Here is a 72,089-nt window from a genome sequence, read left to right as displayed (position 1 = left end):
GTCCGTGGCAGATGGCCACCTGCGATTTCATGAGGCATTTCCTCAGTAACAAGCAGGTGCTCATTGCTGGAGAATCCCCCTATGGGGAAAGCCAGCCGTGCCTACATCGCAGACCTGAAGGCCTATGCATAACGGTCTGACGAGCTTGCGCTGGTGCCCATTGTCACCACAGGCAAGCGCCAAGGCACACCCGATGCGGTGGAACGCAGCCGTGCCCCGCACCGGTACAATGTGAGGCGACGTTCACCTGTGTTATTGATGCCGGACGGCGGGCCTTTTCCGCAACCGAAGGCATACCGCCTCACCGAGCGAGCTTGCTCGCCGAACCCTACCCGGAAGCAAGGTTGGTCTTCCCCTTTTCTAGCTCGCTCAGTTCCAGCCTTTGTGTTTTATTTTGTTTTTGTGCCTCTTTTTCCATTGTTCGTTTTCTTCTGTTTCCGTTCTTGGTTTCTATCTTGTAAATATTGTATAGCGAGTGCCTTCTTTTGAACAGCGCGTCTTCTCTCCTCTTTCTTCTTGAAATTGCGAGGGTTGCTCATTAGGCAGCACCGACGCGCGCTTTTTCCTGTGTGTGTGGAAAGGAAGTTGGGGACGGGGAGCATGGACGATGCCCCTTTCACCCAAGGCCGCCGCGGTTGCGAAGGTGCTCGGGACAGGTTCGTCGCTGAAGGTCAGCATCACCCTTTGTTTGGTGTGTGAGTGGCTGTGCGTGTGCGTGCCTAGGCTTGGAGGCGACGACGTCGCGCCATGTGTGTTTGTCGGCGTGTGCGGAGCGCGGTGGAAAGGAAGCCCCGCACGGTCTTCCAATGTGCGTCTCGGATCGTCACGGACTTTCCACACCCGGGGCCCCTGCGGCGTGTTTGCTGCCCCTGCACCTAACCTGTACCACCACCGACCGAGATCGTTTGCAGCCAAGGATGAACGTTGGCCACCCAGAAGTCAACGAGCGGTGAGTCACCGCAGGCTCCCTGAGCTGCACCGACGAACTTTGGAACTTCTGTACATGGTTGTGTTTGTACATAGTTATTCTGTACATAGTCGTTGTTACTTAGACTCCGGAACTTTGTACATTATTCTTCATGTCATCTTGTTCATTTTTTTTTGTGCGCCTTGCGAATGTTTGTCTTTCTTGAGTGTCTGTCTTTTCGAGATCTTTCTTGCTGGAACTGAAGTGTAGTTGACTTGTTGCGTGAAGATAGCATTCTTTTCTTCATGCTGGGGACCTGCCGCGTGCTTTCACTGATGGGTAGGAGGGCAATTAAGGAGAGGAGGATGTGGGATTCGGGCTTGCTGCGGCTGCCCTTTGCGCGGTCGCCGCCCGCTTCCCAGTTGTTCTCCCCGTTCCCTTTCTCCCGCCTGAGGCGACGGAGAGGGGCTCGGACGACTTGTCACTGTCGTTCGGGCCACAGCTCCGCCCTGGCGTCCCGGTGGCTGTTCTCATTGGCGCCTTTTATTTTTATTTATTTATTTGAAAATACTGCAACCCCTCAAGGGGCTATAGCAGGAGTGGGTACAAAAATGTGGAACAATTCCACGCATACAAACGTACATACAAGCATTACAAATATAAACGCTAGAAAAACAACATACAATGCTACGACTCAATTGCCGACGCAAAATCAGAGATTGATAGTGCACGAATGTTGCCATCCAAAGAATTCCAACACTCCACAGTGCGCGGGAAAAATACTGTGTTTGAAAACGTTAGTGCGGGCAAAAAAAGGTTGGATATTAAGATCGTGATGGCTCCTGGTTGCAGATGGTTTTGAAAACGAGATATGCTTACCCTCTGAAAGGCAATTAGCAGAATGAACTATGGAGTGAAGAAGTTTTAAGGACTCAATTTTTCGGCGGGATGCAAGCGGGCTTATGTTTAGGGAAGACATCGCAGATAAGGGTGAAAAATGAAAGTCGTAGCGGCGAAAAATAAATCTTACAGCTTTACGTTGCACAGATTCTATTTGATCGATTTCACATTGCTTGTATGGATTCCAGACATTAGAAGCGTATTCAAGAATAGGGCGAATTAGAGTTTTGTACATGAGCAATTTTGCTTCTTTAGGAGCATCTCGTACTGTGCGTCGTAAGTAACCTACCTTTTTAAGAGCTTTAGCTGTGATGTAATCGGTGTGTTTTGACCATTGCATATTGTGAGAAAAACGACGCCAAGATATTTATATTCATGAACCCTTTGCAGTGATGCATAGTCGTAAATAGAAGGTGATAGGCGGTTGGTGAAAGACATGACAACTGTTTTGCTGAAATTGATGTTCATCTGCCACGTATTGCACCAGTCACGGAACATACCAAAAGACTCATTCAGAAGGAGATGATCATTAACAGAGTTGATAGTGTGGTACAGTACGCAGTCATCGGCGTATAGACGGATCTTGGAGGTTATACTGTCAGGTAAATCATTAATATAGAGCAAAAATAGCAAAGGGCCAAGGACAGAGCCTTGGGGAACACCTGAGGTAACATCGGCTAAAGAAGAATCGACGGAATTGAAGCGAGCAGACTGGGAGCGGTGTGAGAGGAAATCGGCAATCCAATCAGCGAGTTGAGAGTTATTGAGAATTACTTTTAGTTTGCATAACAATTTAGAGTGAAGGACCGTGTCGAAAGCTTTTGAGAAATCGATGAATATAGCATCGATTTGGCTACCGGCGTCTATGCTGAGAAGAATGTCATGCGCAAATTCGGTTAACTGAGTCACTGTACTAAACCCCTTACGAAACCCGTGTTGAGCTCTGGACAGAAGATTATTTGCTTCAAGAAATTCCATAATGTGTTTATAAATAATGTGCTCTAGGATCTTACATGAATGTGCATTAAAGAGATCGGCCTATAGTTAGAAAGCAGTTGTTTGTTGCCGGATTTATAGAGAGGGAGTACATTGGCGAGTTTCCATGAGGAAGGGACAATGCCAGTGGAAAGAGATTTTTGAAATATAATTGAGAGATATCGAGATGACCAGAGGGAATAACGTGCTAGGAAGGTGTTTGGGATACAGTCCGGTCCAGCGCATTTTTTTGTGTCGAGGCACAAGATAAGATTTAAAATCCCCGAAGTGCTAACCATGATATCTGAGATAGAATGATCATGATTAGGAAGACTGAAAGGTGGAATCATGTTATTATCACGTGCAAAGACGGAATAAAAGTAGGCATTAAATGCATCAGATATTTGAACAGGGTCAGTCACAATTTCTTCGTTAATAACAAATGAGGTGGAGGAAGTGTTTGAGGGTAGAACAGAGCGCCAAAATTTACGAGGGTTATCTCTTAGCAGCCCTTGGAGCTCAACGCGGAAATAGAAATCTTTAGCAGAGTGCATTTTAATTCGAAGTTCATTTTTTACAGCTTGAAATCGAGCAACAACATCAGGGTTATTGTTACGTGCCATGCGCCTCAGCCGGGCTACACGACGTGACATCTGTAAAACATCGCGATTAATCCAAGGAAGAGTAGGATTTCTTTTCTTTGTTTTGACGGGAACAAACTGTTTAATGCACAGTCTAACAATTTTTTCGAAATATTCAACAAGGTCATTAACGTCGCCGTCACGGCTGAGCGCGCAGGAGGCGTCGAAGCACTCGGCTAGTTTGTCGATTACGGAGTTGTCTTCTGCGTGATGGAAATCCGGAAATGACGTGAAGGAGTACTGTGGGTTACTAGAGAAGCGGGAGAGGGTAAGGAGAACTGCTTCATGGTCAGAAATACCATCGACAACCGTACACTGAAACCCGGTGTCTATTAGGTTGGGGCTTAGAAAGATTAAGTCTAGCAATGAATTCAGCCTGGTGGGAAGCGTAACTATTTGAGTGAGTCCAAGAGAGAGTGAGAGATCCATCAACTCTTTTGCTAAAGAAGCGTCACGGCCAGAATAACACATCGATGGCCAGTGAATACCAGGCACGTTGAAATCACCCATGAAGATGATGTTTGATACTGAAAGGCTATGTATGAACTGACCAACAGAGTGCAAAACATCAGCAGAGGTTCCGGGGGGTCGGTAAAAAACGCCAATAATAACAGTCTGTTTTTCTAAATAAAGCTTGCACCAAATTGACTCGGTGTTGCATGGAGCAGGAAGTATAGAAAATCTAAGATAAGAACGCAGAAGTAAAGCAACACCACCTCCTTTGCCCTCATGCCTGTCAGCACGGAAAGCAAGGTAACCAGGTGGGGTAAATTCAGAGTGATATATGTCAGGGTGAAGCCAGGTTTCAGTGATGCCAATAATGTGAGGGTCATGGGAGGACACAAGCGCGAGAAGATCAGGGAGTTTGTTAGAGATGCTTCTAGCATTAAGATTTAAGACAACGAGACTTGGTGGCGAGCTAGGTGAACGTCAACGGGGTAACGGAGGAAGCTCACTAGATTCGGTAGCTTCATGACAGGGTAACGAATGAAGCTCAGAAGATTCGGTCGCATCGTGATGGGGGTCCCGTTTCAAGCTACTCGAAGCTTCATCCCATGTGTACCTGACACCATCAATGAAAGCGTGATTGTACCGAAGCTTCACTTTTGAACCACCGTCACGAAGCGAGGAAGATGCATCCCATATTTTCTTACGAAGGGCACGGACGCTCGCAGAGAAATCCTCAGTGATGTAAAAATCTTCCCCTTTGAGTTTCGATACGTTTTTCATGACAACAATCTTCTCACTGAAGTCGAGGATCCTTAGAATGACAGGTCGTGTACGTCCATCACTGGGTCTGCCGATGCGATGACAACGCTCAATGCGCGGACATTCTATGCGGAGATTTTCAGTAAATATTTTGCGGATTTTGGACAATAAACTGGCGCCATCTTCATCAGGACTCTCATGTAGACCGTGCACAACAAGATTGTTCCGCCTTGACCGGTTTTCTAAGTCTTCATTCTTTACAACCAAGTTGGATATTGTTTTTTTTAATGAGGTAATGTCCGAACGGAGGTTAGCGCTCAATGACTCAGAGGCTGAAGGAGTGGCAGATGAGTTCCAGTGATGAAACACGAGCTTCGAGGACATCAAGACGAGCGGAAAAAGTTTTCTTAATATCTGTAATGTCACTAGCGATTCGTTCTTGACCAGCAGTCAGTTGCGAGAGCTGAGAAAGGACGTCTGCGACTCCCGGAGTGGAGGACAAGTCAGTATTGGAACGCGTTGCCCGCTTCCCACTAAGATGTTTAGACGAGTTAGCTGAGACTGATCGTTTAGGGGGCCTGGGTTTTGTTCAACGTCCCCGCTTTGTAGAAGGCGAGAAAAGCAAAATACAGCATTTGAACAGAAGGTAACAAAACTGTGTGGGCAGGAAAACAGCAGCAAACAACGATCATCAGATCGAACGCAGTGAGCGTTCTTTAGGAACATACCTGCACGAAGAACATGCAACGATTAGGCATCTTGTAAAGGCTGCTGCCGTCCTGCCCACTGAAGCGGTACGCGGTGCGGTCCGATTTATAGTCCGAGGAAGAGCTGACGTAGACCAAGGGCCGATGGTGATTGGACGGTGTAGACATGCACGTGGGAAGCCGTCAGGTGCCCAGAGGAGCACGCCAGGTATATCACCAACAAGGGTGACATGGCAGTCCGTAGCGAAGCTGATGGTCCCATCCACGTGCCGCAAGCTTGATGGTTGCGCAGGCGCTCTTGAGTCGAAGTCGCAAAAAAGCGAAACAGCAACAGCCGCGAGGATCTGCACGAAGAACATGCAACGATTAGGCATCTTGTAAAGGCTGCTGCCGTCCTGCGCACTCACACGGCGCTGCCCACTCACGGCGGGAACACGGCACCGCTTCGACGACCGCGCTCGCGCGACCCTCTGAGCAGGGCCCAAAGGGAGACCCCTCCGAGACATCGCAAGGTGCGTACGCTACTGTTCTTGTCTGCCGGCCTTTGTCCGCGCAGACCAGTGTGTACTCGAGTTCGTCTGCTCCGGGTCTTACCTGAGAGCGAAGCTCGAGCCTGTCGATCGTGATACAACGATCCGCGACAGGCGTACCTAGCGGTGGTTGCCCACTCTCTCTCAAAGGAACCCTTTGGTCACTGCGAGAGAGAGATCACAGCACGCCCTTGCGTGCTTGCGACGCGCACTCCGTGTCACTTCGTGCGCGCAGGGGAGCCTTGCTCCTCGCGCGCTCCCGGGACACGGTGACTGAGTATGTGTGTGTATGTGCGTTTGTACATATGTGTATGTGCGTGTGTGTGTGTGTATATATGTGCGTGCCGCTGGAGGATGGCGTTTCAATAAACGTCTCCTTTGTGAACTTGGAGGCTTGTGTCCTTGCAGCGAAGTGCTCTCCTCCCTGTGGGGGTTGTGAGTGCGCGCTGCGGTGTTTCAGTGTGCGCGTGTTGACGGCTGATCGGGGCTTCGGCTCGCGCGACGCTCGAACCCGCGGTGGTTGGTGGTCTAAGCCCACGTAGAAACCACAAGCTTCACCGCTTCGCCTTCACTGGGCACGGCGGCCCGCGCAAGGATCTGGCTCTGAACATGCCACCTCTCTTGTTTGTACAGGTTAGTTGCTATTCTTGCCGTAGTGACGATCGATGTTATTGGTCCTACCGTTCCCAAAACGTTGTGTTTCCATGGCGGATGAGTGCTTTTTCGTATGCAAACTTCTTCCACGAACAATCGGGGACTGGAATGTACTGCCTGGGGAGGTTTTCACTTGTGAAAAATTCAGTGAAGCTATTGGCAATGTTTTTGGCCACTGAGAGAGTTTTGGTCTGGCTGTTTGAAATGTTTTTGACCTCTGAGAGAGGTATTGTCGGTTTTTTTTTTGATGGCGACATAATAAAAATGGCTATCTGTACCAATTCATGCTTCCAGGTTATTTGTAGATGTGTATCTGTGCATGACACGCAAAAATTTCTCCTTTGTTATTTCTTCTTTACACTGACTTTGCCCATCCTCTTTGGACCAAAGAGGTCTGCAGTATCATGTATATAAAAAAGTGGTTAAAACGGCCAATCTGAAGGAAGTAATTCCTTCTTTATTAATCTATTGAAGCTAACGCAAAATGCAATTTTGTTTGACACACGTCATCCTGACTACTGGCACGTCACTACACACCGTAATAACGCACAATTCCCTGCAGTCATTACACATACGCTCCCATCAATGTTAAATAATTTTGAACATCGGAAAACTCGAATCCCCTGCATACCAAAGAAACGATTTCTAAATATTTTTGTTTGAATGTGATCATGTTCTGTTGCCTGTTTCTGTAGTTTAATGGTCGCTACATCTAATTTACCTTTTGCGCGTAATTGTTTATTTGGTGCTTTCTCTCAAACTGTATATGTATTGTTCTAATTTGTCTGTTATTTTAAATATTTAAAACAACCATGAACTTGAATTGCTTACAAATGCATACAAGACATAAAAATATGCACACATATAAGTAGGACTCTAAGCATATATACTTATATGCGCAGCTACTTTCGTCATTTGCAGGAGCAGTCACCTCGTCAAGCTACCGCGTACGCTAGCTTTTTGTGGCTGCTCCCTCCTTTCACTGCAGAAAAATTAATGATTTTGGATTTCATTTGAATAAGTGCAAAACACAATGGACGTGCAGCGGTGGCGTAGCGGTAGAACAAACGTCTCGCATGCAAGAGGACCGGGTTTCAAATCCCTGTGCCGTGCAATTCTCCACCGGATTAAAAAACAAAAGAAAAAAATATATCCGCTTGCCTATGGAATTGCATAAACAAGTTTGAGGTGCGACCTGATGCCGGTGAACACGTCCGGCAAACGCACTCCCTCAGCAGAACAGGAGTTGGCCACCCTGGTGCAGTAATTGGCCGCAACCTCTCATGATTAGTTCCATAAAATCCCGGCCGTCAGTCACCAGCGACTGCGGAACAACTGACCACGGCGGCGGTCAGACCTGTGATGCAGCAGGGGTTGCTAAGAATACCTGGATTCGCTGGACAGGCCGCCATTGGAAACTGACCCTGGCAACGTTTAACGCTACAACTCTATCTATTGAAGCTAGTTTAGAAGTGCTGTTACAGGAACTAGAGGGTATGAAATGGGATGTCATAGGGCTTAGTGAGGCTAGGAGGCCGAATGAGGCATATACTGTACTGAAGAATTTGCATGTGACGTGTTATCGACGTTTACCGGAGAGGCGACAACTAGGAGTAGGTTTCCTTGTCAATAGGTATATAGCGGGCAATATAGATGAATTCTGTAGTAATAATGAGAGTGTGGCAGGCATCGTAATTAGGCTTAATAATCGGTATAAACTGAAGGTTGTACAGGCTTATGCAACTACATGTAGTTATGATGACCAGTCAGTTGAAAGCTTCTATGAAGATGTAGAATGGGCAATGAGAAAAGTAAAGACACAGTATGTTGTACTAATGGCCGACTTCAATGCCAAGATAGGGAAAAAGCAAGCAGGAGACCAGGCAGTAGGTGACTATGGCATTGGTTCTAGGAGTAGCAGGGGGAGTTACTAGTTGAGTTTGCAGAGCGCAATAACTTAAGAATCATGAATACGTTCTTCAGCAAACGGAAGCACCGGAAATGGACATGGAAAAGCCCTAACGAGGAGACTAAAAATGAAATTGACTTCACACTGCGTTCAACCCCCGCCATAATGCAAGATGTAGAGGTAATCGGGAAAGTGCGATGCAGTGATCACAGGATAGTGAGGTCCCGAATTAGCCTAAATCTGAAGAAGGAGCGCAACAGATCATTAAGAGAGAAACCGGTCAACGAATTAGCGGTGAGGGGCAGGGCAGAAGTGTTCAGGATCTCGCTACAGAATAGGTATTCAGCTCTAACCGAGGATAGCGACATTACCCTAGAAGCAATAAAAATAATTTCAGAGATAACGTTACTGATTGCGCGGTAGAAGTAGGCGGTAGGACAGTTAGAGAGGATACGGGTAAGCTGTCTAAGGAGACGAAAGATTAGATTAAGAAACACCAGATTATGAAAGCTTCCAATCCAACAGACCAGATAGAATTAGCCGATATATCAAAGCTAATCAATAAGCGCAAGGTGGCCGATATAAGGAAGTATAACATGGGGAAAATTGAGCATGCTGTAAAGAATGGGGGAAGCCTTGAAGCGCTGAAGAAGAAATTGGGCATAGGCAAAAACCAGATGTATGCGATAAGGGACAAGGCGGTCAACGTCATCACGAATTTGGATAAGATAGTCCCCGAGGAGTTATATGCAGATGTCTACAGTAGCCACAGCACTCAGAACCGTAATGAGATTGGCGGTAGGAAAAAACAGTCAGACGTTCCACCATTGACGAAGGACGAGGTCAAGAAAGCATTAGAAACGATGAAAAGGGGGAAATCAGCTGGAGAGGATCAGATAACTACAAATTTGTTAAAGGATGGTGGGGATATCGTGCTAGCAAAACTGGCCACCGTGTATACGCAGTGCCTGGTGTCATCGACGGTACGGGAACCACGAAAGAATGCTAAGATTATCCTCATTCATATCTAAGGACCTTAAAAATTACAGACCGATCAGCTTACTCTCTGTTACGTATAAGATATTTACTAAGGTAATCGCTAATCGAATCAGGACAACCTTAGACTGCAATCAAGCAAAGGATCAAGCAGGTTTTCGGAAACGGAACTCTACTATCGATCATATCCATACCATAAATCAGGCGATAGAAAAATGCTCGGAATATAACCAGCCCTTATACATAGCATTCACTGATTACGAAAAAATAATTGCCTCAGTTGAAACCGGGGCGGTGATGTAGGCATTGAAAAATCAGGGGGTAGACGAGCCGTACAGGAATGTGCTGTAAGTGATATATATATATATATATATATATATATATATATATATATATATATATATATATATATATTGTAGTGTGGTAATCTTCATCGATATAACCACTGACATGCGTCGCGTGCTGCCGCTCTCAAGGACGAAGAAGTTGTTCGCTGCCTTGCTCTTTCGCCACGCCTGACGCTCCGCTGCGAGTCTCTCCTGAGCGGCTGAAACCATCTGAGTTTACCGAATAAGCACACCCCTACAATTGGTGCAGGTGCTGCTGGGTACGTTCCCGTCCACCCTGGAACTAAGAAGCCGCACATTACCCTCTGCTTTTAGCATGCCGGACGACACTGCCTCGACATCGTCGCCCCTCCCAACCACCGTGCTGTGTTCTGGAGCTCTACGGCAGCGTGATCCGTGCCTCTTCAGTGGCACAGCCGACCAGGACGTCGACGATTGGTTGTCGGCATATGAGCGCGTCAGTAGCTACAACAGATGGGACGACGCTATCAAGCTAAGCAATTTAATCTTTTATCTGACTGACGTGGCGAACCTCTGGTTTCGCAGCCATGAAACAGACCTGCCATCTTGGTCTGCATTTAAAAAGAATTTTGCAGAAGTGTTCGGCCGCCCTGCAGTTCGCAAGCTCCGGGCAGAACAACGCTTGCGTGAGCGCACTCAGCAAGTCGAAGAGTCGTTCACTAGTTATATAGAGGACATCGTGGACCTATGCAAGCGTGTCGATCCGCTAATGACTGAAGCGGATAAGATCGAAAACATCAGGAAAGGCATCTCTGACGACGCGTGCCAAATGCTCTGGGTAAAAAATCCTGCCACGGTGAGTGACGTGATCGAGCTTTGCCAGAGCTACGACGTGCTTCGTAAGAAGCGCGCTTCTACCCGGCGGTCCGGTGTTGGAGACGACGCCATCTCTACACTTGCGCTGGGCGGTTCTACCCCATCAGAGGACAGCCCTTTACTTCAGCAAATCAAAGCCTTCGTTCGAGAAGAGGTCGCACGCCAGCTATCGCTGGTCCCTCAGTTACAGGATACTGGCCGCCTTGCTCCTGACATGGCTCCGTCTTTGGCCCCTACCATACGGCGTGCCGTTCAAGATCACATCGCTGATGTCCTTCCGCCCAGCTCCATGCTCCCGCCCAGCCCTGTGCTGCCGCCCAGCCCCGTGCCGGCGCAAGTAACGGCACCACTGACTTACGCCCAAGTTGCGGCCAGGCCGCTCATGCCATCAGCATCTCTTTCCTACTAGGCCGCTCCTTCCAACCTTCCTTCGCCTTTGCCTGGGTCTGCATTCCATGTCCCTATTCCAAGGGTACGCCAACGCCCTACGAACCCTTGGCGTACCGCGGACAACCGGCCAATCTGCTACTCTTGCGGGCTGCCGGGCCATGTCGCACGCCTTTGCCGCCAACGCCTTCCACCTTCTCGACCTGAACTATGGAACTACTCCTACAATACAGACCAGCCCTCGCCGAGAAATCCGCCCAGTTCCGACTTTGTGTCTCGTGACAATCAAACGTACGCAACTCGCCGATCACCTTCCCCTCGCCGCCGTTCCCCGTCCCCACTCCGACGTTCTACCGGCACTGTTGAGAGAAACTAACAGTCGCAGCTCCCGGGGCAAGAACTGCGCTTGGTTCGAACTCTTCAAGTCCTCGGTGTTCTCCCACTAACGTAATTCAAGTGTTTGTCAACGGCGTCGCAGTACTCGCTCTTGTCGACACGGGCGCTGCCGTATCCGTCATTAGTGAAGCTCTTTGCCGTCGTCTTCGTAAGGTGACAACCGCACTTTCCGACTTTTCGCTTCGCACCGCCTCATCACAGCGCATTCATCCCTCAGCGGCGTGCACGGCCCGTGTTCTCATCGAAGACGTCTTATACACCATCGAGTTTATTGTACTGTCTCGCTGCTCACACGACATCATCCTGGGCTACGATTTCCTTTCCACTCATCATGCCGTTATTGACTGCGCCCGCGCGGAAGTTTCCTTTTTACCTCTTTGTGATACCATAGTGTGTGACGTCCCTACCCGGCCTGCAAAACTCCTCGTCGCCAATGACACAGACATTCCTCCATTTTCTGCTGCCCTAGTTCCACTCTCCTGTGAAAGCGTTATTAGTTCGACTGTCTTCTTCACATTTTCCGACGCCGCTTCACGCCATCCCTGCCTCCTGCTTCCATTTGCTGTCCTCAAGTTCGAAGATGGCCTTAGTGCAATGTACGTCTGAAATCCATTTTCGTGCCCGTCCGTCCTGCTACGCGGCGAGTGTCTCGGTCGTATTGAAGAACTTGATCCCGCGCTTGTAAATACTCTTCCTGCAACGCCTACTTCATTAGACGTTAATGTGCTCAGCTCTTGCGATACAGCGACCGCTTCGACACCACCCGATGTTCTTCAACAAATTATTGACGCAGATCTCCCACCCGCACAACGCGATCAACTCGCTGCTCTTCTACAGAACTTCACTTCTGCCTTCGACCTTCCTCACACTGCTCTGGGTCGCACGTCTGTCGTTGCGCACGCAATCGACACTGGTACAAACGCACCTTTACGACAGCGTCCTTATCGCGTGTCGGCCTCTGAGCGCCAAGTCATTGCTGACAACGTGAACGACATGCTTCGCCGGGGCGTCATACAGCCATATAACAGTCCATGGGCTTCTCCGGCTGTTTTGGTCACCAAGAAACATGGTTCCATCCGGTTTTGCGTCGATTACCGTAGGCTTAACAAAATCACGCGCAAAGCTGTCTATCCTTTGCCGCGAATCGACGACGCCTTGGACTGTTTACAGGGAGCCGAGTATTTCTCCTCTTTGGATTTGCGCTCCGGCTACTGGCAGGTACCGATGGCTGATAATGACCGCTCGAAAACTGCCTTTATAACACTGGATGGATTATACGAGTTCAACGTTATGCCCTTTGGCCTCTGCAATGCCCCAGCTACTTTCGAGCGCCTGATGGATACTGTTCTTCGTGGACTGAAGTGGCAGACCTGTCTTTGTTACCTGGATGACATCGTAGTTTTTTCTACCGACTTTTCTTCTCACCGTCTCCGCCTAAAGCTGTCCTCACGTGTCTCGCCGACGCTGGGCTTCAGTTGAATTTGAAGAAGTGCCACTTTGCCGCTCGAAAACTCACAATTTTAGGCCACGTAGTCTCTGAGGAAGGCATTCTTCCCGACCCTACCAAACTTCGCGCAGTTGCAGAGTTCCCGAAGCCAACCTCCCTGAAGCAGCTTCGGAGCTTTATCGGCCTCTGCTCCTACTTTCGACGTTTCATCTTGAACTTCGCCTCTATCATCGCTCCTCTGACCCAGCTCCTTGCCGGCAGCTCCGACCTTTCCGCCTGGACTCCAGCCTGCGATAAAGCCTTCGACACTTTACGCCGCCTTTTGGTTTCGCCGCCCATTCTACGCGACTTTGGTCCGGCTGCGCCTACGGAGATCCACACTGATGCCAGCGGTATTGGGCTTGGTGCCGTCCTTACTCAACGTAAGCCTGGTTACAGCGAGCATGTTGTGGCATACGCCAGCCGAACATTGACAAAGGCAGAATCTAATTATTCAGTCACAGAAAGGGAATGTTTGGCCATTATTTGGGCTATCGGAAAATTTCGTCCTTATGTGTATGGTCGACCGTTTTACGTTGTGACCGATCACCACGCTTTGTGCTGGCTTGCCTCTCTGAAAGACCCATCCGGTCGCCTTGCTCGCTGGGCTCTTCGTCTCCAGGAGTTTGACATTCATGTCATTTATCGATCAGGCCTGAAGCATACGGACGCGGATGCTCTTTCCCGCTCGCCATTGCCTAGAGATACTTCGTCTGACCACGTCTGTGCCTACGATTTGTCGACTCTTACCAATATCGATATGGCTACCGAGCAGCGGAATGACCCCTGGATCAATGCACTTTTGGATTTTCTCTCAAGTCCTACTCCCGGTCATTCATCCAAAGCGCTCCTCCGCCAAGCCCACCACTTCTCTATTCGTGACGGCCTTCTCTATCGCCGCAATTATTTGCTTGATGGACGGAAGTGGCTTCTAGTCATCCCGCGTCATCTCCGTGCCGACATTTGTGCTGCGTACCATGGTGATCCACAATGTGCTCACGGTGGCGTATTGAAAACCTACACGCGCCTACGTCTGCGATTTTACTGGCGTGGAACGACGTCTGCGATTTTACTGGCGTCGTACGACATTTCGTGCGCGCTTGCGAATCTTGTTAGCGCCGAAAAACTCCTCAGAAGTCCCCTGTTTCGTTGCAGCCGTTACCCTGCCCTGCTCGTCCGTTTGACCGCGTTGGCATAGATCTCTATGGCCCTCTTCCTACTACTCCTGCTGGAAACCGGTGGATTATTGTGGCAGTAGACCATCTGATTCGCTACACTGAAACATCACCGTTACCCTCTGCCTCTGCAAGAGACGTTGCTTTGTTCATTCTCAACAACTTGATTCTTCACCATGAGTCGCCAGGATGGCTCCTTCTCTGCCCGGGGGGAAACTGTAGTGTGGTAATCTTCATCGATATAACCACTGACATGCGTCGCGTGCTGCCGCTTTCAAGGACGAAGAAGTTGTTCGCTGCCTTGCTCTTTCGCCACGCCTGACGCTCCGCTGCGAGTCTCTCCTGAGCGGCTGAAACCATCTGAGTTTACCGAATAAGCACACGCCTACAATATACATATATATATATATATATATATATATATATATATATATATATATATATATATATATATATATATATATATATATATATATATATATATTGTGAGCACTGTGTGGCGCTTCATCTTCCACACTGCTGAACGTGCTGCTTCATCTTCATCCTGCTCCCTCTTGTAGATACCCATCGTCATCGCGGAGTGTGTTTGGCTGCAGTGTGCGACCAAGGCTTCAGGTCTGTAATAAAGCCTGATTCCCCAAGTCCGACCTTCGCGTTACCTTACACGTGGTGGAGGTGCGCCTTGATTTCCCCGCTGCTTCGTCACCTGCATCCACCTGGAGCTTCGTTCTGGCCGCCGTTTGACCCCGACCACCATCGTCATGACACAAGAAGGCCACTCCGCTATTCCGGCTGCTACCAACTCGACTCCAGCTCCCCTTGCCACTTGGACTGTCAGTAGCCGTCAGCGCGACCCGCAGATGTTCGCCGGTCTCCGCGGCGACGACGCTGATGACTGGCTCGACAGCTACGACCGGGTCAGTGCTTTCAACCGATGGGACGATTCTCTTAAATTAATTAATGTGTCCTTTTATTTGACGGATGTGGCCAAAACGTGGTTTCTAAATCATGAGTCGACGATTCCGGACTGGGCTACCTTTAAACAAAAGTTACGCCAGATTTTCTGCGCTCCTGCTGTTCGCACGGAGTCCGCCAAGAAGAAGCTAGAAGCCCGACTTCAGCGGCCTAATGAGACCTACACCTCTTATATAGAAGATGTACTTTCACTTTGTCGGCGCATCAATGACACAATGCCAGAGGCCGAGCGGGTTCGGCACGTCCTTAAAGGTATTGGGCCACTCGCCTACAACGCCCTGGCCGTGCAGAACCCTACCACAATCGATGCCATCATATCCACTTGTCAACGCCTTGACGAACTACAGTCAATACGCCTGCAGCCTGATCCCACTTCATTTGGTTTCACTGCCGAAGCTGACCTCCGTGTGCTTATTCGCGAATTAATTCGTGAAGAGCTCTCGGCTCAAGGTAATTTGTGCCGCCCTGCATCTGAGCCACATAATTCAAGTGCCGGCCTGCGTAGCATTGTTAAAGAAGAGCTGGCCTCAATGACCTATTCCCCGCCAACATCGGTCGCTCCTACCATTTGTCAGGTGCCAACGTACGCCCAGATCACGTCCTTGCCGCCCGCAGTTGGAGCGCCTACGCCACCGGCGCCTACCACTGCTCATGTCGCTGCATTGGCACCACCTGCCGCAGCGCCGACATACTACCCCAACTGGCGCCCAGCCCGCCCTGTGTGTTATTACTGCGGGTACCGAGGCCATATTTCCCGCTTCTGTCGTCGCAGGCTCCAGAATGAACGCTGCGGCTACGAATCATTTGAAGCAGACTACCCTCCTCGCTTTTCCGGCTCTAACCACCGTTCATTCCCCGATTATCCCCGACGTTCATCACCCCCGCCAGAAAGCCCCGCTCCGCCTGCTGGTTACAGGCCTTCAAGACGCCGTTCTCTTTCGCCTTTTCGCCGCTCAGCCTCGCCTCTCCGTCAAGCTTCTCTGACGACCCCCCGCATGTCGGAAAACTGACCACTGCAGTTTTAGGAGGGAAAACTGCACTCTTCGGCCATCCCAAAAATCCTCCGGAACGTCCATGGAATATTATTTTAGTGCGGGTTGAAGGATTATCTGTTGAAGCTTTGGTTGACACGGGCGCCGCTGTTTCTGTGATACACACTGACTTGTGCTCCCGCTTGCGAAAAGTGAAAACGCCTTATGATGGACCTGAACTCCGTGGAGCTAATGGTGCAATAATTCGGCCTTCTGCTAAGTGTACTGTGCGAGTTTTTGTTGACGGTGTCCGCCACCATGTACAATTTGCCGTGATGTCACCGTGCGCTCACCCAATTATTTTAGGCTGGGATTTTCTGTCTGCCGCATCAGCCAGCATTTCGTGTCGCGACAGGATCATTTACATGAACGAGAGCGATCCGTCTTCTGAACATCCCGAGCCCCGTTATCGCCTGCTTGCCGCTACTAACTCAGTGTTGCCCCCTGGATGCGAACAACTTGTCGCGCTTACTTCTGCTGACATTGATAACGGAGATGTGCTAATCGTGCCTTCTGATCGCCATCTGACCCGCGGAATCGCGCTACCACCAAGTCTTGTTCGGTTTGAGCATGGCACAGCGCTTGTCGCTGCTTCGAACACTTCCCCAGAGCCCATTGTGCTGACTAAAGGGACATGTTTTCCTTGTGTCCTGGACATTCACCCGGTGTCCCTCACCACCCTTACCGCCCCCTCTTCCTCACCAGCAGCTTCTTCCGATGCTTCTCTCTGTGTTCTCTTTGGAACCATCAATCCTGACCTTCCTGCGACTCACCGCCAAGCTTTGCAGGAATTACTTCGAAAACACCAAGCCTCCTTTGATGTCACTTCTCCGACCTTGGGCCGAACGTCTTCTGCACAGCACCGCATTATTACAGAAGGTACTTCTATTGTTAGCCGCCGCCCTTACCGTGTTTCCTTATCAGAACGTAAAATCATAGAAGATAATGTGAATGATATGCTCCGGCGAGACATTATTCGGCCATCAGCTAGCCCCTGGTCATCTCCGGTCGTCTTGGTCAAAAAAAAGGATGGGTCCGTGCGTTTTTGCGTTGATTACCGCGCACTTAACAAAGTCACTCGAAAAGATGTTTACCCTATGCCACGAATTGACGACTCCCTCGACTGTCTTCAGGGCGCCGAATATTTCTCCACTTTGGATTTGCGTTCCGGTTACTGGCAGATACCGATGCACGAAGCCGACAAAGAAAAAACAGCATTCGCTACTCCCGATGGGCTTTACGAATTCAATGTCATGCCTTTTGGACTTTGTAATGCCCCCGCTACGTTTGAGCGCATGATTGACACTGTTCTTAGAGGACTTAAGTGGAAAACATGCTTGTGCTACCTGGACGACATAGTTATTTTCTCTGCGACTTTTTCTGATCATTTATGCCGCCTTGATCAAGTATTAACGTGCCTGGCATCCGCCGGTCTCCAACTGAACACAAAAAAGTGTAATTTCGCCAAGAAAGAAATCAAGATCCTGGGCCACCTCGTCAGCCGCGATGGCATTCGACCCGACCCTGACAAGCTTGCTGCAGTTTTGAGCTTTGCACGCCCTCAGCGGACTAAGGAACTACGCAGTTTCCTTGGCCTGTCTTCGTACTTTCGCCGTTTCATTCGAAATTTCGCTACCATTGCTGCACCGCTGCACCGCCTCCTTACAGACCGTACTACTTTCAATTGGTCCGAAGAATGCGAAAAAGCTTTCCAAACCCTAAAGAATGCCCTCACCTCGGACCCTGTTCTCGCTCACTTCGACGACACTGCTGCCACCATTCTTCACACCGATGCCAGCAGCCTCGGTATCGGCGCCATACTTCTGCAACGTGATACCGCTTCTCGGGAAAAGGTAATTGCGTTTGCCAGTCGAACTCTAACACTAGCGGAACGCAACTACACCATCACTGAGCAAGAGTGCCTAGCCGTCGTTTGGGCAGTTCAGAAATTCCGCCCCTACCTCTACGGCCGCCATTTCACGATCGTTACCGATCACCACGCTCTGTGCTGGTTATCAACCCTCAAAAATTTGACTGGACGCCTGGGCCGTTGGATTCTGCGTTTGCAGGAGTACCACTTTGATGTCATATTCAAATCGGGACGCAAACATCGAGATGCCGATGCTCTTTCCCGCTGCCCGCTATCAGAATCGCCACCTAGTGCTTCCTCGAGCCTTCCTGCGTGCACCCTCGACGTCCCAATGTCGTCCAGAGCCCCAACCTTAACCTGTGCTACTCTTGCCGCTGCTCCAGATCGCTACGCCATTATTTCAAACCAGCGAGCAGATCCCTACTGTATTTCCCTAATCAACCTTCTCACCGGTGCTTCTCACCCTCCTACCGCTAGGATGCGCAGGCAACTCCAAAAGTTCAAACTTGACAACGGCGTGCTCTCCCGTTATATTTATTGCTCCGAAGGCACCCGTTGGGTCCCCGTTATTCCGAGAGCGCTTCGCACCCGTATCCTGGCGGCTTTCCACGATGATGCTACAGCCGGTCACTTAGGCTTTCATAAAACTTACCACCGCGTGAAAGCCCGTTTCTTCTGGCCAGGCCTCGCCTCAAGTGTGGCAAAATACGTCGCCTCTTGTCTGCCATGTCAGCGCCGCAAACGGCCCACTTCTCCTCCTGCTGGCCTACTACAGCCGCTACCTTGCCCTGCTACTCCTTTTGCCGTTGTTGGCATAGACTTATACGGGCCACTTCCATTGTCCGCACGAGGTAATCGCTGGATCGTCACCGCCGTCGACCACCTAACACGCTACGCTGAGACCGCTTCCCTGCCTAATGGCTCAGCACATGAGGTCGCGACCTTCTTTTTGGAATCGCTCGTACTGCGCCATGGGGCCCCTCAAGTGCTTCTCAGCGATCGTGGTCGGACATTTCTGTCGAAGATTGTAGCCGAAGTTATTGAAGCCTCAACCACACATCACAAATTGACCTCCAGCTATCACCCGCAGACCAATGGGTTGAATGAGCGGTTCCACCGCACGCTTTCTGACATGTTGTCTATGTATGTCGACCAGGACCACCGAAACTGGGACGTAATACTTCCTTTTGTTACGTTCGCCTACAATACGGCTGTACAGCGGACCACAGGTTACACCCCGTTTTTCCTCGTTTACGGCCGTTCTCCCGCTACCTTTCTTGACGCCTCTTTTCTTTCTACACATGCCAGTTCCTCATCCTCTCTTCCTGACCAGTTCCTTTCCCGAGTGGCCAAATCACGCCGGCTTGCTCGCGTCAACACGGAAGCTAGCCAGGAAGACCGCAAGTACCGCTATGATGCAACCCATCGCCAAGTTTCGTTCCGTCCCGGCGACGAGGTGTTACTTTGGACCCCATTACGCACTCCTGGCCTTTGTGACAAGTTACAGCACCGTTACATTGGTCCTTACACAGTTCTTGCAAAAACCTCCCCGGTCAACTATCGCGTCTCCCCTGTTTACCCTCCTCCGGACTGTCGTTACCGTGGCACTGAAGTTGTCCACGTTTCACGTATGAAACCTTTTGTTCGGCGCATTCCTGCGGACTAATTGCGGCCAGGCTGGCCGCTTGACCTGCGCGGGCGAAATAGTGTGAGCACTGTGTGGCGCTTCATCTTCCACACTGCTGAACGTGCTGCTTCATCTTCATCCTGCTCCCTCTTGTAGATACCCATCGTCATCGCGGAGTGTGTTTGGCTGCAGTGTGCGACCAAGGCTTCAGGTCTGTAATAAAGCCTGATTCCCCAAGTCCGACCTTCGCGTTACCTTACAATATATATATATATATATATATAGTGGCCTCACATCAACCATACTTCTGCATAAAGAAAGTAACAAAATTCCCATAAAGAAAGGTGTTAGGCAAGGAGACACAATCTCCCCAGTACTATTGACAGCTTGCTTAGAGGGAGTATTCAGAGACTTGGAATGGGAGCAGTTAGGAACAAGGGTAAATGGACAATACCTCAGTAATCTGCGATTTGCTGATGACATTGCCCTGCTAAGCAACTCAGGGGATGAACTGCAAATAATTATTGATGACCTAGACAGGAAAAGTAGAAAGGTAGGCTTGAAAATCATTATGCAGAAGACTAAGGTAATTTTCAACAGCCTCGCGAAGGAAGAGCAGTTTACAATAGGTAGCGAAGTACTGGAAGTAGTAGGCGAATATGTATACTTAGGACAGGTAGTAACCACAGATGGGGACCATGAAAAGGAAATAACAAGAAGAATAAGATTGCGATGGAGCGCGTTTGGCAAGCACTCGCAGATTAGGACTAGCAGCTTATCGGTATCGCTCAACAGGAAAGTATACAACAGTTGCATTTTACCTGTACTCACCTATGTGGCTGAAACGTGGAGGCTAACCAAGAGGGTTCTACTTAAGTTGAGGAGAACCCAGAGGGCTATGGAACGAAAAATGGTAGAGGTAACATTAAGAGATAGGAAGCGTGCAGAGTGGGTCAGATAAATAACTCAGGTTACCGACATTCTATTGGAAATTAAGAAGAAGAAATGGGCATGGGCAGGACATGTAGCGCGAAGAGAGGATAACCGATGGTTGCTTAGGGTAACAAACTGGATTCCAAGGGAAGGAAAGCGTAGCAGGGGGCGGCAGAAAGTTAGGTGGGCGGATGAGATTAAGAAGTTCGCAGGGGTCAAGTGGATGCAGCTAGCACAGAACCGGGTTAATTGGTGAAATATGCATGGGAGAGTCCTTCGCCCTGCAGTGGGTATAGTCAGGCTGATGATGATAATGATGATGATGATGATGATGAAAACGCAATGCTCTGGAAGCTTCCAGGTGAATCTGAGATCAGGAAAGCTTTTTTTAAATGCGGCTAGCGGCATGTTACTTACAAGAGCGGTAGAACGGGCTAATTCGTAAGTCGCGTTTTTAAAAGAAACAGCGCACCCTTAAGACGTGGACCGGGAAAGTTTGGACGACACAGCGCTGATTCTGATATGATGCCCCATTTCTCGCGGTGACTGCGCATTCAAGAAGAAACGGTTTACAGGAATGGGAGGGGTACTTTAGGCAGTGAACTCCAAGGTTCTTCTTTACAGTGTTGGACATGTGATTTCTGTGCCCCATAAGACGCTTACTGAGGCAGCGCCAAGTTTCCCATGTAGGCCTCGCCACAGCTCCAAACAATTCGCAAGGAATGAAAGGTGCCTGGTGCCTAACAGGGCAGGCTGGCTTTCCCACTGCCGGGGTTACAAAGCTTGAATAACTTGTCGGGCACTGAGAACACAACCCGGACACCTGCCTTTTGCCCGACCATTTTGAGCCTGCGATAAGGATGCTACTTATTTGTTCCGTCTCATTCTCCTCTTTTAAATTGCAAAGCGCCAAGAAGTAGTCGCTACCGAACAATCTTAAAACCATTTACACTTAGTTTTATGCTCAATGTTTCTGCACAATACCGAGACGCATACGTCACTCAGGGATTGTGTGACCCCAGAACCTATGAATCCTCCACTCCTTTGAACACACCACTATTTCATGGGTAGTGACTTTGACACGAAGTGGGCGCCTATCAAATCCAGAACATGGACGAAGGAAACAATGATAAGGGCAAGACGTAGGGAAAGAAAACGTGTCTGTATAGTGAGTAGTTCAACAACATTTTCATAATAAACAACACCAGATGCAAGGAAGCTTGTTTTTTTTTTTTTTTTTCGGAAAGTGTAGAAATAGAGAAATTAGTGACCTTGAATATTTGGAAGGAGCTTCGATACAGTGCTTAAAAGGAACACCTGAAGGCGGTAATTTATTCAGCTGGAGACCACGCAGTGAACGCTTCTGAAACCTAAAGGAAACGAGCTTTGCCACTGATGCTCGCATAATGTATTTCATCACTATCATCATCATCACCCGGATTAAACCCACCGAAAGGCGAAGGCGTCCCCCGTAGCACTACATCTAACCCGGTCCTCTGTTACTTGCCCTCCCTCGAACCCTGCGAGCTACTTCTTCAACTCATCCGCTCACCAAATTTTCTGCCTCCCCCTGCTATGCTTTTCTTCCCTTAGAATCCAATTTGTTACCCTTCGCGATCATCTGTTATCCTCTCTTCACACTACGTGTCCTGCCCATGCCAATGTCTTCATCTTGGCTTCCATGAGAACGTCTTAAACTCGAGGTATTTCTCTGCCCCATTATGCGTGCTTTCTATCTCTCAACTTTACGCCGACCAATTTTCGTTAGCTCTTAGTGTTGTCCTCAGCTTAAGTAGAACCCTTTCGTTAGCCTCTACGTTTCAGCCACAGAGGTGAGTACAGATAAAACGCAGCTGTTATATACTTTCTTCTTGAGTGATACCGGTAAGCTGCAAGTAATCGGGGACAAATGCGCTCCATCCTAATCTTATTTGCCTAGTCATTTGCCTTTCATGGTTCGGATCTGCTATTACTACCTGTCTTAAATATGCATATTCGCCCGCCACTTCCATTGTTTCGCTAGCTATTGTAAGCTATTGAATATTACCTTAGTATTCTGCATATTGATTTCCAAGCCTACTTTCCTGCTTTTCCTGTCTAGGTCATCAATCGTTCTTAGAAATTCATCCCCTGCGCTACTCAGTAAGGCAATGTTGTTAGCGAACCGCAGATTACTGAGGTATGCTCCATCAACCCTTACACATAACTGATCCCTTCTAAGTCCCTGAATACTGCCTCAAGCAAGCTGTGGATAGTAGTTGGAAAATCGTGTCTCTTTACCTAACGCCTTTCCTTATGCAGATTTTATAACCTTCTTTAGGTAGAAGTATGGTTGCTATCAGTCACTGTACATATCTTCCATCACTTTCACATATGGCTCGCCGACGCCCAGATTTCGCATTGCTTCCATGACTGCAAGGGTTTCGACTAAGTCAAATGTTTTACAGTAATCAATGAATGCAATGTATAGGGGTTGTTTATAATCCGAGAATGTTTCCATCACCTGATCAATATGATCGATAGTATAGTATTTTTTCCGAAAACCGACTTGATTCGTTGCTTACTTGAAGTTTATGGTGGCCCTGATTCTATTAGCGATTGCCGTAGTGAATGTGCGTAGCAGATAGTAGGCTGATTCGTCTTTTCCTTTTCGTCCCTTTCCTAAGAATTAAGATAATATTTGCGTGCTTCCATAATTGCGGTACCTCTGATGGCACCGGACAATGCGTACATAGGGTAGCGAGTTTTTCTACCACGATATCCGTCCGTCCGTCAACAAAGCTGTAGTTACCTTAACCACCGCAGCTGTCTTCCCCTTTTCATACCTGCTAAATGTTTCTTAACCTCGTCCTTTGTTACTGACGGAAAGTCTGACTGTTCTTCAGTACTGAAACTCTCATTATTTCCCTGACTAATTTTGCTTATGTGCAGGTGATATAGAGCTCCTCGGCTAGTTTGACTATCTTTACCATAATAGTGATGACATATTCCACCTTGTCCATTAGCGCATACGCCACATTTTTTTTTTCCTTTTCCTAATTTCCGCTTCAGCGCTATAAAGCTGCCACCATTCTTAAGAGCATACTGGAATTTCTCCATGCTGCGCTTCCTTATGTTGGACTGTTTGCACCTATTGATTAGCTTTGATAGCTCTGCCAGTTCCATCCTGTCTGCTGAGTTGGAGGGCCTCATTCATTGACATTTCTTAATCATATGTTTCGTCCCTCATTCATTGGCATTTCTTAATCATATGGTTCGTCTGCTTAGATAGTTTACCGGTATTCCCTCTCACTATCCTACCGCCTACTTCTGCCGCGCAATCAGTAAGGATATCATGGACGCTACCGTTCATAGCTCCTGCATTAAGGTCGTAAGCCTCTCTTAAAGCTGAATATTTGGCCTGTAGCGAGATCCTGAATTCTTTTTCCTTCCCTCTCACCGCTAATCCTCTGATAGACTTCTCTCTTGCTAATGTGTTTCGTTCCCACGTTACCTACCTTACCATCATGTGGTCACTGCATCGCATCTTTGATTACGTGTAAATCCTGCATAATGTGAGGGTAAGAACACTGAGTGAAGTGAAGTTCATTTATAATCTCACCATTAGGAGTTTTCCTTGTCCATTTTTTATTTTTCTGTTGGCTGAAAAAGTATTCATAATCCATAAGGTATTGTGCTCAGCAAACTGAACTATTAGCTCCTCTCTGCTATCTTTAGAACCAATGCCATAGTCCGCCACTGCCTGGTTTCCAGCCTGCTTTTTGCCTTCTTTTCACTGAAATCATCCATCATAGTACAGTGCGTTTTTACATCCCCCTTTCTCGCTTCTATACATTTGTAGAAGCTTTCAAATGCTTATCATCATGACTACACATAGGCACGTGGTCAAGTATGACCTTCAGTCTATAATGCTTACTAAGATTAATTACGATGCCTGCCACCCGCTCTTTAATGCTATTCAATTCATTTATGCTATCAGCTATATGGGTAACATGGAGAAACTCGAATATGCTCTTAAGAATGGTGGCAGCTTTATTGACCAGAAACCCTACTTTTAGTTCCCGTCTATCAGGTAAACTTCGACAACACAACACGTGCCCACATTTCAGTAAAATATATGCATCATTTGGCCCCCTAACCCCCTAAGCCTTATGACATCCCATTTAATGCTCGCTTGTTCCTTGAAAGAGACTGCTAAACTAGTCTCACTTACTAGGGTTCCAGCGTTACACGTTGCCAGGGCCAGTTTTCATTGGCGGCCTGTCCGTAGCCAGGAAGTCGTAGCACGCACAGCAACGTTACAGGTCTGACTGCCGCTACGTCAGCTGCTCCGCCGCAGCCGCTGAGGACTGAAAGACGGGGGTTTAGTAGTGTGTTCAGTGTGTTTAGTAGTGTGTTCATGCAGGAGTCTGTGGCCGATTACTGCATAGGGGTGGCCAAACCCTATTCAGGTGAGGGATGTTTTCGGAGGTGTTCACTGGCATCAGGTAACTCCCCAAACCTGCTTATGTAATTCCATCAGGTGGAAAATTGCGCGCCATCCGAATTTGGTCCAAAGTGCTCTTATAATCGAGGTGGATGTTCTACCTCTGCGCCACCGCTGCACTCCTGCACTACTGCAAAATAGTTAGGATCTATAATAACATAACTTGCCCAGTGAATGTCTTTCTAATTTGAACAGACAATTTGTTCATCAGAAACAGGCTCGCAATCGCTGGCGCATTGTCACATCGAATGTAAAAATCACGTGCACGATACAGCTTTGACTAATGAAGAAGAGTTAAGATAATACAAAAGTGCTGACTATAGTCAACATTTATGAGCTGCATTAACTAATATGGTCTGCCCTCTTAATACGAATTACCCCATAATAGAGTAAAAAGAGGGCAGGATGTCCTCTGGACATGCTAATCTCTTGGTGGTGCATGCCAGGGAGTGTAGTGTGTGTGTGTGTGTGTGTGTGTGTGTGTGTGTGTGTGTGTGTGTGTGTGTGTGTGTGTGTGTGTGTGTGTGTGTGTGTGTGTGTGTGTGCGTGTGCGTGTGCGTGTGCGTGTGTGTGTGTGTGTGTGTGTGTGTGTGTGTGTGTGTGTGTGTGTGTGTGTGTGTGTGTGTGTGTGTGTGTGTGTGTGTGTGTGTGTGTGTGTGTGTGTGTGTGTGTGTGGAATGCTACTATAGGGAACATAGGCGTATGCATTCATGCATTCCTCAAACCATGCTTATTCCATGCTATTAGGAATGCCAGGAGACTTTTACAGCTGCGCCATGCGTTTCATTTTAGCAGTTTGAGAATTCTGCCACAGCACTTAAAATATTCGTAGATGCTAGAACTTCGCATACTTTTATCTGAAGACTGACTTCTATTCCCGGTCATAGGTATTCCGTATGTCTAGCGATAAACATCTACCCCTGGGTTCAGGTATACAATACAATACTTTCTGTTCAACATCATCAAAAGATGCCCTTACCCTTAAAGAGAGTGTGGTAGAGGACGTGCTACTGCCATTTTACTTCCTTATATGTTTATTTGTGTTTAGAATGCACTGCAGGAGTATGAATGCACAACCTGTCTTTACGCTGCCTAAGCCGAAAGATAAAACCTGGTGCACCACACTCTGGAAGCAGAAGGTAAAGTTTCACTAATTATCTCAGAAGTAGAATCCTCATATCCGAAAAAATACTGCTTTTGTTTTTACTCTAGATAACTGCGGAAGACCCGCATACGTATGCAGATCCTGCTAATTAAACATCACAACAAAAAGAGTATGCATGCAATCCTTTAAAGAACAAAACTATACGAAGCTCAAGAGAGCTAAAACGTTCCCAGGGCACCTTAATGAGGCCATTTCGAAACAGATTTCACAAGGTTTTTCTTCGTGAGTTAGAGCCTACGCCATTAATTTTGTTCGCCATCGAGTAAGAAGTAAGATACACTACGAGTCTCTACACAGCCCTGCAAAAGTTTCTTTCATTTTGTCTCAAGCATCCTCCTATGCTAATAACGGCAATTAGGGAACGTCTTCTAAGGGGAATGGCTTGCAAGAACCGCATGTTTTGAGCCCACAAATCCTTTATTGCGTTATTCTATTCCCTCAAGACAGCGAGATTCTTCTAGAATTAGGTCAATTTTTGGTTTTCTCTGGTTGTGCCGGCCCCCTGGTGTCGATAAGAATTTTATTAAAAACCACATTTCATCCGACTTTCCCCTGATCTTTGGATAGCGCTATAATCTTCCCGTAGGGCCACATATCAAGTAAACCTGCCCTTATCAGGAGCAGGTTTACTGACTTTCCATTAGTTACATTCCTCTTTAGCATAATCCTCGCAGTGCCACACAGGGCCGGATTCAAATAAGCCGGGCCCTCCGTTCTCAGGGGTTTCGCGAGAGCTCTGGAAAATATTTCGCATTCCTCAGTTTGGTCAGAAAAACAGTCAAATCATATTGTTTCTGATTTCCCATGATTTTACAAGAGCTTATATATTGCAATGCCTCAAAAGCTCCTCAAAAGCTGTTAGTACACTTTATCCAAAATCGAGTCTCAAATTTCGCCAAAGTACAAAACTTTGTACTCAGCGAAAAAGATGAAAAAATAGTCCGAATGTTTGTATCTGGTTCTAATTGGTTTCAGAGCGTTTGTTGGTATCTAACCAGCAGTAACTGGTTTCAGATGTCTTCCAGCTGGAATCAGCGGGCACCAGTTGGTGGTCAAGTGAAATCAACGGGTCCTAGCCGGCTTTCAGTTAGGAGTCAGCTAGTACCAGCGGATAAACCACTGTCATTACAGCTTTTGAGGACAAATGTGTATTTGATTATAATGATCATGAGTAGTGCAAGCTGTGTCAAACGAAAAAAATTATTAGTTAGGAATTATGACTGCTCACAGCTGACAGCCACTCCAGTAGTTTGCCTTTAATTGAGTGGAGACACGAACTTCTCTCGCGGGTCAACTTTGAAGATCTCATCAAGGAACTCTCCCAACAAAAGGCTCGAAAACACTACGTAAATACCTGTATTTACGTACTTAAAATCTGAAAGAAAGCATACATGTTATACGAATACATGACAAATTTCAAAATTCAATTCCTGTGAAATATCTGAACTTAAAATTTCTTCTTTGTGTAGACATGTAATGTTTATGTAAAAAAATAGGAGGATGCTTGAGCTTCGCTTTGTAGACGCGACAGCACGGCTTAAGTGTTCACCTTACTTTAAAGGACAGTGCATGATTGCGAACGATGAACACACGGGGGGCGGGGGGCAAATATGGGAGCCATTAACGCTATCTATCCCATATTACACATTGTGGAGCTCCAAAGCCCCTTTAATGTTTCAAACTGCTCTCGCTTTTTTCTATTTGCATTGTGTTCGCGCAGGCAGCGCGAGTGCGCATGAGCGCGCAGCCAGTCTTGGGGGCAGCATGTTAGCGGCGAAAGGACGGGGATAGATAAGGGCGTTGAAAGCAAGGCTCGTGGTTTTTTTGTCCGGCGGGAGAGGCCAGCGTTGGGCGGCCAGCGTGCGTCAAGGGCCAGCGGAATGGGCACGGACGACTGTACGAAGACATGTGAGCAGACGGAAGCAGAGCCTGCAGGAATGGCTTGGGCGTATTTGCGTGAGTTGCTGCCACGCGAGGAGCAGTTTCTTGTGCCACCGTTCGCAATTTGGCCCCATTGCTCTCCCTTTTCGCTCTGCAGTGTGTTTTGTCTCGCCGCTGTAGAGCCTTGACCGTCGGTGTGCTTTATCTTTGGTTTTTATTGTCGCTCGCATGAACGGCATGTTTTCAGCGCAGTAGCACCCGATGCTGTCTCTTTTTATTGAATGCTTTTTCGTTTATCCGGAATTAACCAGTGTATTTTAAAGAGATTAAATTTGTCACTCGTTGGGCAAAACCATGGCTCGCGGACCCGTTTTTTGAAGGCAATTGCCTTCAACTTGGAGGCGAAGCTTAAGTGCCCACCCTTTTCTGAGTGGACACCATATTTTTGTGTAATTTTTTTTTTTTTTTGTACGGCGACGGCGGCTTCTCAATGGGGTGAGCTGCATAAGCTCTCTGGTAAAATGCACATTCATTCAGTAAATAGAAGGCAGAAAAGTGTGCCACAAATGCAGAAGTCCTTCAATCTGATTTGAAGACTGAAATTATGGGCAAAGCTTAAATATGCTTTCTTTGAAAATGAGGGCAATCTGTATAGACGTAAACATATATTACTCATCATTTGCTTCCGTTGAATCTTACTTTTGCCAACTCAGTAATGTCATTTTCTACAGGCGTAACCATTTTCGGGAGATTTAGCTCCCCGAATTATGACAGCATTTGGAAAAATAAATATTATTTGCGGCACTGTAGGTCGGCATTATAACATTATATTGCTGTTTCTAAAGGAATATTGCCTTCGGAGAGCTTCATTGCGTCTTTCTGTAGGAATTCACAAAGCGTTTAGAGGACCGATAGCGTATTTACAGTAAGAATTCGTAAACAGCTTATGAACAATGTCGATCTATATTCCTCGTCTGAGCACACGCAGCCAATCATGCGCTATCGAATTAGCCAAGCAAATAGCCACTGAAGAAATTTTTTTTGCATAAATGCGCCTCTGACTTCTGAGGGGGATGTTATGTGTCCTATCATTTTAGAGAATAGCTCAGTCTAGATACCAGTGTGCTCGTGTGCTCTGCAGGAAACTTTATGCTCGGGCGATATTCATAATCAGTCCGCAGAATCTTCTAGTAAATATGGCGTAGTGTTCTGTATAGAAAATTTTAAAAGGCGCCAAGTCTCAAATATTGCAACAAGCGGCGGGGTAGTGCAGTGGGGAGAGGGAAGAGAATGGTGGGATTATAGAGGTCCTCTAATTTTTTTTTTTTTGAACCGGGCCCTCATAACTGTTAATCCGGCCTTAGTGCCACACAGCCAACATTAGTGAAGCGCGCATAAGAACGTTCTCGTTCGTAACGTAGAGAATGAGAATAACACGAAGAAGAACAAAGGCGAAAAACACATTGAAATGCAATGACATGCGTTACACCACCCTGTATTTCTTTTCTGAAGCAAGGCCTTTTGTTTCCAAGTGAATGCTAACGATAAATAACATGTATAGCCATCTTCATCTCCATTCAATGACATTGAAAAGGCATCCGATAACTCCCGCGTGAATTGGTTTCTAGATCGTAGAAGGATCAATTTTCACTTCACTATTCATAATGCGGGGAAAAGAAGGCTTGCATTAATATCACTGAGCACAATCATGGCTGGTCAAGCGTGAAATTGTGGTTGCATGCTTCAAGCATGCGATTAAAAAGTCTTGATAGCAAAAGGTGAATGAAAGCATCGACGTCCAGGGCGCTAGACTTAAGGCAGCGGGATTCCTAAACAAGGTGCTGGCCACGGTTGATATGAAGGAGGTGAAAGGAAAGACGCAAAGGGAAAATAAAGAAACAAAGGTCTTGTAATTCTGCCCTTGTTTATTTTCTTTCCCAAAAGCTGAAAAAATTTGCAAATAGGCATAAACTGTCAGTAGTATTTCCTGTGCCTAAAAGCTTGGAAGCGTATGGGCAAAAAATGAAAAATCGGACCACAGAACCTTCTTGCGGTGTCAAGCACCAGAACTGTATTGTGGCCTGTATCAAAGGAATTGTGTGCAAGATCGTACTGTCTCGCCGTGCGGCACATGTGGGACAGGCAGTGAATGGTTGCCACAGCAATATAACAACGTCTCCCAAGTCACGACTGACAAACGGGTAGCCCATGGTTCGAGGGCTAAGCGTTGTTTAGTTCGTGTACCCCGCTGTTTGCCGGACGAATTCCACCCGAAACCCTGAGCGTTGCCAGCAAGCCGTACCGTCGATGCCGCTGCCTCGAGGCGACGACGTGGCGCCAGCAGTCGGCAAATGTGGCTGCAGCGAAAACACCATTCTTCATGGCTACGTTCTCCAGCAGCGCATCCACAACGCCATCCGAGACGGGTATACAAAGGTTGGGACGATGTGTACCGTCGCGGCGGAAGCGGAAGAACACATCCCCCTCTCCCTTCGTCTTGGACCTATGAAACTCGGATACTTGCCCGAGCAGCGACTGCCTCCCTGCTTGAAATGCTTGAGGCACATGATTGCCGCGCGTGTGTTCGTGCGAGAAAAACATATTCTAAAGAAAAGCCCCCAGCAATGGGCTTGGACCTATCCGCCTCTTCGACTGTTTGCAGCGTCAGCGCAGAAGAGAGAGCTCCACCGATTGGTGGAAAAGGGCATGATCTGAAGGACTGAACTTTATACAAGAGCGCCCGACCCCATTGTTCCTCTTTTTCCCCTTTGTGGTCTCTGTCGGTGCCATGTGACGTCTACTTCTATGCTACTCTTTTTGTTAATAATGAGAATACAGTTCTCTTAATATTCTCTGTTCCTGAGCCCATGTCTCTTCTTAGCTACTGTGGGTCAGTCCCCCAGAGGACCCGAGCCACAGCCAATACAGGAGCCTCGACACGCAACAGCTGGCTTGCAGCAGCTGGGATGAACCGGACGACGTCGTGCTACTTCTGCGCGTGAGTGTTTGGTTTTCGCTAATGATTCACCAGGCATCAGATTTTGAGTGAATAATCTTGAACCACTGTGAATTGAGCGTTTGTCAGTTGAGACAGTATCCAACCACTTCACTTGACAGCAGAACCAAAGCAGAAAAGGCACGAAAATGAACCTAATGAAGTTGTCGAGGGCAGACTTGCTATTGTTGTGCGACGAGTTGGGACTAGAAGGGCGGAGCAAAAAGTCGAAGATAGACATGTCTAGGAACTTCCCTCAACACGTAGAGAATAATGACCAGCTCGTAGATGCTTGGTAAACTGCTCAGGAATCAAAGGAGAAAGCTGAACGGGAGCAGAAACGGCTTAAGGAGGAAGCCGAACGAGAGTGGGAAAACGAAAAGGAACGTGAAAAATGGGAATCTGAGAAACAGGAATGAGAACTAAAGCGTTTGCAGCTTGAAAAAGAAAGGCAGGAAGCCGCTAAAGCGAGAGCGGTGACTCCTGAAAGAGCAAGCGATGGAGAATCGTATCGCACATACAAATTTATGCAATCATTTAAAATCGGACCGACGGGACATAGGATTGTTCCTGGGAAATTTTGAGAGAGCCTGTGAACATGAGAGCTTTGCCCGTGATACCTGGCCAGAACGGCTTTTGACCGTCTTGCCCTGTGAAGTAGCTGAAGTTATCGCAAGGCTTAATGCAAAGGATGCAGCCTATTGCGAGAAAATCAAAGCCAGCCTTCTGAAAAGATACAGGCTATCTGCCGAAGCCTCCCGTCAGCGGTTCAGAAACACGATTAAGTGCGAGTTGGAGGGCTATCCGGAATTCGCATATGCTCTTAAGGCCAACCTGCTCGAGTGGCTTAAGGGAGCGCAAGCTTATGAAAGCAGACAAAATCTTTGAATGCATTTGCCTTGAACAATTTTACCGAAGCGTCCCCCATGCAGTGAAACTGTGGGTTCAAGAAAGGGAAAATGTCTACACAGTTGCAAGTGCCGCCGAACTCGCGGAAGAGCACGCGACGCGAAGAAAGCTAAGTAACGAGGGTGTAGTGTCACCGGTGAGAAACGCGCTGCGAGGCTTGTTACCTTGCAGAAGGGTTCCGCAGGTAAAAAGTTCGGAGCTGGTCGAGGCATCCAGAAAAGCGCCAGAAAAGCGCGAAGAGCAGTCGAAGAGAGGGCGTTGAGAAAGCCGCAAAAAGAGAATTTGAGGCTAGCAAACCACTTCGCTGCTATAACTGCAATGGTGTCGGGCACTTTGCGGCTAAATGTACGAAGCCGCGAGTGGTGTTCTCATGCGTCGATGATAGCGTGAACTTATAGGTGCTTCGACCGTATTTGCACCAACTGCAGGTAAATGGGAAACCCTGCAGAGTGCTTCGGGATAGCGCTGCGACGATGGATGTTATCCACTCATCATATGTCACAGCAGATGACTTCAATGGTGAAGTGGCCTAGATCAAACAGGCAGTGGAAGAACACAGTGTCTGCCTACCAATGGCTACAGTGAGGATTTGCGGGGTGCCAGTGCTCGCAGGGACGGCACTGCGAGCACTGGCTTACATCGTACCCTGTCTATTTGCAGAACGTGTCTATACTGAAACCCGTGCAGCTACCTCGACGCTCCTGAGCTGACAAGCAATCTGCATCAAGTCATATCTTCGCGCCTGCGCTCCGTACCCCCCGCCTCCTGCGTTCAGCGCCATGACTGGCTCCTAGGCTACTTAAAAGAAACTTCTGTGCCTGGCCCGTCTTCTTGGCAGCAGTGACGGCACTGCGAACACTGGCTTACATCGTACTCTGTCTATTTGCAGGTTAGGTTACAGCATTCTTCTTAAGTGAGACTAGTTGTGCCTTATTGCTGTCACTGCTGCCACATTGATACCGTGTTTTCCCTGCTGTTCGTGCCAATTATCTTGTGCTTTACTATGCCTTCTGAAATTGAAAAACTTCGAGAAGAGCTGAAAAAAGAATTTCGTAAAGAAATCGCAGCGACGCGCAGTTCACTAGAACGTGATCTGAGCAACGACTCAAGAGAGCTAACCAAAAGTGTAGAGCATTGCAGTGAAGAGTATGATGATTTGCTAGTCAGGTGTTCTTCCTTGCAAGAAGAAAATAAGGAACTGAAATCTGAAAACGCTGCAATGTCATCTGAATGTCACGAACTGTGAAAGCGATGCTCTGACCTTGAACAACGATTAACAAGTCTGGAGCAGTACACCAGAAATCGAGATCAAGGACCTTCCAGCTGCATAACGAGAAAACCTTCCGAACATGTTGGAAAAAATGGGAGAAATGATCAATGAGCCAATACTGGAAAGTGATGTTGATGTTTGCCACCGCGTTCAGACGAAGAACAAGACTACCCCAAATATAGTTGTCCAATTCAAAACTCGAACAAAGCGCGACACTGTACTAGCGAAAGCGAAAAAGGCGCAGCTTACATCAGGACAACTTGGCTATAGTGGTTCAGACACTGTGTATGTAAATGAGCACTTGTGTCCATCCCTCAAAAAACTGCTGGGTAGCGCAGTAGCCCCCTTCATGGATCACTGCCTTGTCGTGGCGGAGGGGCTTGCGAAACTCGATGAAGTCGTGAGCTGTGCTGTGTAGGCCACCCAAGATAGACAGGTCACGGCAGAGAGTTCTGACAAAATGTGATTCACATAAAAAAGACAAAGATCATGGCGCCTTGCCCTATCAAGTCCTGGAGCATCAATGGACAAGAAGTGGAAGCTGTGACAGATTTTCTCTTCTTGGGCTCCAAGATTACCTCGGGAGGAGACTGCAGCCATGAAATTAGGAGACGCCTGCTTCTGGGAAAGAGAGCAATGGTTAGCCTTGACCGCCTAGTAAAGAGCAGGGACATTAGTCTGCCAACCAAGATCCGTATAACTCGTGCTATGGTCTTTCCAGTTGTGATGTATGGATGCGAGAGTTGGACTGTGAAAAAGGCTGACCGCCGAAGAATTGACGCCTTTGAATTGTGGTGCTGGCGAAGACTCTTGAGAGTTCCTTGGACTGCCAGAAGATCAAATCAGTCGAAACTGTCGACCATAAACCCTGATTGCTCATTGGAGGGTCAAATTCTAAAGTTAAAACTCAGCTACTTTGGTCATCTGATGAGAAGAGAGGAGTCGCTGGAGAAAGATTTGATGTTGGGAAAGGTTGACGGTCGCCGGAGAAGGGGTAGGCAGCGAACGCGATGGTTAGATGGCATCCTCGAGGCACTGCAGATGAAGTTATGTGATGTTAGGAAGATAGTGAGAGACCGGAAAGCGTGGCGTGAAATGGTCCATAGGGTCACGAAGAGTCGGACACGACTGAACGACTGAACTGAACTGAGCGCAGTAGCACGGAAAAAGGAACATGGTTGGAAATTTGTTTGGACAAAGAATGGGCAAAGTCTGCCCAGAAAAACTGAAACATCGATTATTGTGCGTATCTGCTGTATCCAAGACCTGGATAAGATAGCTTAAGTGCTTCCAATACATAACCAAAAGCCGCTGTCGAAAAGATGTGCAAATTCTTGCTGCCTTCCGACCTATGTGCCGAATCTGCTCAGAAAAAGAAAGCTGTCTCTTTCTTTCACCTTAACGCGCAATCTCTGCGAAGCAAAGGTGATGAGTTGGAAGCGTTTTTCTGCACACTGAATTTCCGTTTTGACGTTTTAATGATAACAGAGACTTGGTATCAAAATAGTAGCGAAGCTATGCACCTGTCTGATCACAACACATACCTGCAGAACCGCACAGATAAACGAGGAGGCGGTGTTATGATAGCGTTGGCAAAATCTTTCAAATGCAGCATTCTGGATGTCTTTACTGTAACACACGAAGATTACGAAGTGCTTTCGCTACAAAGTGGCAGAAATGCTTTCTCTGTTATTTACCGGCCTCCCAAAGGAAACGTCTCGAATTTCGCTGTTTTCCTTAATGACTACCTGCAATGGATAACAGTAAACAAGCTCAACCTAGTTCTAGGTGGGGACCTTAACATAGATTTTTTATCTTCTTGTGCAAGTAAACTTGAGGTTGACTACAGATTGCAGAGCAATGGATTTACCAATGCCATAAATAAACCAACACTGCTTCAGACAGCGACGGCAATTGATGTCTTCATTAGTAATTCTCCAGTTGACTGTGTTCACTCAGGAGTCATTAATGCCCAGATAAGTGATCACCTGCCCATATTCATGTTTGTAGACCGCTTATCCCCTCAAAAACAGTGCACGGTTCCTGCTGTACAATATCGGCGTATAAACGATGACACATTATACTCCTTTAGGGAAATAATCGCGGCCGTGAATTGGAGTGTTGTGCTCAGCGAAGATGACCCAGTAAATGCTTATAATACATTTATTACTTCATTTAGGTCTATTTATGAACGCAGCTTTCCACTTGTCACTTTCAAAAAACCTTCCAAAGCACGTAAGCCCTGGATGACAACTGAATGTCTTCGGATGATAAAACGAAAAACAGATCTTTATAATCGTTTCATCCAAAGCAGAATGCTGGATGATCTAGCGAGCTTTAAGACTTATCGAAACCGAGTAACGTCCTTTCTTCGTCAAGCAAAACAAGAATATATGGAAAAATTATTTAATCCAGCTTTACTAGAAAGGAGTGACCTTGTGTGGAAAACTATAAATGAAGTTTTAAACCGTGGTCGACAAGCTGACGGCATGCTGGATATCTTAGTAGACAAGGAACGACTGAGCGGAAAAAAACTAGCAGATAAATTTAATGAATACTTCGTGTCCCTGGTAGATGATAATCCTTGCCCACAGAATGTGAAGTGCCTTGACTCGCGGGTTCCTTCCACAGCATACTTGATGCCAACAGATTCCACTGAAATTAAGAACTGCCTGTTGGCTCTGCGCAACAGCAGATCACGGGACATAGATGACCTTAAAATTCTGCCAGTAAAATATGTAGTCGATATAATTAGCCCAGTATTGGACTCCATCTTTAATTGCTGCCTCGAACATGCAGTCTTTCCCGAAGGAATGAAGATTGCCAAGGTAACCGTTCTCTTCAAAGGTGGAGACCAAAATCAACTGTCAAATTATCGTCCAATATCTATTCTGCCCATATTTTCGAAGTGTTTTGAAAAAATTCTGTATAGGCGAATGTCCACTTTTTGTGATAAATATAACATACTAACACCTTTTCAACATGGCTTTAGAAAAAACTTTTCGACAGAGATCGCACTTCTAACCCAAAAAGAACTAATTTTAGAGTAGTTTGAACGGCAACTTCTTCGGCATTTTTGTTGACTTTTCAAAACCTTTTGATAGAATCAATCACAAAACAATGTTAGCCAAACTTGAACATTATGGTTTTCGGGGGAAATTTCTTGAAATGATTACCTTCTACCTTAGTTCCCGTGCGCAGCAAGTGACCATAAACAATGAATTATCAAATTTCAAACGCCTCTCTTCTGGCGTTCCGCAGGGTAGCGTTTTAGAACCGTTGCTTTTCCTCCTTTATGTCAATGACATCGCATGCATAAGTAAGATTCCAAGCTTTGTAATTTATGCTGATGACACAACTCTATTCTTTAAAGCCGCACACATACAAGACCTTGAACAACAAGCCATAGCTTGTCTGCACCTTCTTTATGAATGGTCTGAATGCAATTCGCTAATTATAAACACCGAAAAAACCAAGGCTGTACTCTTTAGGCCTCGAAATAAACTGATTTCTTGTCCGCCATGTCTCACACTCCACTTAAACACTGGTTCATCGCTGATTCAAATAGTCCATTCGGTCAAAAGCTTAGATGTGATTTTTCATGAAAACATGTCATGGGATGAGCACATCGAAATGGTTGGGGACAAATTGTCGAAGGTTGCTGGTGTTGTATCCAGAATGCGATTTTTATTGCCGCAGCGTATTAAACAGATGTTGTACAATGCACTATTTTCTTCTGTTCTTAATTATTGTTTTTTGGTGTGGGGTACCACGTCATTTACCAATATTAAACGGATGCATCTCATTCAGAAGAAAATTGTTCGTAGTATGACCAATTCTTCGCGATTTGATCACACTAAACCGATTTTTGGGGCACTTGGCATCATCTCCATTCACCAACTGTATGACACCATACTTTTTAGGAGGTACAAGACTAATATTTTAAAACAGAGCTCATTCATGACGCAGCTGTCTCCTTTCAAAGCAAAAGACCAAAATTATTCTACTCGCGCTCGTTTCACATGGACTGTGCCAAAAACTAGAACCAATTATGGTCGCCAAATGTTGCGCTATACTCTTCCTTATTTGCTAAACAATGTACAAGTAAACTAATGTATACAAAACACTATCAACATCACTGTGATTTCTACTTGTTTTGTATTATTGGTAATGTAAGTGTTTCACGTTCTGTTTTATACAATATTCATATGCACCTAGCTGCTATTATTGTATTGTAGAGATTTTACTTATAACTAATGCTTGTTTGTGCATACTGCTGCCAACTCTTTGTAGGGTGCGTCGACCTCTGTCAAGCCTTTTTCTGGCTTTTTGTCGGCGCACCTAACATCTTCACGGTGTTGAATAAAATTGAATTCAATTAAATTTGGAGAGCTCATAACTGAGGCCGCTGTTTCAAATGCTCTCCCATTTCAATACCCTTACCCTTTCATGAATCGGTTGGATCTATTGCTGCGCGCGAGAGGTCAGAAACTCGGAAGCGGATCAGTACAGGCTCTGACAAGGTTCAAAACCCGCTTAATCGTCCCTCAGCTGAGCCAGATCCCCGAACGTGAGGAAGCGAGAGATGAACAAGATGAACTAACACTAGAAACAAGCGCTGAGAAAGAAGAAATAACTGGATCTCAGATTCAGATCTACACACGTACGGAGACTGCGATCACACGGCAATCAGATGAGGAAGAAAGCGCTGAGGGATCTCTATTATCCCCGGCTTCATAGAACTTTGACCGTCTATTGCAAGTGAATATAGAGACTCTAATATCGGAGCAAAGGCAGGACCCTACCTTAGCAAAACTACACGTCACAGCCAAAGAGTGCATTGCTAGACGCAATGTAACTTTGCATGAGAAAGGAGGAATATTGCACCGATACTACCTGGACAGAAAGGGTAAAACACTTGATAAGTTGATAGTACCTGAAAAGTACAGGGCTGACCTTCTGAGTTTGTGTCATGGGAGCAGCTGGTCAGGGCATCTAGGCATTAACAAAACGAAGGAGAGGCTGTTAATGGAGTACTATTGGCCAGGATGTTTCAATGACGTAGAACGTTACCTGAAATCTTGCGATGTGTGCAAGCGAGTGGGCAAGCCGGGAGAGACTTGGAAGGCACCCTTGAAGATCGTGCCTTTGATCTCTGAGCCTTTCCGCCGATTTTTAATAGATGCTGCGGGTCCTTTGCCCAAGAGGAAGTCAGGCTACAGGTATCTCCTTACTATGCTATGCCCAGCCACGAAATTTCCCGAGGCCGTTCCTTTGAAAGAATTGAGCCCTTCCGAAATAGTTGATGCTCTGTTGTCATTGTTTGTGCGGATAGGGTTTTCGGCGGAAATCCAAGCGGATCAGGGTACGATCTTCACTAGCAATTTAACGACCAAGTTTTTGGAGAGATGCGGAGTGAAGCTGATACACAGCTCCGTGTATCATCCTCAGTGAAACAGCATGGAAAGCGACTGTTGCGCGCTCTTTGCTATGAGCACAAAGAGGATTGGGAGCACTGTCTGCCTGCCACACTGTTCGTTTTACGAACAGTCCCCCACGAAGCCACCGGGTTCCCTCCCGCAGAACTCGTGTACGGAAGAACACTCCGCTCCCCACTTCGAATGCTGAGAGAAATGCGGGAGGGCACAGGCGAGAGCCAGACAGTCGTAGAGTACGGGCTTAAACTGTTAGGCCGCCTTAATGATACCCGAGAACTAGTGGGCCGGAATATAAAAGCTGCCCAAGAAGCTTCCAAAGTCTATTACGACAAAGGCGCCCTCGGCCGACAGTTCAAAACGGGTAATCGTGTCATGAGCCTCAGACCATCGCGGAAAAATAAGCTTGATGTCCACTGGGACGGTCCAGTGGAAGTTGTACACAAACTATTAGAAACGAATTACGCTCTGAAGGTTCCAGGCAGGGGAAAAGAAGTGAGGATATATCATTGTAACCTGATGAAGCCGAACGTTGAACGGAGCGGAATCGCCCACTTAACGCTGAATGAACCTGAGGAGCCAGTTTGCGAAGTTCCCTATTTGAAGGGAAATACCGACGACCATAGCAGCGTGGACCAAATCATGGCCCTCTCGGTAAACACCGAGCTCCTTAGTACCTGTCAGGTAGAGACTCTAAAGCAGCGATTTTGGTGACCTGTTTAGCAGCCGCCCAGGGAAAACGCATCTCTTTACACACGACATTGAGTTCACGTCAAAAGAACCAATTAGATCAAAGCCGTACAGGGTCTCATCACGACAGAAAGAAATACTGGAGACCGAGATTCACCGTATGCTAGCATTGGGGGCTATCGAGCCAGCGGAAAGTGACTACACGTCACTTCTCATTATATTGGAAGCACCGGGAAAGGATCCTCGATCATGTGTCGATTACCGGAAATTGAATGCTATCACTAAGGATCAGCTCTACCCAATACCAAACATTGAAGAAAAGGTGGAAAGGATGAGCAACGCGAGGCACATTTCCATGCTAGAACTCGTGCGGAGATATTGGCAAGTTCCCCTCTCCGAAAGCGCAAGGAGGTATGCCGCTTTCATCTCCCCAATAGGCACATTTAGCCCACTCGTGCTTAGCGTTGGCCTGAAAAATGCGCCATTCAGTTTTTCTAAACTCATGGACATCGTCCTGAAGGATATGCAGGGCTTCGCCCTATTTTATTTAGATGACGCAGCAATTCCTTCTGATACCTGGGAAGAACATCTAAAACATCTGAGAAGCGTGTTTTCACGATTGCGTGATGCCGGGTTAACAATGAAGGCGGAAAAATGCCGGTTTGGCTGTGCCCATGCGACCTACTTGGGCCACATTGTAGGCCAGGAAACACGGCGTCTGTCAGAGTTAAAGATAACCCCGATTGTGGAATTTCCACAACCACGATTCAAAACGGACATTCGATCCTTTCTGGAAATAGTCGGGTATTACCAGCGGTACATCCCAAACTACTCCCAGCTGGCTAGTCCATTAACCGATGCCCTGCGGAAAGGAGCCCCCAATAACGTTCTTTGGGATGAAGCGAAAGAAAACTCCTTCAAGAGCCTGACACAAGTGCTAGTGTCGCGACCCGTGCTTAAGGCGCAGGATTATAGAAAGGAGTTTGTAGTTCAGTGCGGCGCCAGCGATAGAGGAACGGGTGGTGTTTTAAGCCAGGTCGACGGCGACCATGAGGAGCATCTAGATTCTGTATGCCAGCCGTAAACTAACCCGCAAAGAAGAAAGCTACAGCGCATCGGAAAAGGAATGCGCATGCTTGGTATGGGCGGCACAGAAGCTCTCGTATTACCTACTGTACGGGGCAAAGTTCGTTTTTGAAACTGACCACTTCCCTCTGACATGGTTGCGACAAATGTCCCCCAAAAATGGTCGTTTGCTCAGATGGAGCCAAGCACTCCAGCAGTACAATTTTGCAGTACAGTATAAAAAGGAAAAACTTCACGCGAATTCCGACCGTTTGAGCCGGCTGTTATGAGGAGATAATTATCTATGATCACCTCCTGTTTTGATTGTTTCGGAGCGGTCCATGTGTCGCTACTTCAGCGGGACCATGTATTCGTGTTTTGGTGTTCAGACAACAATCAATTACTTTCTAGGGTCAAGTGTTTCTGTGCTTTGAAAAGAAAGCCTGGTGGGTGTGCGCGAATTCTGGACGCTTGCACGTGGAGCAGTGCCTTGTTGCACGGAATGTCCTACGTGTGCTTTCTTTCCATTGTTTGTGTTTTGTGGTAACGTTTTTACCCGGAGTTACAAGCCAGGGGTTCTACCCGAGCCCGGGCATCACCGTGGAGGTCTCCCCATCTCTTCCGGGTCAGCGGTTGTGAGCGCTGGCCCATCGAGATTCTCCTGGCCGCGGAGAGCTGTTGAGTTCGTGGACCCCGCTGTTTGCCGGACGAATTCCACCCGGAAACCCGAGCGTTCCCAGCCAGCCGTACCGTCGATGCCTCGAGGAGACGACGTGGCGCCAGCAGCCGGCATTTGTGGCTACAGCGAAAACACCATTCTTCATGGCTACGTTCTCCAGCAGCGCATCCAGAGCGCCATCCGAGACGGGTATACAAAGGTTGGGACGATGTTGGCAGAAGCGGTAGAACACATCCCACTCTCCCTTCGTCTTGTACCTACGAAACTCGGATACTTGCCCGAGCAGCGATTGCCTCCCTGCTTGAAATGATTGAGGCACAGGACGGCTGCGCGTGTGTTCGTGTGAGAACAACAAATTCTAAAGAAGAGCCCCCAGCAACGGGCTTGCACCTATCCGCCTCTTCGACTGTTCGCAGCGTCAGCGCAGAAGGAAGAGCTCCGCCCATTGGTGGAAAAGGGCGGGATCTGAAGGACTGAACTCTATATAAGAGCGCCTGACCCCATTGTTCCTCTTTTCCCCCTTCGTGGTCTCTGTCGTTGCCATGTGACGTCTACTCTTTGTGTTAATAATGAGAATAAAGTTCTCTTAATATTCTCTGTTCCTGAGCCCATGTCTCTTCTTACCTACTGTGGGTCAGTCCCCCAGAGGACCCGAGCCACAGCCAATGCAAGACCTTCGACACGCGTGTGCCTCTGCATAAGAGAACATCGGTTCTTTTACAACTAAGAAATCGGGCCACAGGAGAGTTATGGGGGCCTTTTTAATGGTGTTGATTGCAGATGAAGGTCGTAATGTGAGTGCTTCTTCGTTTTACAGAAAAAAAGCTGTTATCACAACAGCATGGCAGGGCAGTATGACGAATGTCGTCTGGACGTTGCGGTGTTTATGGTTTTGGTGTCGCATTTTGTAACGACGGCAACATTGGCGCAGAGCTTTTGGATCATACCAGCTGCGAAACTCCGCTGCAGAAAGTGACCAAATTTTGTGCGCATTTTGGGTGTTAGTAAATTGTTGCGCCATCTGCAAGTGCTCAAACCAAGCTTTTTGCTATTGCCGTTATTGTTTTTAATTTAGATGCAGTTTCTGTTAATGGCCGCTGGTGCCGCCACCATTCATAAACACCCGAATTTTGACCAATCAAAACAGCTGTTTTTTCATACATGGATCCTATGGTAGGGTGTCTAGAAGGGGAGGTGTGAAAACCGGACAGGAAAAGCTGGTCTGTTTCGCGTGATTGCCGCGTGGCAGCGCTGTTGTCAGCGGCGCCGTCAGCTCGCGCGGCGCGTCTGCTTGCGCGAGCAAGGACGAGGCTGTGGTCGAAACGCGTGCTATTGAATGTTTCGAAGTTTTAGCAGGCACCGCAGGTCTTTAAACATTATAAGGCTGAACTAATACTACTGTTGACATACACATAAAGAGAAACAACAGTATCTTTGGGCGTCTGAGCGAATTTCGCGCGAGTTTTCTGCTAGCCGAAAGCACATATTTTACGAATTTATTAAAGCCAGTCAATTTTTGTGGAGCTTAACTACGACGGAATGTGTTCCGCACGATAATATACGCAAAGAATTTCCTTTTCTCCTTGGTGAACGCGATGGCTATTGCCAGAATCACCAGATTCTTGCGCACGTTATTTTTTGCGGCGGGTGTTATCACGCTCGAAAGCTATTGAATGCGATTCAACCTACCCGAGCATTACTAAACCATCACAAACGTGTTGTTGAGAGGTTTCAGAGCCCTTCCAGCTACTTTTTTCTCGAATATTCGCTGCTCGTGCTGCGGTAGGTGTCATGCAGCCTACGTAAACAAAATTAAGCTTGTTGCCCGTACAATAGCAAGATCGTGTGCTGCAACCAACATTCGTGCATTTTGAATATGATACAAGAACGCAATAAAATAATGCAACGTGTTCCTGGACAAGCAAGCTCTATTGGCACACAGCAGAATGTATTCGACCAACTTCGCTGTTTACTTCACATCACACAAGAATTTGTTCTTTTGCCTTTTTTCATTTATTTCTTGATTTAGACCCTTCAAAAGAAAGTGGATTCTGGTGAGGCAGAAAAACCTAACTACCGATTTTGTGATTTCAACACAATGTTCCACACAACCAATCTGTGGCACGTTTCAGCTCACTTTCTGCAGTATGTTGAAAACAAATCTATAATGCAGACGGGTTCTGCTGAATTCATGTGTCAGCCTGTTTTCAGGAGTTTGAATCAAATTATACAGTGATGACAATGGGTACAGTCCCCCACCCAAGTACCACTCTTTACAAGCATCAGCTGGAAGATCTCTAGGGACACAGTCTTTCTCTACAAGGCAAGCCTCCCTGCATGCTATACAGTTTGTCGACAGCACACGCTTCCTGGCCACATAGCCCGCAAAATAATATACCAGGCGAGCGTCGCTTCGCTTTTCGACATAGTCTGTGTGGTCTACCGCGACCTCAACAGCATCCAGGGGGACTGCATCATCTTGACTCTCAGTTTCAACAAGTTCCTCATCTGCAGAAAGTCCAGAAGTCCTGCTGGCACACTTGTGGGACTTTTTGCAAGGCTATAAAAGGTCAAGCCCCTGCAAATGTTCAAATTACAATTAAAAATGTGTCAAAATTTATTGTATAGATAGAGATGGTACCTGATAATAACAATGAATTGAGCAGGGGTTGGGTGATCATTCGCACCGCTGGCCTGCCGTACTATCCCGAAAGAGCGCTCGAGGCACTCCTGGCTCAGATGAGATGTCATCAGGTACCTGAAGCCGTCTTTTTCGGTTAGGTAGTTGAGGAGGGCCTTCGTTGAGTCTACTGTAATGCGCAGACCTCCGATGTACTTTTGCTCATGAAGCCAAGACCCTTTGCATGGGCTTCCCACTTGTCTAGGAATTCTAGAACTGCATCTAGTGCAGCTACCTTAGCACTGGCTGGTCTGAAACAGTACAAATTTATGCCCTTTGTTTCATTTTCTTATGACAGAAATGATATAGAAAAAAGACCACGCTGCAAATACCTTAATGCTTCTGCAGGAAATCTGGAAGTTATCGCCTCAATGAGATGAGTCATCATGGCAATAAAGCTCCTCGTTGGTTCCAGATTGGGGTACTGCTCCTCAATCTTTTCCTTGTAGAAGTCCATCGCATGGAGTACTGGACTGCTGAAGACCTAAAGTGCAAAATTCACCCACATTTTTTCGAACCCATTCGGGTATATGTGTGCCCGTGTTAATTTCGGAGCAACTCTCAGGGCAACGGTGGTGCTGTCTAGCTTCCAAGTGGTAGCAACATGATCCCAGTGCACCTGCAACATGAAGCATTTATTAGGCCAACTTTAAATCATCAAACTACCAAAAGCTTCTCAACCATACCCTGCCTATGTGCGTGTTGAATCCACGTTTCATCATGGCATTCCGCACACACTTGGCGAGATGCGGGAAGTCCGAGATGAAGTAGAGAAACCTCTCCTTGTCACATAGGTGAACCAGCTTGCACCGCACACCTCTGGAGCTTGCATGAATGCCGATGTGCCCCATTGCACGGTTCCATGATGCTCCATCACAGCAGATGTAATCTACGCAAAGGCCAGCTTTCTCACAAAGTACTGTGGCCTCCAAAATGATCTTGGTTAACAATGCAGCTTTGAAATTTCCTTTTGGTGAAAATACACATGTAGATGAAAGAAAAAAGCGAGAAACTGAATAAAAAGCATCATGCATGTTGCAGGTGATAGATACCAATAATCTGGGCCCATTTTCCCGCAAATGGTTGAAACAAAACAACCAGGACACGGTCAGCTCTTGTGTATCTGTCTCTTCAGTAAATGACCCTAAATTGATGAAGCCTTCAATATCCATCGATGATTTCATGTCAGGATGAGTCGAAAGTTTGATTTCATCGACCACTAAGCCACCATGCCGTTTTGTGTCGTCTAGTTCAGTCACCTTTACCTTCACACAGTCAAGAAGCTTCTGGTTGAAGCCATATGTTGCTTTGAATGCCTGAAAATGTAAAGAGAACTTTAGTAGCTCCTGCCTGAAATTGGAACTTATTGACACAAACTTTATGCATTTCTGCAGGCACACACGACTGGGGAGAGCAAGGATTTTGTGGCACTTCAAGTGTTCATATAAACGAGGGCTCTTCAATCTCAGAATGATACATTCCAAAAGCCATTCTTTGTGATACTTGCACCCATGAAGGGACCGCCGTCTTGCAGCTTCATTGCAAGTGCGCACAGCATTCTGTTGTTTGCTGGGAAGCTGACTGATCTAGAAAAGGAACATATGCAATCAGGCAGTGTGTTGCATGCGGACACCAAAAACGGAAATTAGAGGCTGTATCTTTTGTTCCAGAACAGTTGATTCTATTGCAGAATTTTCTTCTGGAAGCCTTTGCAGCTCATCACGCATGATACGTACCTTCCTGTTTCGGCGTCTCAAGGTACGCACAGCATGTCTCAGTCTTGTTTTTGCACAGCACAAAAGTGGCCGCTGTACTTTTTTTAAAGCGTAGTATGCGCATCACTGAAATTCTTTTACTCTTTTGCAAGCAGAGCATTGTTGCGCCACATGATTGGATATCCCTGCATTAAAAAGCGCATGAAATTAGCCCACACAAAACAACATTGCAACTGCTCGTTGCATTTGAGCGTACCTGCCATGAACCTCTATTTAGGAATTGTATGTAAAGAGCAATGTACCCTGTGAGAGAGATCCATCGCAGGCACTGGCATGAAGACTTCCCCCTGACGATTTCGTGATACTAGACAGGTCTACCTGTGAGAGAGATCCATCGCAGGCACTGGCATGAAGACTTTGCCCTGACGATTTCGGTATACTAGACAGGTCTAGTTGTGGAAACTCGCTAGTCCTCCTAATACCGCAACAAACTCCAAGTTTCACTGCATAAATAAGGGTTTGCTGGGCTTCTTCCGACTGAATGTCGCGTCGAGAATGTAAAAATTCTGACAGGAAGATGCTGCATTTTACTGAGTTTTTTGTTCTTCCAAGTCGAACAAAACAATCTTCCGAAAAATACAGGCGGACTTTCGCTGCCTGCATACTCTGCAGTTTGGAAAGAAATGGCATTTCTATTCTTAAATGTCAGCATCGATCAGTGCTCAGATGGAAGTTGAAGGCTGTAAATGAAGTGCGCGGCAAAATCACCGCCAACCATTTCCCCCATATCTGCTTCTATTCCATCTTCCTGCGAACATGTGTCTTGTTCCGTGCGAGCCTTCTTCCATGGAACAGTGTCCTATGCGTTGTTTGCCTGCCTCTTTCTTTCTTTTGGTAATGCTTTGGAAATATACTTGGGCAGGTTTGGAAAAAGGGTAGGCACTGCACCCTCTTTCAATAGGGGAACGTCGCGCGGTACTATTACCTCCTTGCCGTTCACAACGTGTTTGAACTCTCTTTGGATGTACCTGCCGACAGAAAAGAAAGAGAAAAAATAGTGCGTGGAAGACTATTATCAAAACGCAAACAGTAAGTTGAAAAATGTTCAGCACATCATTAGAAGCGTTACCAGCTTTAGGGCGTTGTTGTTACACCGGTTGTTTTGAAAGCAGTAAGATGCATACAAATACTGGCACTACGTACCTTGCGTCAAAGTGTCTTTCACAAACAGCCGAATTCTCTTGCAGCAGCTTGTCGGCTCTTGGTATGGCGCGCGCCCACTTCGAGAGCTGATCTGGGCAAGATGGTGCACGGAAAAGAGACACTAGAGAACAAAGCACCACCTCTGAGTTTTTTTTCTTTGACGTCGGCGGCATTTCTGCCAGCACGCAGCGAGGGTATGAAAGCAGCACACGCAGGAAATCGCGCCGAAACACACAATGACGACGAGTCAAACCGTGCTCTGACTACCTTCACTCTGCCGCCTCCTCCGGAATGCTGACGGATGGATGGATGGATGGATGGATGGATGGATGGATGGATGGATGGATGGATGGATGGATGGATGGATATGGATGGATGGATGGATGGATGGATGGACGGACGGATGGATGGATGGACGGACGGACGGACGGACGGACGGACGGACGGACGGACGGACGGACGGACGGACGGACGGACGGACGGACGGACGGACGGACGGACGGACGGACGGACGGACGGACGGACGGACGGACGGACGGACGGACGGATGGATGGATGGATGGATGGATGGATGGATGGATGGATGGATGGATGGATGGATGGATGGATGGATGGATGGATGGATGGATGGATGGATGGATGGATGGGTGGGTGGATGGAATTTAGGAGCGTCCCCTTTGAAACGGGGTGGTAGCAGTAGCTACCATGCTAATTTTTCTCCCTATATCTTAATTATTGATTTAGAATGGTTAACTAAGCCATCATTCTATTTATTAAATTTTGTTCCTACTTTACTAACATTATGTCACTTCTCTTCTTTTAAGCCACCAATCTTCCAGTTGTTTTTTGCTAGTTTCCACTGCCGGTTTATTCAACCGGCCACTGTTATCTCTAAACCCCAGAGCTTCAGGAACAGTGATTGCGCCTGCACCAACTTCCAGATGGATACCATTACATTCGAGTATAATATGGTCAATTGTTTCACTGGAGTTTCCACATACAGCACATGCGTCATCTCCATTGTTAAATTTCTTTTTGTAGCTGCGTGTTCTAAGGCACTCTGATCTAGCTTGAAAAAGTAGGGCACTGCCTCTTGAGTTATCAAAGAAATCTTCTTTCCTGATCTGCATTTTCCACTTTTGGTATAATTCCACACACTGTTTCTTTTCCATCGAATTTATCCAATTTTTACCTTCTGTGTTTTTCACCTGTTGCTTAATGCTCTTTATTTCTCCGTCCTTGTTACTAGCATACTTACGGCGCCCCAAACCGCGGCGCTTCCTGACGGCGGTCACGCGCAGGGGGCCACTCCTCTCTATGGGCAGGGCGCCGTGTTTTTCACACCTCCTCTTCTAGACACCCTACCTATGGGAAGTTTCACAACTGGTAGTATTGAGGAGCTCTGACATTGGCCACAGTCTCGCCATTTCGCCCTGTCTGTCCGGTGCCTGTTCGAATAGCGAAGAAAGAAGAAGAAGCCGTGGGAGGCGGCAGCTGGCAGCTGAAATGGCCGAGCTCTGACTGGACGTAGGGCTTCCTGACGTTACGTTTCGGAGGAATTGCCAACTAGCTCTTCTCCTTTCATATCGGAGGGTGACATCATAGTCAGCTGCCAAAACCCTTGCATTCACGTTATCCTTAGGCCACGCAGGTACTTTCACACGGCTCGAATAATGCGAGGCTTTATATGCTGGCTGGTAGCTTACGCGATAGACTAAGCTACCAGCCAGCAAACGTGGGAGTGAAACCGCAGAGGAAGAAGTGCTGCAGCGGAGAGCTTCGGACCACCGCGCGATAGAGGCTTTCGCCTCGACGCACTTTAGTGGTAAAAAGTGCCCCCTATGGCATAAATAAAGCTGGAACGATAGAGCAAGGTCATCATCATCATCATCATCATCATCAGCCTGACTATACCCACTGCAGGGCGAAGGCCTCTCCCATATTTCTCCACTTAACCCGGTCCTGTGCTAGCTGCATCCACTTGACCCCTGCGAACTTCTTAATCTCATCCGCCCACCTAACTTTCTGCCGCCCCCTGCTGCGCTTACCTTCCCTTGGAATCCAGTTTGTTACCCTCAGCGACCATCGGTTATCTTTTATTCGCACTACATGTCCTGCCCATGTCCATTTCTTCTTCTTAATTTCCACTAGAATGTCGGTAACTTGAGTTATTTTTCTGACCCACTCTGCATGCTTCCCATCTCTTCATGTTACCCCTACCATTTTTCGTTCCATAGCCCTCTGGGTTGTCCTCAACTTAATTAGAACTCTCTTGGTTAGCCTCCACGTTTCAGCCCCATAGGTGAGTACAGGTAAGATGCAACTGTTATATACTTTCCTCTTTAGCGATACCGGTAAGCTGCTAGACATAATCTGCGAGTGCTTGCCAAATGCGCTCCATCCCAATCTTATTCTTCTTGTTATTTCCTTTTCATGGTCCGGATCTGCGGTTACTACCTGTCCTAAGTAGACATATTCGCCTACTACTTCCAGCACTTCGCTACCTAATGTAAACTGCTGTTCCTTCCCGAGGCTGTTGAACATTACCTTAGTCTCCTGCATATTGATTTTCAAGCCTACCTTTCTACTTTTCCTGTCTAGGTCATCAATCATTATTTGTAGTTCATCTCCCAAGTTGCTTAGCAAGGCAATGTCATCAGCAAATCGCAGCTTACTGAGGTATTCTCCACCTACCCTTATCCCTAACTTCTCCCATTCCAAGTCTCTGAATACTTCCTCTAAGCAAGCTGTGAATAGTACTGGGGAGATTGTGTCTCCTTGCCTAACACCTTTCTTTATGGGAATTGTGTTACTTTCCTTATGCAGAACTATGGTTACTGTGCAGCCACTGTATATATCTTCCAGCACTTTCACGTACGGCTCGTCTACCCCCTGATTTCGCAGTGCCTGCTTCACCGCCGAGGTTTCAACTGAGTCAAATGCTTTTTCGTAATCAATGAATGCTATGTATAAGGGCTGGTTATATTCCGAGCATTTTTCTATCACCTGATTGATGGTATGGATATGATCAATAGTAGAGTACCGTTTCCGAAACCCTGCTTGATCCTTTGCTTGATTGAAGTCTAAGGTTGTCCTGATTCTATTAGCGATTACTTTAGTAAATACCCTATACGTAGCAGACAGTAAGCTGATTAGTCTGTAATTTTTAAGGTCCTTAGAGTCCCCTGTCTTATGAATGAGGATAATGTTTGCATTCTTCCATGGTTCCGGTACCGTCGATGACACCAGGTACTGCGTATACAAGGTGGCTAGTTTTTCTAACACGATATCCCCCCCGTCCTTCAGCAAATCCGTAGTTATCTGATCCTCTCCAGCTGATTTCCCCCTTTTCATAGTTTCTAATGCTTTCTTGACCTCGTCCTTCGTCACTGGTGGAACGTCTGAATGTTTTTCCCTACCACCAATCTCATTACGGTCCTGACTACTTTGGCTACTGTAGAGATTTGTATAGAACTCCTCGGCAACTTTGACTATCTTTTCCATATTCGTGATGACGTTGCCCGCCTTGTCCCTTATCGCATACATCTGGTTTTTGCCTATGCCCAATTTCTTCTTTACCGCTTTAAGGCTTCCCCCGTTCTTTACAGCATGCTCAATTTTCTCCATGTTATACTTCCTTATATCGGCCACCTTGCGCTTATTGATTAGCTTTGATATCTGGGCCAATTCGATCCGGTCTGTTGGATTGGAAGCTTTCATTCTCTGGCGTTTCTTAACCAAATCTTTCGTTTCCTTAGACAGCTTACCGGTATCCTCTCTAACTGTCCTACCGCCTACTTCTACCGCGCACTCAGTAATGATATCTCTGAAATTATTGTTCCTTGCCTCAAGGGTTAGAGGTGAATACCTATTCTGTAGCGAGATCCTGCCCTCCCCCTCACCGCTAATTCGTTGATGGGTTTCTTTCTTACTAATCTGTTGCGTTCCTTCTTCAGATTTAGGCTAATTTGGGACCTCACCGTCCTGTGGTCACTGCATCTCACTTTCCCGATTACCTCTACATCTTGCATAATGGCGGGGGTTGAACACATTATGAAGTCGATTTCATTTTTAGTCTCCCCGTTCGGACTTTTCCATGTCCATTTCTTCCGTTTGCTGAAGAAGGTATTCATGATTCGTAAGTTATTGCGCTCTGCAAATTCAACTAGTAACTGCCCCCTGCTATTCCTAGAACCAATGCCATAGTCACCGACTGCCTTGTCTCCTGCCTGCTTTTTCCCTACCTTGGCATTGAAGTCGCCCATTAGTACAGTATACTGCGTCTTTACTTTTCGCATTGCCGATTCTACATCTTCGTAGAAGCTTTCAACTGCCTGGTCCTCATAACTACATGTAGGTGCGTAGGCCTGTACAACCTTCAGTTTATACCGCTTATTAGGCCTAATTACAATGCCTGCCACCCTCTCATTAATACTATAGAATTCATCGATATTACCCGCTATATACCTATTGACAAGGAAACCTACTCCTAGTCCTCGCCTCTGCGGTAAGCCTGATAACACAATACATGCCCATCCTTCAGTACAGTATATGCCTCATTCGGCCTCCTAACCTCACTACGTCCTATGACATCCCATTTCATGCCTTCTAGTTCCTCTAACAGTACTGATAAACTAGGTTCACTAGCTAGGGTTCTAGCATTAAACGTTGCAGGGTCAGTTTCCAATGGCGGCCTGTCCAGCGGAGCCAGGCTTTCTTAGCACCCCCTACTGCGTCACAGGTCTGACCGCCGCCGTGGTCAGTTGTTCCGCAGCCGCTGGTGACTGAGGGCCGGGGTTTTGTGGAGCTTATCATTAGAGGTTGCGGCCAATTACTGCACCAGGGTGGCCAACTCCTGTTCTGGTGAGGGAGTGCGTTGCCGGAGGTGTTCACCGGCATCAGGTCGCACCCCAAACCTGTTTATGCAATTCCATCGACACGCGGATTCTTTTATTTTTTTTTAATCCGGTGGAGAATTGCGCGGCACCGGGATTTGAACCCCGGTCCTCTTGCATGCGAGTCGGATGTTCTGCCGCTACGCCACCGCTGCACCTTCAGAGTACTATGTGCAAAACTACGGTACTATGTGCAAAACGCTATGTATTTACTTTCAAGCCTAACCTAAGCGCAGCCATGCAGATAGCTCTCGCGCAACTCTAGGTTTAACCATAAGGTAAACCACAGCTAATAATTTTTATTATATTTTGCTCTCAATCCCCATTTATGTTAGGGAAGATGAAAGTGAAGAATTATTGTAATTTTGGGCTAGTATCTAGTCTGGTTGTGCAATTTGTTTGCACACCTATCATCATAATCAGCCGGACTATACACACTGCAGGGGGGTGCTCTCCCATACTCCTCCAACTAACCCAGTCCTGTGCTATCTGCACCAACTGGCCCTGCGAACTTAACGTCATCCGCGTACCTAAATTTTTGCCGCCCCGTGCTACGCTTTCTTTTCTTTCTAATCTAACTTGCTGGATGATGATCAGACCAGATTTGAAACGATGTCGCGCTTTCAAATAAAACTGCAGATATTCGTGAAAATCGCTGATAAAGAAAGAGTGCATATTTAGAACTGTTTGCCGAATGTTGACGGAATGGTTGCTATTTATTCTCTTTTATGGAATGCGAAGCCTCGTCGTAAGTTTATGACCGATGTGCAAGGTTTTAAAACGCAAGGTAAATTAATCTGTTATTGTTCGTCCGTAGGTAACTAGCTGTTTCCAAATGTCACGGACCGCAGGAGAAAAGTCCTCCCCAATGCTAAAATTGGTTCCTTTAAGCTTTTTGCCATAAGAAAGGATGGTTTCTTTGGTCTTGGATGATGCGAACTTTACAATGATTGGCCTTATGCGATATGTGGAATGGTGGCCGAGACGGTGAGTGCGCTCGATTTGATTCGGGTGAATTTCATAACCTAGATGCGTAGAGCAGTGGTGAATGACTGTTTGTTCTGAGTCCTGATATTCGGACGCATTACTGTCAAGGACATCATAAAATATCTGATTGTTGTGTCGGGAACGATTTCTGCGTCATCGACACGTTCTTTTAGATTCATTATCTGCTAGTTCAGTTCAGTTGTTAATAGTGTCTATTTCAGAGTTAAGGGCAGAAAGAGTGGCGTAGTGCGATTCGAGGGTAATCATGTGTTTCTTTATATCGGCTGATGTTGTGTCAGTTGTTTTGAGCTGTTATGTCCTTGAAGTCGGAAATTAATGTTGCTTGGCCAGTTGTTAATTTCTGCAGTTCGGACAGTATAGTCTCAGAGTTCTCAGGACGAGGGTTGGTCTCAACATCTCCCGACAAGAGTAAGAGTAAACGGATGGTACGAGAACAATCAACAATACTAGCGCAGCACTGCAGGCTCGGCAGCTGTATTAGGAAGCTATTGCTAGTCTTTTTAGCGAAAAAGAGAACTTGTTACCAAGCTGCATTAAGACAAACGGATTAATAGTCCGCGTTTCGCACATGCACAGAGTCCACAGAGCGGCGGCGATAGATGCAACCTATTTATAGCTGGTTCAGTCGATGATGGTTGTCTCATTGGGATGGCCATGCACGATCCAGGATGAGGAAATCTGGCGGCGGCGCATGCAGATGTGATGCCGGTGACATAGCAGGCAGGAAAGCTGCGTTTTCATGGTGGCAAGTGGCCACGCGTGACGGGGAACCAAGTGAAGCATGCAGCAGGGCAGCGAGCAGCAGGTGAACGGTGACTGTAAACGCCCACATTACGAAGACAAACAGATTAGTAGTCGGCGTTTCGCACATGCACAGAGTCCGCAGAGCGGCAGCGATAGATGCAACTTATTGATAGCCGGTTAAGTCGATGATGGTGGTCTCATTGGGAATGGCCATGCACGATCCATGATGAGAAAACCTGGCGGCGGCGCATGCAGATGTGGTGCCGGTGACATAGCAAGCAGTTTCGCCGGTGGCCCGGTCCTGATAGCACCCACTGTTCGCTTCTGCCCCCACCTGCTCTGCTGGGGCGACAGTGTCCCTCTGCTCTGCTGCAGTAGCTCCGCGGTCTACATCCGCGAGGTCTAGCAAAGGGTTCGTGCGTGCGCGACGGGACAAGAGTCAGCACAGTTTCTGCCGGTGCATCTCGCGGCCAGGCCCTGGGTGGCGCCCTGTCAGATTGGATTTCACTGGTAGCTTGATCCTGATCCCACCCACTGTGCTCTTCCACCCCATCTGCTACGCTAGTTCCGCTGTCTATCTTCGCGATGTCTAGTACAGAATGCGAGTGCGGCGGCACAAGGGGCAACGCAGTTTCTGCCGGCATCTCTCGCGACCTGGCTCTGGGTGCCTCACTGTCAGAATCGATTTCACTGGTGGCTCGATCCTGACCAAACCAACTGTGCTCTTCCGCCCCGTCTACTCCACTGCTGCGACAATGTCCTTCTGCTGTGCTGCAGTAGCTTCGCGGTTTACCTTTCCGAGGTCTAGCAAGGAATTCGCGCACAGCGGTACAAGAGCTAGCAGTTTCTGCTAACGCCTCTTCACGCCTGGCTCTGGGTACGGCTCTGGGTACGCGCACAGCTTTTCTCTTGAGGTTTGCCAGGATTTACAAACAGTAATAATAATAAGTGGTTCACAGGAAGGGAAAGGCGTGATATCTGTCACATTTGTTTCTGTGGACACCTGAGCCGCGCCTTAAGGGAAGGGAGGAAGGTGGGAGTGAAAGTAGCAAGAGAGAAAGAGGAGCCGTGGTGGAGGACTACAAAGTAATTTCGACCACCTGGGGATCATTAACGTGCACTTGCATCGCACAGCACACGGACGCCTCGTAGCTTCGCCTCCATCGAAACGCAGCCTCCAAGATCACAGCTTGTGGAAATTTGGGAAACTTAGATACCTGCTTGTGATTAGAGCTTCAGTTTCGGAGTTGAAACTTGGGTCAGTTGGTACATGTTCTTAAAAAAGCCTGCGGCAATGTCCCTGTTTCCCTGACTCACACCCGCCGCTATCTCAGCGACCGATCAGCGCTGTCACCTAAACTGAGACACCTTTCTTGTAGCTTCTTCAGGATAAGCCGCTTGTTCTACAGTTTGCCCTGGTGCTTCTTTTCGCTCTCCAGCCTTTCCTGTTCCTGTTTTTTCTTAAGCGCTTCTTAATTGTCTTCCCAAACGTCCGCTATTTTTTCTGCGTCTGCTCAGATTTCTTTAATTACCCGAACTATGAGTGGTTTCCTATGAATCGGCCCACAATCGATTCCCAATTCTCCGCATATCAAAACCAGGTCTGCTTAGCGCAGCTTCTTTCAGTCTATGACTGCTCCCAAGCGACAGTTATACACTCTACTCTTGGTTAAAGATGATCACTTATCAGCTCTAATCACAAGCAGTTACCTAGTCAGTTCAGTTCAGTCGTGTCCGACGCTTCGTGACCCTATGGACCATGTTACGCCATGCTTTCCGGTCTCTCACTATCTTCCTAACATCACATAACTTCATCTGCAGTGCCTCGAGGATGCCATCTAACCATCGCGTTCGCTGCCTACCCCTTCTCCGGCGACCCTCAACCTTTCCCAACATCAAATCTTTCTCCAGCGGCTCCTCTCTTCTCATCAGATGACCAAAGTAGCTGAGCTTTAACTTTAGAATTTGACCCTCCAATGAGCAGTCAGAGTTTATGGTCGACAATATCGACTGATTTGATCTTCTGGCAGTCCAAGGAACTCTCAAGAGTCTTCGCAAGCAAAACAATTCAAACGCGTCAATTCTTCGGCGGTCAGCCTTTTTCACAGTCCAACTCTCGCATCCATACATCACAACTGGAAAGACCATACCACGAGTTATACGGATCTTTGTTGGCAGACTAATGTCTCTGCTCTTTACTAGGCGGTCAAGGCTAACCATTGCTCTCTTTCCCAGAAGCAGGCTTCTCCTAATTTCATTGCTGCAGTCTCCTTCCGAGGTAATCTTGGAGCCCAAGAAGAGAAAATCTGTCACAGCTTCCACTTCTTGTCCATTGATACTCCAGGACTTGATAGGGCAAGACGCCATGATCTTTGTCTTTTTAATGTTCAGTTTAAGCCCAAACTTGTCACTCTCTTCTTGTACGCGCATCAGAAGTCTATTGAGTTCCACTTCACTTTCTGCCATTAAAGTGGTATCATCCGCATATTTAAGGTTGTTGATACGTTTTCCAGCAAACTTCACTCCAGCTGAAGACTCGTCCAGACCGGACTTCCTCATGATGCACTCTGCATATAGGTGCAGTTACCTATATTTGGGAAACTTAGCAGTTACCTAAGTTTCCCAAATTTCCACAAGCTGTGAACTTGGAGGCTGCGTTTCGATGGAGGCGAAGCTACGAGGCGTCCGTGTGCTGTGCGATGCCAGTGCACGTTGATCCCCAGGTGGTCGAAATTACTTTGTAGTCCTCCACAACGGCTCCTTTTTCTCTCTCTCTACTTTCACTCCCACCTTCCTCCCTACCCTTACGGCGCGGCTCAGGTGTCCACAGAAACAAATATGACAGATATCACGCCTTTCCCTTCCTGTGAACCACTTATTATTACTGTTTGTAAATCCTGGCAAACCTCAAGAGAAAAGCCGCGCGCGTACCCAACTGGAGCCAGGATACTGCGCAGACGACTACACCGCTGCCATCCAGTTGATATAATCGGAAGTACCGCGGCCTATATGACTTCACCACAAGACGTTGAGGAAGGCAGACGACGGCAGGAGTTTTTGAGAAGAGTAAACTGGAGATTTATTTTACATATTGTAACGGGTATTGCGCCAAACGTGCAGGCAACGCCCTGAGCCTACAAGACTGCTGAAGTCCGAGAGCGGTCCGAGCAGCGGTCTGAGCGTGGTTCCAGGCAACCAACTTCGTCGTCTACGCCAACCTGCAATCACTTCATCGTCTACGTCAACTAGCCACTGATTGTCTCCGCTTCGTCGTCGACTATAGTTTGTATCATGCCTCCTCCTCTGTAGCATCGACTCGATGCGACGCGGTGCTACTAGGAAGAAGTTAGCGAAAGGGTGCAAAAAGTGTCACAAGGACCCAGCGGCGTTGACGAAAAGTTCAGTCATGCACGATCATGATAGGGCTTCAACCAAACCCCGTGCACGACGTCAGGACGCTGTGGCCTTCAGGATGGAGCTGAAGCTACGGGAACAATGGCGTAGATGACGTCACTGATACGGTGAACAATCTTGTAAGGGCCGAAGTATCGGCGTAGTAACTTTTCAGATAGGCCGCGATGACGAACAGGTGTATACACCCAGACGAAGTCCCCCGGCTTGTAAGTGACGATTCTTCGGCTGAGGTTATACCGAGCAGCATTATTCGCCCGTTGTCGGTGGATTCTGAGGCGTGCTAGTTGCCGTGCTTCCTCAGCACGATGAACAAAGATGTCCGCATCAAGTTCGTCGTCAGAGCCGCAAGAAGGACCAACTGGAATCATGGCATCCAACGGCGTGCTCACTTGGCGACCGAAGACAAGTTGGAACGGGGTCAGTCGCGTCTTCTCTTGAGTGGCGGTATTGTACGCGAAAGTTATATAGGGCAAAATCGCATCCCAGGTGCGATGTTCTGCGTCCACATACATCGAAACCATGTCAGTGAGGGTGTGATTGAGGCGCTCCACCAGACCGTTGGTCTGAGGGTGATATGCCGTCGCACGTCGATGGCTAGTGTGAGTCAGAGTCATGACCAACCGGATTAGGCGAGCCGTAAAAGCTGTTCCATGGTCAGTGATTACCACGGAGGGGGCGCCATGACATAAGACAATGTTATGAACGAAATTGAGCAACTTAGGCTGCAGTACGTTTAACAAGGGACGCGGTCTCTGCGTACCGTGTTAGGTAGTCTGTCGCGACGACTACCCAACGGTTGCCAGAAGGACCGAGAACATCCATGCCCACTTGATGGAAAGGGGTCTTCGGCGGAACAATAGGCTGAAGAAATCCACCGGGTTTAAAATGGCACAGACTTCCGACGTTAGCAGTCACGACATGAGCGTGCATAGGCCCGCACCGATGGGAGTAACCTGGGCCAATGATACTTTTGACGAATTCGTGCAAGTGCACGGCTCACCCCCAGGTGGCCGGCGGTGGGTTCATCATGACAGGCACTCAATATATCTTGGCGCAACTTGGAGGGCACAACAAGGAGAAACGTCTCTTCACCGTTAGCAAAATTTCGCACGTTACCAAGCAGAGTGAACGTTTGAAGCCCACGATGAAGAACACGGGGAATACGGGCGTCGACGCCCTGGAGATAGTCGACGAGTGACGCTATCTCTGGGTCCATTCTCTGCAGCTGCGCCATTTGTATTGTACTAATAGTCCTCAGAAAGCGAAAATGATCGGCCGTTTCTTCTGGACATATGGCAATGGGCGAGCGCGACAGACAGTCAGCATCCTTATGATTCCGTCCTGATTTGAATACGACTGTTACGTCATACTCTTGGATTCTAAGGCTCCATCTAGCCAATCGTCCTGAGGGGTCTCTGAGGCTCGCGAGCCCGCATAATGAATGGTGGTCACTTGTAACGCGTAAAGGTCGGCCGTAGAGGTATGGTCGGAAATTGGTGAGGGCCCATATTACCGCCAGACATTCTTTCTCAGTTGTTGAATAGTTGGTTTCGGAGCGGGGAAGTGTTCGGCTTGCGTAAGCGATGCCCGTTCTGCACCATCTTGCCACTGAATTAGTACTGCACCAACCCCAACGTTGCTAGCATCCGTGTGAATGTCAGTTGCGACGTTTTCGTCAAAATGGCCTAGTATCGGGGGATTCTGTAGGCGGCTGCGAAGCTCAAGGAAAGCAGCCTCTTGTTCACTTCCCGACAGGAATGGCGTGTCCTCTCGGGTCAGTGTGGTTAGCGGTTCTGCGATGTGCGAAAAGTCTCGTACAAAACGTCTGTAATAGGAGCACGAACCTAAGAACCGTCGAACAGCTTTCTTGTCAGTAGGGTGCGGAAAACCAGAAACGGCAGCTGTCTTTTCAGGGTCCGGGCGAACACCTTTTGCGCTGACCACGTGACCAAGGAAGCGAAGTTTCTCAAAGACGAAGTGACATTTATTCGGTTTGATTGTCAGGTTGGCGTCTCGGAGAGCTTTTAACACAAGGCGTAACCTTTCTAGGTGTTGGTCGAAGGTGGTCGAAAGTATGACGACATCGTCCAGGTAAACCAAACACGACTGCCACTTTAAACCGGACAGAACAGTGTCCATCATGCGTTGGAACGTGGCCGGTGCCGAACATAGGCCGAACTGTAGCACCTTAAACTCATACAAGCCATCGGGTGTCACGAAAGCCGTCTTCTTCCGGTGTCTCTCATCCACTTCTATCTGCCAGTACCCACTTTTTAGGTCTAGCGACGAAAAGTATCGGGCATCTCGCATTCCATCGAGTGTGTCGTCTATGCGGGGAAGTGGGTAAACGTCCTTTTTAGTGACGAGATTAAGTTTAATGTAATCGACACAGAACCGCAGAGTGTTGTCCTTCTTTCTGACGAGAGCAACCGGCGAAGCCCACGGGCTTGTATACGGCTGAATGACATCGTCGGAAAGCATTTCGGTGTCCTGTCTCTGAATCGCTGCTCGTTCCGTTGGAGAAGCGCGGTATGGGTGTTGGCATACGGTGCGCGTGGTCTCGTCTGTTATTATACGGTGTTTGGCGACCGGAGTTCGGTCTACTTTGGAAGACGTTGCGAAGCAGTCTGAAAAATCTGCCAAGACAGCCGAAAGCAGATCCTTCTGAGCCGGCGATAACTCGGTGTTTATTTCGACAGGTGGCAGAAAGTGACGAGGTCCAGTGTCGTCTGGAAGGACTTCCTCTACGGTGCACAAATTTGGACACTTCGCGACGTCTTGGAGGAAGGAGATCACCGTGCCTTTGACGAGGTGCTGAAATTCGTTCGAAAGGTTGGTGAGCAGAACGGTAGTGCAGCCTTCCCGTAGGTGGACGAGACCTCGGGCAACAATGAGACCCCTCTCAAGCAGCAGCGGGATATGACCCTCCGCCATGCCCTCAAAGTCATGAAATAGGCAGAGCATGGCTACAGAGATCGCGGGTGTCGAAGCGTGCCACTGGCCGTTTAGTCGAGAATGTGACTCGTGCCTCGTGTAGGTCGATCACAGCACCGTTTGCCTGCATAAAGTCGAGCTCCAGAATCAAATCTCTCGAACATTCGCGCAAGACAACGAATTCCCAGACGTAGATAAAACCGCAGATGCCTATTCGGGCTGTGCATCTTCCGGCTGGACTAATGAGAAGACCTCCAGCAATGCGAATGCTAGGGCCCAACCATGGCGTCAAAACTTTGCTCAATTCCTGGGCGAGGGCGTGGCTTATCACTGAATAGTCTGCACCGGTGTCAAGTAAAGCGATCGTGTCAGTTCCGTCAAGTGTCACGCACAAATCAGAAGTAGCGCGTCGGATGCTGTCGCTACCCTGCCCCTGTGAGAAATCAACGTATCGGTGCATCGGCGGCGGAGGATCTTCAACTTTTCCGACAGCACCGGCCTTGCCTCCGGGGACCGCTGTTATTAATTTTCGCGGTGTGGACTGGGAGTACGCCGTTCAGTGTTGCTGGCGTCTCTGCGAGGGCTTGGGGAACGGTACCGCAGCGGAGATGACGATCCTGAGTCATAGCGCCTGTATCTCCCAGGCCTCTGACGGGCCGACAGATGAGCTTCAATTTCGAGCAGCCGTTCACCGTTCCGTGGACAGGGCGCATCGGGTACGAAGCCGCGAAGTCCCACTCGGCGATACGGGCATGCACGGTAAAGGTGACCGGCCTCCCCGCACTGGTAGCAGATTGGCCTGCGGTCCCGCGTGCGCCACACGTCCGACCTGCGAGGGCATGGAACAGGTACCACAGCTTGAGTCGATGCGTCATACTGACTGATGTGGCTAACCACCGGTGTCGGGTCAATAGGACCACAGGCAGCTGCTTGACGTGCAACGGATATGTGCGTGGGAATTTCATCGACGCGCTGCAGTACGTTGCTGACGGGAATTCATGAGCAGCCTGGCGTACTTCATCTCTGACGACTTCGGTCAGTGATGTCACTGGCACACTCTGAGGCAGACGGAAACGTGGGAGTTCCTCTCGAACAACCGACCGAATGAGGTCACGTAAGGCGTCCGCACCGCATCCATGGCACGACGAAAAAATATCTGGGGCCAGACTACTGACAACTCGGTTGTACTGCCGGGCCCGTTGTTGGAGTGTCGTTTCCATGGTCGTTGCCTCCGCGAAGAATTTAGCAACGGTACGCGGTGGACTCCGATCGAGGCCCGCAAACAGCTTCTGCTTAACTCCACGCATGAGGTGGCGAAGCTTCTTCTCCTCTTTCATATTGGGGTCTGCGCGCTTGAAAAGACGGGTCATGTCTTCACAGTACATGCGCACACTTTCATTTGGCCGCTGGTTTCTAGACTGGAGTGAAGCTTCAGCTTTCTCGCGGCGGTCGGCGTTGTGGAAGGTGGTCACACGTTCACGGCAAAATGCTTGCCAGGTGGTAAGGACGCCCTCGTGGTTTTCGAACCACGTACGCGCAGACTCGTCTAGGGCGAAGTAAACATTATTGAGCTTTCGCTCGTCACTCCAGCCGTTTTACCGAGCCACTCGCTCGAAGGTCGCCAGCCAATCCTCAGCGTCATCGAAGACGTCTCCGTGAAAAGATGGTGGTGTTCGCGGCGGCTGGCAAAGGATCGGAGCTGAGAGCCTGGGATCAGTGGCCATGTCGAGGTGGCTCGAGAGTTGCGGCTGCGTGATCCTCGTAGGGGTTGAAAGGGGCCCAACCTCAGGCGACTGTCCGTGGAGGCGGCGACTGAGTCGCTGGTGGACCAGAGTCAGATCCGTTGTGAAGCGTGTAAACGTGTGAAAGCGTACCCAGCGCACTCCACCAGACTGTAACGGGTACTGCGCCGAACGTCCGGGCAACGTCCTGAGCCTAGAAGACTGCCGAAGTCCGAGAGCGGTCCGAGCAGCGGTCTGAGCGCGGTTCCAGGCCACCAACTTTGTCGTCTACGCCAACCAGCAACCACTTCATCGTCTACATCAACTAGCCACTGATTGTCTCCGCTTTGTCGTCGACTATAGTTTGTATCAATATCTACAACATAAACGTAAACGTGCAAGCACGTTCAAGGAAGCACGTTAGCCCTTAATGAACTGAGACCATAGACAAGTCACATTAAAGCAGCCCTCGTAGGATGCTTAATTTCTTTTCAGTCTAAAATACCGATAGCTGTGGAATCCGCAGTTTCCCAACCATCCAATGGGCGCTGAGCCACTTCTGGCGCCGACCAGATTCTTTGGCTCCGCCCAAAACAGGTTTGGGGTGCGACCTGATGCCGGTAAACACCTCCGGCACAACACACCCCCACCAGAGCAGGAGTTGGCCACCCTGGTACAGTAATTGGCCGCAATCTCTCATGATAAGCTCCATAAAACCACGGCCCTCAGTCACCAGCGCCTGCGGAACAACTGACCACGGCGGCGGTCAGACCTGTGACGCAGCAGGGGGTGCTATGAACTTCTGGCTCCGCTGGACAGGCCGTCATTGGAAACTGATCCTGGCAGCTTTTAACTTTAGAACCGTAGCTAGTGAAGCTAGTTTAGTAGTGCTGTTAGAGGAACTATAGGGTATGAAATGGGATGTCATAGGGCGTAGTGAGGTTAGGAGGCCGAAAGAGGCATAAACTGTACTGAAGGATGGGCTTGTACTGTGTTATCGAGGCTTACCAGAGAGGCGACAACTAGGAGTAGGTTTCCTTGTCAATAAGTATATTGTTAAGGGGTGGTGACCAAGGTCGATGACACAAATGAAGACACAGGCTTGATGGTACGGAAATTAACTCTTTATTGGGCTGGCTTGCGCCCGCAAAAGAATAAGCAACTCGGCGGCGGCGATAGCAGCAAACGTGTTGATCGATTGCCGAACAAAGAATGCCCGTCACACTCGTCAACGCTCAGTTTAAAGGCTGCACAGAACAATCTAGATAACGTCGTAAACAGCTACCAGCACGGGCTGGAGTTTTGTGGAAAGACACACGAGTGGCCGGAATCTTCGAGATAGATCTCGGTGGATCTTGCGCTACAACGAAACTGATAAAGGTGTGACTCGCGACATCGAGCATTAACAAAGAAAGATTACGGAACTTATACGCGATCCAGAATCAGAGTGATGAGCCTCTATGCCGGCGGCTGTTGAAAAACAACAAATACAGTTTTGAAGGTTTCGCGGCATTACTCCCCCTTAAAAAAAACATCGCCTCGATGTTCCAAAACAAAGCAACTTAAACATAAACACTGCAAAGCTTAAACTCCACAGATTCTTTAACGCGCGTAATATGGCTTCAGTCGTACAACATGTACAATTTCTGGGCGTGCGCGTCGCCATTGTGATGCTGACGTTCCGTCGGGAATGACTTCATAGTTCAGTGGTCCGACGCGGCGAATGATTTTGTACGCCCCAAAGTATCGACGCAACAACTTTTCACTTAATTCGCGACCTGCGGCAATATGGCGGGTAATATAGATGAATTCTACAGTAATAATGAGAGGGTGGCAGTCATCGTAATTAGGCTTAATAAGCAGTATAAACTGAAGGTTGTACAGGCCTATGCACCTACATGTAGTTATGATGACTAGGCATTTGAAAGCTTCTACGAAGATGTAGAATCGGCAAAGCGAAACGTAAAGACGCAGTATACTGTACTAATAGGCGACTTCAATGCCAAGGAAGGGAAAAAGCAGGCAGGAGACAAGGCTGTAGGTGACTATGGCATTGGTTCTAGGGATAGCAGGGGGAGTTACTAGTTGAGTTTGCAGAGCGCAATAACTTACGAATCATGAATAACTTCTTCAGCAAACGGAAAAACCGGAAGTGGACATTGAAGAGTCCTAACGGGGAGACTAAAAATGAAATCGACTTCATAATCTGTTCAACCGCCGCCATTATGCAAGATGTAGAGGTAATCGGGAAAGTGCGATGCATTGACCCCAGGATGGTGAGGTCCCGAATTAGACTAAATCTGAAGAAGGAACGCAACAGATTAGTAAGAAAGAAACCGATCAACGAATTAACGGTGAGGGGGAGGGCAGAAGAGTTCAGGATCTCGCTACAGAATAGGTATTCAGCTCTAACCCAAGATGGCGACATTACCCTTGAAGCAAGGAACAATAATTTCAGAGATATCATTTCTGAGTGCGCGGTAGAAGCTTTAGGCGGTAGGATAGTTAGAGAGGATACCGGTAAGCTGTCTAAGGAGACGAAAAATTTGATTAAGAAACGCCAGTGTATGAAAGCTTCCAATCCAACAGACCAGATCGAATTAGCCGAAATATCAAAGCTAATCAATAAGCACAAGGTGGCCAATATAAGGAAGTACAACATGGAGAAAATTGAGCATGCTGTAAAGAACGGGGGAAGCTTTAAAGCGGTAAAGAAAAAATTGGGCATAGGCAAAAACAAGATGTATGCGATAAGGGACAAGGCGGGCAACGACATCACGAATATGGACAAGACAGTCAAAGTAGCCGAGGAGTTCTATACACATCTCTAGAGCAGCCAAAGTTGTCATGACCGTTTCGAGATTAGCGGCAGGGAAAAACAGTCAGACGTTCCACCAGTGACGAAGGAGGAGGTCTAGAAAGCATTAGAAACTATGAAAAGGGGGAAGTCAGCTTGAGAGGATCAAATAACTACAGATTTGCTAAAGGACGGGGGGGATATCGTGCTAGAAAAACTGGCCACCCTGTATACGCAGTGCCAGGTGTCATCGATGGTACCGGAATTATGGAAGAATGCAAACATTATCATCACTCATAAGAAACGGTACTCTAAGGACCTTAAAAATTACAGACCAGTCAGCTTACTGTCTGTTACATATAAGGTATTTACTAAGGTAATCGCTAATAGAATCAGGACAACCTCAGACTGCAACCAAGCAAAGGATCAAGCAGGTTTTCGGAAACAGTTCTTTACTATCGATCATATCCATACCATCAATCAGGAGACAGAAAAATGCTCGGAATATAAGCAGCCCTTATACATAGCATTCATTGATTACGAAAAAGCATTTGACTCAGTTGAAACATCGGCGGGGATGCAGGCATTGCGAAATCAGGGGGTAGACGAGCCGTACGTGAAAGTGCTGGAAGATATATATAGTGGCTGCACAGAAACCATAGTTCTGCATAAAGAAAGTAACAAAATTCCCATAAAGAAAGGTGTTAGGCAAGGAGATACAATCTCCCCAGTACAATTCACAGCTTGCGTAGAGGAAGTATTCAGAGTCTGGGATTGGGAGCAGTTAGGGATAAGCTAGGGTAGATGGAGAATACCTCAGTAATCTGTGATTTGCTGATTGCATTGCCTTGCTAAGCAACTCGGGGGTTGGACTGCAAATAATGATTGATGACCTAGACAGGAAAATTAGAAAGGTAGGCTTGAAAATCAATATGCAGAAGACTAAGGTAATGTTCAACAGACTCGGGAAGGAACAGCAGTTTACATTAGGTAGCGATGTACTGGAAGTAGTAGGCGTATATGTCTACTTAGGACAGGTGGTTATCGCAGATCCGGACCATGAAAAGGAAATAACAAGAAGAATAAGATTGGGATGGAGCGCATTTGGCAAGCACTCGCAGATTATGACCAGCAGCTTACCGGTATCGCTCAAGAGGAAAGCATACAAGAGTTGCATCATACGTGTACTCACCTATGTGGCTGAAACGTGGAGGCTAACCAAGAGAGTTCTACTTAAGTTGAGGAAAACCCAGAGGGCTATGGAATGAAAAATGGTAGGGGTAACATTAAGAGGTAGGAAGTGTGCAGAGTGGGTCGGAGCAATAACCCAGGTTATCGCATTCAAGTGGAAATTAAGAAGATGAAATGGGCATGGGCAGGACATGTAGTGCGAATAGAGGATAACCGATGGCCGCTTAAGGTAACAAACAGGATTCCAAGGGAAGGTGAGCGTAGCAGGGGGTGGCAGAAATTGAGGTGGGCGGATGAGGTTAAGAAGTTCGCAGGGGTTAAGTGGATGCAGCTAGCACAGAACCGGGTTAAGTGGAGAAATATGGAAGAGGTCTTCGCCCTGCAGTAAGTATAGTCAGGCTGATGAGGATGATGCTGATGATGAACTGTGCGATCAGCACATAACGCAAAAATATGTACGCATACACACACGCACACACCTCCTCGCACTTGACCCGGGAAGACTGCAGTCTACTGCAGAAGAGGTAGGCCGCCCGAGTCTGGCGACTGGATGCCAGTTACATACAAAGCCTGCGCCTCAAGACCAGCCACGTCAATGAGCCTACCTGACCACTCCGGTAACGCTACCAGCGAGACGCATACCCTGGACGCTCGGCAAGCCTTCTATGGAAGTGCGACCACAACCGGCAGCAGCAAGACGGGGGCCTGCCTTCCGCCTGCGACAGGGGAGGCCCGTATCACAGTGCAGCGCAGCAAACAGCTGCCACCACTTCCGCCCAACGCTGTTCGAGTATTCGTTCGACCGTATGGAAACTACTACGAGAAATTCCAACACCTCGACTCTGGAAAGCAGTGCAGACAGAGCTCAAAATCATTCTACCAGAGGACTTCTGCCTGCGAATTTACCCGACCAACAATACTTTCACCGTGGTAACGACACACATCCCAACAGTCGAGAAACTCAAGACCTCCCTCATCATTGGAGAGCGAGCCTACCCATGCGTGGCCTACGTGGCACCCCCACCGGGTGCTACCAGAGGTGTCATCACAACGCCTACGACGAATAGAGCCCAACGCAATTATTTCAAGATCTGGTCAGACGAAATCCAGAGCACATCATACTTGCTGCCCGGCGCATGGACAAGACGCATTCAATTCTAATCACCTTCGACACAACAACGGTGCCACGTTTCATCAAATACATGGGAGCCATCCACCGCTGCACGCCATACTACGTCAGCCCGGACGCCTGCACCAACTGTAGACAGCCGGGTCACCGTCATGACGTATGCCCAAGCACCAAGATCAATGTCGGTCCCCGCTGTGGAACGCAGCATCCGCAAGACTAGCCTTGTACACCCAAGTGCATTCTGTGCGAGGGTCCTCACCTTACCGGCACGGGATCGTGTAAAGGACGCAGCCCTCACAAGACACGCAAACAATCAAGCCAGCAATGAACGCAGCTACAAGATTCGGACGCACCCAAGGACCAGTTTCCCCACTTGTCCGAACTCAACCAGCCCAACCAGCATAAGCAGACCTGGGCAGTGCCGCTCAAACAAGCCTGGAACTCATCTGCCTCTTCACCCAATCAAACATCCGCGACATCGACTACCAGTATACAACACGCTCTTGCGAAATCTCAGGACGAAGTAGCGGTGGCGAAAGCTAAAGCTACAGCAGCGCGAGCAGAAGCAGCCGCCCTTCGTCAACACATCGCCAGACTGGAAGCCCAGATAAGTGCCATCGCCACTGCATCTCCAGTTCCTCCTTCCCCCACTACTACCGCATCTCAGTCTTCCCCACCTAACTTATCCACCGTCAATACGTTGTCGAAAATCTCAAACGCTAATTCCCCTCCTGATTCACTACCAATGGGAGCCGACACGGAACCCACTATAAACACTACTCCGTGTATAACGACCCCTCCCTCCACCGCCAGCTCATTAGATGGCTTGCCAGCCGTACTTGAGTCATTGGCTGCTCGATTTGAGGCAATATTGCTGAAAGCTTCAACTCACATCAACCAGAATTGTGCAACGCTCAAAGATGCGGTAATCCGCATAACGCAAGACAACGCTGTTCTTAATCATAGATTAGATGTCCTAACCCAAGAATTCTCTGATCGTTATATAGATATTGAGTCTCGGCTCAATACTTACGCAACCCATCTTCCAAAGCGCAAGAAACCTAAAGCAGCAAGAGGACAGGAAACTCCTCTCCCTGCTATAGCTCAGGACTCCCACCCCTCCGTTTCGACTACCCCTCCGATATGCTCTCATGATGGCATATCGAAACCGTAATCTTACTGTTTGGCAGTGGAATTGCCGGGGCTTTGGCCAGAAGCGTCATGTAGTCCACCAACTGCTGTGCTGCGCTACAGGACCCGACATCCTTGCTCTACAGGAACCCTCCAACCCATTCAGCCTCCTGGGCTATACACCCATTCTGCCTACATCTCCTGCTCCCTCTCGAGTAGCCTTTTTAATTAATCGCTTTCTCACCACCATCTCACATCCCCTAGCGATTACCGACATCGATAATCTTTTAATTGAACTTGTGCCACAATACACTTGAGCGAAAGGTGTTTTTATCTTAAATGTACACAGTCATCCTAAGTGCCATAAAAGCTACTAGGAACGGCTATTTACACTTGCGAAGCGCGTAGCTAACAAGTGTCCCTTACTCGTTGTTGGAGACTTTACCGCCCCACATACAGCCCGGGAATTCTAGTAGAAATTAAGAAGAAGAAATGGACATGGGCAGGACATGTAGTGCGAAGAGAGGATAACCGATGGTCGCTGAGGGTAACAAACTGGATTCCAAGGGAAGGAAAGCGTAGCAGGGGGCGGCAGAAAGTTAGGTGGGCGGATAAGATTAAAAAGTTCGCAGCGGTCAAGTGGATGCAGCTTGCACAGAACCGGGTTAAGTGGAGAAATATGGGAGAGGCCTTCGCCCTGCAGTGGATATAATCAGGCTGATGATGATGATGATGATGATACAGCCCGGGGTTACCCGCATGACACACCTAAAGGACATCGCGTATGGATAGCCGCGCAACAAACTGGCCTCTTTCTTCTCACTGGCCCTAACTTTCCTACCCGCACGGTAACCAGTGTCTGTAGAGACACTACAGCAGATCTTACTTTCGCACATCGTCTCCCTCTCGCGTCTTGGAGAAATACCCAAGATAATCTAGGAAGTGATAATTTCATCATAGAAATTCTTCTAAACATTCAGCTTCCCTGTATGTCTACCAGAGGTTCAACTTTCACGAAGTGGGATTCTTTCCGAACGTATAGAGCAGCCCGCGCCTACGCCCCCATTAATAACATAACCGAATGGTCGAAACAACTACAAAGCGATGTGCAGTCAGTAACGTGTCCCCTACCAGATGACTGCCCAAGCGACATGGTTGACTCCAGCCTCCTGCATTTATGGGAGGCTAAAGGCGGCCTAGAACGATGCTGAAACGGCAGCGTTGGAACCGGACCCTGAAACGCCGCCTCGCCCGTCTAAACAGAGAGATATAGACGCATACAGCGACTCCTTCACGACAGAATCGGGAATCACTATGCAACAAGATAGATTGAAATATGAGTGTATCTCTGATTTGGAACCTTTTTAGGCACTTATTAGACTCTAGTAAGACTAAGAAAACCCAACAAGATAACGTAACTAGACTAATACATACCTGCGATACACCTCTACTGGAACTTCTTCAAGAACTACGCGATCACTACTTCCCCAAGTATCCTTCTATAATACACCCCGACTATCCAGGGCCCCCTAACGACTTCCTCGACCAACCCATCACAGTATCAGAGGTGCAGGCTGAGCTTCAGAGGCTTAACACATCTCCAGCCCCCGGTCCAGATGGAGTACATAATAAGGCACGCCGGAATCTCGATTGCCAATCTCTTGCCGCCCTTACCGAATACTTTCACGAGTGCTGGCAACGGGAACCCTCTCGCCGCAATGGAAAGAGGCCAAAGTTGTGTTATACGGGGTACGGCACCGCTGCTGGAATGGGGCACTCACGCATCCTGCTTTTCCAGGTCTCGCTACTGTGTAGCGCGTCAGCCTAGCTCTCGGAAGATCATCATACCAGACCCCCTTTCTTCGAAGAGCATGGCTTGTGCTCAAACAAGCCATTTAACGCTCAAGCCTGGATGATCAACATCTCACGGTCAAGCCTGGATTACAACGAAAACTTTATCTGGCAACACCGGCATTATACAACTGCACCCGCTATCAGCACTATCGGCGTGGCATATAAACGCCCGCTTTCACCGGCCTCGACTGGGTACGGTACCGCTGCTGGAATGGGGCACTCACGCATCCTGCTTTTCCAGGTTAGTTACTTGAACCATTGCACTTGTTTAAAAAGCAGTAACTATTGTTTGGTAGCGGTGTCGTGCCCAATGAAACTGTGAGGTGTGGTGAAAAATTGCCTGCTATTGCTGTCGAAATTCCGCGCATCATTGGTAGATCTGCTACTCCTTCTTTGTGGTGACATTGAAAAGGACCCTGTTCCTGATGACAGTGCCCTCACATCTGTCTTTGATGCAATAAAAAGGGTAGAGTTGGGGCAAGCGGAAATATTAGGCGAATTGAGAGGCCTCAAAGAAAAACAAATAGCTACTGATAATCAAATTCAGCATCTAATGGAGAGGGTATCCGCCCTTGAAACCGCTATTGCTTCCCCCAGCGTTAGTTCAGCTGTTGCTTCTGGCAATGATGCAACGTCCGATATTTCAAAACAACTGCAGTCTATTCATTCGAGATGCGATGACGCTGAGAATAGATCTAGACGGTCAAATTTGCTTTTCTTCGGCAATTCAGATGACGCCAAAGGGGACTGGCTATCTTCAGAGCGAAAGTTAATAGACTTTTGCACTGAGCTCCTCAATATAACAATTACCGGATCTCAACTCGAACGCTCGCATCGTATAGGAAAGTTTTCTGCTGACAAGCATCGACCAATAATTGCTAAGATGGCTCATTTTAAGGATAAACAGACTATCTTATCTGCTGCTCACAAACTAAAAGATTCAGGCTATTCTATCAGCGAGGACTTTTCGCCTGCCACACGACTCGCACGTAAAAGACTAATCGAATATGCTAAGGCAGAGGATAAGAAGTTCAGGTTATCTGTGGATAAAATGCGCATGGGCGGCAAGACATACATTTAGAACAAAGAAAAAGGCTCTGTCGTTCTTTAGAGCTGGCTAGCAAGGAAATCAGGCCCCGCTACACGCAAGATTACTGCTTTTAGCGCTTTCACACTACATTTATCAGTAACTTATGCCAATATTCGCAGCTTGCTTCCGAAACGTGACGAATTATGCTCTTTCATTGATGACAATAATACTGATATTCTTATATTCACTGAAACCTGGCTGCACCCTGATATAGTCAACAGTGAAGTACTGCCTGGAAGAAATACTTATTCTCTTTATCGACATGACCGTTCAGAAAGAAAGGGTGGAGGTGTTTTGATAGCATCAAACAAACACTCAAATCGTTTGCTATTGACACATCTTCACCACTTGAAATTGTCTGGACAGCCTGTACGTCGTCCCAAAGATGCTGATAGGTGCCTGTTATCGACCACCCGACTATAATCACTGCTTTGTCGACAATCACCGCAACAACATCGAAGTTGCTGTTTTGCACTACCCTTGCGAGCACATCTACCTGTTCACTGATTTCAATTTTCCAGATATCGATTGGTCTTCATTATCTGCCGCTAGCGCTACATCCCGTGACTTCCAAAACATGACTTTGGATTTCCATCTGTCTCAAAACGTAAACAGTCCTACACGTGGCTCCGATACACTGGATCTCATTTTCAGTAGCGCTCCTGACACTGTAGGCGACATTACGTATTTCGATTAATTCAGTGATCACAAACTAATGCATTTGCCAATCCTATTCCCTCATAAGCACTCCGGTCGCGAAATCAAGATCATAAGAGACTACAATAAGGCTGACTATTCACAAATGAATGCAGAATTTGATGCATTTTATCACCACACATTCCTACCACCATTTAATTCCAGATCAGTAGATCAAAACTGGGTACTTTTTAGAGATAAGATCTGTCAGTTGATCAACCTTTATGTCCCATCAGTTCGAGTGAGCAACGACAGGTCTAATCCTTGGTTTATTAAATCCCTCAGAAAATTAAGGAACAGAAAGAAATGTCTGTACAACAAAGCCTTGTTGACTGGTGATCAGTCCGATTGGAACAAGTATAAAGAGTGTGTGAAAACCTACTGTGCAGCCATAAGCGATTCTAAAAATAAGTACTTTTGCCACGACCTTCCCGCTTTACTAAAATCAACGCCCAAGAAGTTTTGGCAGGTGATTGCACCGCAGAAAGATCACTATCACATTTCATTATAAGACGAAACACATTTACCAGTTCCCGATGAAGACTGTCCATCAAAATTCAACGAATTCTTTTCGTCTGTCTTCACGAAGTAAGGCTATTCCAGTGTACCGTTTGTTCCCGAATATGACTGGACTTTCATGGAACCTATTACTATAACTACTGAGGGCATATCACTTTTGATAGATAGCCTAAACCCTTCTATCTCTTGTGGAGTGGATAACATCAACTCCAAAATACTGAAAAATACAAAGCCTATATCGAGTGAAATACTTTCACGTATCTTTCAGCAATCGCTAGAGACTAGTCAATTGCCTGCAGAT

General features: G+C 47.7%; 4 pseudogenes; 1 reads left to right on the top strand and 3 right to left on the bottom strand.

Moving 5' to 3' along the window:
* Window positions 1-4,215: 4,215 nt before the first annotated feature.
* On the bottom strand, window positions 4,216-5,507 carry LOC146187800 (uncharacterized; annotated as a pseudogene).
* A 26,894-nt stretch (window positions 5,508-32,401) lies between these two features.
* LOC146187799 (uncharacterized) lies at window positions 32,402-41,851 on the top strand (annotated as a pseudogene).
* A 1,655-nt stretch (window positions 41,852-43,506) lies between these two features.
* On the bottom strand, window positions 43,507-44,469 carry LOC146187798 (uncharacterized; annotated as a pseudogene).
* Window positions 44,470-44,547: 78 nt separating this feature from the next.
* LOC146187797 (uncharacterized) lies at window positions 44,548-45,564 on the bottom strand (annotated as a pseudogene).
* Between the last annotated feature and the right edge of the window lie 26,525 nt (window positions 45,565-72,089).

Source organism: Amblyomma maculatum, chromosome 5, assembly GCF_055883805.1.
Source record: "Amblyomma maculatum isolate TAMU_Amacu chromosome 5, ASM5588380v1, whole genome shotgun sequence".
NCBI lineage: Eukaryota > Metazoa > Arthropoda > Arachnida > Ixodida > Ixodidae > Amblyomma > Amblyomma maculatum.
The sequence above is the reverse complement of the archived record's forward strand: the minus strand, read 5'-3'. Positions and strand labels throughout refer to the sequence as shown.